Raw genomic sequence first — 72,089 nt, 5'->3', positions numbered from 1 at the left:
TGTCAGATCTGAAATATATCAGTTGCTGTCAGTAAAATATCAGTTGCTGTCAGTTATAGCTGAGAGGAAAACTGATGTTCCAGGTAATGTCCATGTTTCCCTATGGCTCAAGTGGGCGATGTTACAGTTTAACTGTGTGCTGACCAGAAAGCTGTTATGGGGTAATGCCCATTTTCAAAATGGAGGACGGAAAATTCCCTTGATCACAGTGAACAAACAGGACGCGGGAGAGGAGAAAGACACTGAGGAGTAGACTACATGGAAGGTAAGTATGACTTGTGTATGCTTATTTTGACTTTTAATTTTCAGTTCGGGTTTTCTTTAACAACTGCAACCATCGCCTGCCTCACTGTCCATCAACTGCAGCAGTCACCTGTCTCCTATAGACTGCCCCTCCCCCTAACAACTACCCCATTTCTTATCAACTACCTCAGTCACCTGTCTGTGCCCTATCAACTGTCCTTATTACTGCCTCTTCCCCCACTACCTGCCCGATCACTGCCTCTTACCGCATTACTGTCCCCCTTCATTGCCTTTTACCCCATGACCTGCCTTGTCACTGCCTCTTACTCCATTACTTGCCCTGGCACTGCCTCTTTTCCTCCACCCCCTCCTCCTAGAACTATGGTAGGGATTAGACTGTGAGCTCCTGTGCTGTACAAATACATAATAATAATAATAATTAATATGTTAGGACATTAGACTATAATTATGGCAGGATTAGATTGTGAGCTTCTTTTAAGGACAGTCAGTGACATGACAAGTATACTCTGTAAAGTGCTGCAAGAGATGTCAGTGCTGTATAAATACATAATAATAATAATATGGTCAGACATTAGACTATGACTATGATAGGATTAGTTTGGTAGGATTAGATTGTGAGGACAGTCAGTGACATAACTGTGTATTCTGTAAACTGTTCTACACTCTGCAGGTAGAACTGGGTGAGTATTGCAGCTATTTATGTGATATGCTACCTGTTTTATTTTTTTTATTTTTTTTGTATGGGGGATGGGCATTATGCTATGTTTTTAAAGGAGAGGGGTCTTCATACAACATTTTGGTTGGCATGCGCAGAGTTACTCTGTGTCCCCAGGCGCCGAAAACCCTAGATAGCTAGGTAGTCCGGTAGCACACAGCTCAGCTTGTGCTATTGCAGAAGAACCTGACGCATCAAGGAGGCAACACAGCAATATGAATACGTCCATTGTAAGAACATTGCAGCGATATAACTTACATTATAACAAACTGCAATGCACATAGTATGGTGGATAATATCATATAGTTGTTTAATTTTTAGGTTCAGGCTAATTACTTTCAAAAATCAAGAAACATATTTTTCTAGTCTTTTTTTCTGTAACAGGCATTCATTTCATATTCTGAAATAAAATTAACTACTATGTATTGATTTTATGATGACAACTGAAAATGATACGAATAAAAGTGATCTGTTTAACCAACATTCACAAAAGACAGGAGGTTGCATATTACAAATAATGTGGCACATTTTTCAGTTATGCTTCACGGAATGGAGTAAAACTGTTTAACAGTCTTTATGTGATCTGCTAGAAGCTTGCAGAAGGGGTCATGTGATACATGTCATCTGCCATTTTCAACTAGCTTTTGTTTAATAACATAGTGCAGCACAATGGAGGATGATTATGGGCAGTAAGCCACAGCATCAGTCAGCACCAGTCAAGGAATGTGAGATGCATAAGCAGGAGTTGATTTATCTAGACAGATACAGAAGATACTGGAGCAAAAATAGAGCAGCTGCCCAGAACAACCAGTCAAAATGACTGTTTAATTCACAACTGAAGCAGTTGCTCAGGACAACTGCGTCATTTCTAGTCCAGTTTCCTTTGCACCTGTGTTAATAACATCTCAGTATGTGAATACTTTGTACATTAGAATGTTGCCATGCCAATTAAAAACAACTATAAAGTGAAAAAATGTGTGTATTGTTGGTATTCAAATCTGATGCTAAATAAATACAGTAGCTACTATTCTGTGCTTTTAAAGGGGCGCTACAGTGAAAAATTGTAAAATTTAAAATATGTGCAAACATAAACAAATAAGAAGTACATTTCTTCCAGAGTAAGATGAGCCATAAATTACTTTTCTCCTATGTTGCTGTCATTTACAGTAGGTAGTGGAAATCTGACAGAAGTGACAGGTTTTGGACTAGTCCATCTCATTATAGGGGATTCTTAGGGATATATTTATTTTCAAAAGCACTTCTTGAATGGCAGTTGCTCTGTCCAACTGCCAAAAAACTGTGTAGCGAGCAGGGAAGCTGTCCAGCATCATTGTTTAAATCCTTTTTAGGGAATATCTTTATAAAGAATAAAAGCCTTGCTGAGAATCCCCTATGAAGAGATGGACAAGTCCAAAACCTGTCACTTCTGTCAGATTTCTACTACCTACTGTAAGTGACAGCAACATAGGAGAAAAGTAATTTATGGCTCATTTTACTCTGGGAAAAAAATATATTTCTTATTTGTTTATGTTTGCACATATTTTAAATTTTAAAATTTTTCGCCATAGTGCCCCTTTAAATATAAAATGTTTTGCACTTGTCAGAATGTAGCTAAAATGACATAGGCCAGTTTTATACCATATCACAGGGTCATACGCATAGCCCCGCACGCCCCTCACATGCCCTCGTCCTTTGCCTTTTGTTGATCGTCACCACCCCTCGCCTAGTGATATTCTTCCTGCTGGCCACTGGGATTCCCGGCTTCCATGTTGTATGTGCATCGTTCCACGCATGCGCGCCGCGCTGCCACCGGCAACATACTTAAAGTTTCTGCATCACAATTGACATGGATTCGGTCACTGTAGAAATCCAATGGTAAAATGCTGTTGACTTTGCAACGGGTTTTCGGTGGATCAGAAGCTTCCAGCACAACACAATGCAGTAGGTGTACTAGGCCCCATACACTTTCTTTGCTGTTGCGTTACCCTGCGTGCAGAAAGGGTAATTATGCAACTCAAAAAAGTTTCTAAGCGTAAAATGGGCCAAAATGTTCCTCAGATATTTAGTGATTTTAAACTCATAATTCCTTAAAGTGAACCCGAGGTGAAATTAAACTGATGAGATAAACAGTTATATTTATCCTCCTACTCCTAACTACGACTTTTTTAAAGAGAGACTGAAGCGAGAATAAATCTCGCTTCAGACCTCAGAGTTAGCAGGGGCATGTGTGCCCCTGCTAAAACGCCGCTATAGCGCGGCTTAACGGGGGTCCCTTCACCCCCAAATCCCCCTCCGTAATGCGGGGGAGCGCTTCCTGGTTGGGGCAGGGCTAACCGCCACAGCCCTGCCCCACGCGCGTCTGTCAGCGCGTATCTCCGCCTCTCCCCCGCCCCTCTCAGTCTTCCTTCACTGAGAGGGGCGGGGGAGAGGCGGCGATGCGCTGCTGACAGACGCGACTGGAGGCAGGGCTGCAGCCGTTAGCCCTGCCTCCAGGAGCGACCAAATGCACGACCAAGTCGTGCTGGGGTGGGTTTGGGGGTGAAGGGACCACACGTGCCCCTGCTAACTTTGAGCTCTGAAGCGAGATTTATTCTCGCTTCAGAGTCTCTTTAAGGAAACCTGAACTGACTTTTAAAAACCTCGTACTGCACCTGCGCAGGACACTTTCTGTGACGAGAGTGTGAACAAGGACAAGGCAGCGGACCGGATAATCGTTCCATGACGGTGTGGGCACAGGGCTGCTGCACGGGCTGGCAGAAGTCCCAAGTAAGTGAAACTCTTTTTTGTAAAGTCAGTTCAGGTTTCCTTCAAGTAACCCATGGGTTTCTTTTATACTGTCTTTCCCCGAAAATAAGACACTGTCTTATATTAATTTTTGCACCAAAAGATGTGCTAGGGCTTATTTTCAGGGGATGTCTTATATTTCTATGAACACTCAAGTCCCTGTGCTGTGTCCTCATGACTTCCCCACTGTGACACCTTTTACTCTGCTGGATCCACCTTGTGTGCCTCTTTTCCCCCATTGTACCTTTTAGTGTCCCTTGGAGTCGACTATCCCCTGACCTTCTGTGTCTCGTGTCTGCTTGCCTGCAAGACCATTGACTCCAGAAGTAACACAAGTTGCCATATTTTCCCTCTTACTGCCTCTAGGGCTTACTTTCAGGGTAGGGCTTATATTTCCAGCATGCTCAAAATTCCTAGGGCTTACTTTCAGGAGATGTCTTAATTTCGGGGAAAGAGAGTATTTATACATTTATATTTTTATTTTATATATTCATATTTTTTTTATGTTTTACTGTTGCTAATTAGTGGCAGCCTATTAAGTGTCCCAGACTTAAAATACATTAACTATTGATCTCCCCTGAGCTCAGAAATTGTATTCTGCTAGGAAAACTTTTATGGCAGTAATATGCTTATCAGTGATGTTTACTATATTCCCGACAAATAAAAGCTGTCACTTCCATGCCTAGAAATTAACTCTTTCAGGCAGCAAAAAAAAATAAGCAAAACAGCCTGGTTATCAATATGTTTTGTAATGTACATACATATGTTTATCTCATCATGTCACATGTCGCCTCGGGTACACTTTAATAGAAATATCAAAACTCAAAATGTACAAACTATGCTCTGTACCAGTTTCACTTTTTTCACAATCACACTTTCTTTCTTACTATTACGCAGTCGCAAACGTGGATTATTGCAAATGCGGACCTATAAGCTAACCTCTATACTCTTGGTTCTCAACGTGCGGGACCCATACGTCAGGGGGTACGTTTGGTGGGTCCAGGGTGTACTTGGGCTTGACATAGTTGATTAAGCAGAATAAATTTAGAGTTTTAGAAAATTATAAATCTTACATAAACAACAACACCAAACAAGTATTTTAGAGAATTGAATGAAAGTGTAAACCCATGAAAATTGTCTAGAAATAATAACTACGTACTAATATTAAATATACAGATTTCAAGGGGTACTTTGCATGTCAACAGAAATCATTGCTTGCCTGAAGGCTATAGTAGCGACATGTTTGTACAGCATCAGTCCCCAAGTTGTTACCCAAAGGATCGTTTTCCGATCCCAGGAGTGCGCCAATTCATGGAAATGTGTACATAGCTTACGACTGGGTCCTGGAAAAGATCTAATAACATTAAGGAAAAAATAAAATATTATAAACCTTGTGATATATTCAGAGCCAGTTCTCTCATGAAGCAAGGTAAAACCTTTGCTTCAGGCGCAGAGATTACAGGGGCAGCATGTTTGTACTGTGTTTACACTTACAGCATACAGACAGAGTAGGAGAAGAAGCGAGAGGGGAGCGAGCAAGGTGAAGAGGCCATCATTTGGGAAAAGCAGCTTGTTGTGCTTTGTGAAGAGTCTGACAGTGAAGGAGGAGGGGGGAAGGAGAGCAGCAGTGTTTCATTTGACTGGCACAGCAGAAGGGAGGAGGTGGCACTGCTGTCCTCACTGAGGAGGAATGTAGGATGGTGACTGGCTGAGAGTGAGCAGTTTGTTTGTCACAGACTCGCAGCCAGCCAGCTAGTTTGTTATTGTGTTGAACAGCATGTCATGTCTCAAGTTGCTGCATATGCTCCCTTGCTGAATGAAAACATTAGATAAAGCAGAGTAAATTGTTGGGTGTTGTGGTCTAATGAGTGGTCTAATGAAAGACCTCTATATACTGTATATTAGCCAGAGCAGGGGGGCAATCTGATTGCTCCATCATTGGGGCCGACTGGATTGTACAATAAACCCTTGCCCCTTCATTACCCCAGGATCAGGAGGTATTTGAAAAGCTCCTATACCCAGCAGTAGGAGACATGGGCCTTTATTCAATTACATTTTTCTCCTTTCTCCTAAGTTTTCCCTCAGGTGATATTTTCCCCTTATCAATAAAATGACTTTTAAGCCACCAGCAAGCAAGAAAAAACTCAAAATAATTTTGACAGTACTTTATTACCTACATTTTGGTAATTTTTCAATTGCAAAGTGCTGAAACGTTATTTTAAAGAGAAGAAGAAGAAAGTAAATTAAATGAGGGTCACAGTGATTTGTGAGTTGTTGAGGGATTGAAACCCATCCTGCAAGGCACTTCCCACTACTGACAGGCATAGGGAGCTATTAACTAAAGGTGGGGGAGCCCTCCAAACTAAAGGTGGGGGGGGGCACTGTCTGCAGGATTTCTCTCTTTTCAAATTACCAGCCACTGCAGCTGGGGAATGGGGATCTTCATCAAATATGAACTTGTTCAGCTCCTTGGAACATTTGTGTTCTGCAGCAGCTGAGCCAGAAGACTCAGGTGGCTGCAATAGATAATAAGCTGTTCTGACTCTATTTCACATGTCAGATTCATCTCATGTTATGAAGATTGATAATAATTACTGAACTTTTGTGCAATAACCCCAAGATCACTGTCCATGGCTTCTTCACTTGTTTTAAATGACATTTCAGTATCCTTTTTTCATAATTCTTAACATTGCTGACCTACTGGTCAAACCTACATTTAAAAAACAATGGGCAGAGACTCAGAGGGCTCGTAAAGATTCAAAAACCCCTCACAGCTGTATTCTGTCTAGGCATGCAACAGACACCTGGGAATATTTGCTGCCATGATTATTTATTTGGAAGCACTGACTTAAACATGCATGCAGATGGATGTACTAAACTTATTTATTTATTTATTGTATTTATAAAGCGCCAACATATTATGCAGCGCTGGTCATTAATTTAGGCTACAGACAATATTTAATGGTGACAAACAGCAATATGACAATACAGGAATACAAGAAAACCAGATCACACAGCACAGTAGGAGTACAAGGTAATGCTTAGTCAGTCACTGGAGGGGAGCACGGAGATTAGGCAAGTTAGGTTCACTCAAATGCATAGCATGGGTGCACAGTAATGGAGGTGCATGATCAGGTAGGACACAAAAGGAGGAGGACCCTCCCCAAAGGCTTACAATCTAGAGGGAGAGGTAGGGACATGAGAGGTAGGGGACCAGAGTTCAGCTGTGGGTTTAGAGCAATTGTGAGGGGTGGTAGGCCAGAGTGAAAAGGTGAGTTTTGTGGGCCTTCTTGAAGGTGTTGAAGGAGGGGGCTGCCCTAATGGGTGGAGGTAGGGAGTTCCATAGTGTTGGAGCGGCTCTTGAGAAGTCTTGGAGGCTTGCATGGGACTGGGTGATGCGGGGGACGGTCATCAAAATCATAAAACAAAAGTAGACCACACAAGGTGCTGTGCATAATAATCCATAACACCAGAGCCACAGCATTTAATTCACGCTGGCTCGCACCCCCACCCACTCGTACAGAAGCAATGTTATTTTGTGCAAGGGAGCGGTGCAACACTCTGGAAACTGGCGCACATGGACACAGAGAGACCCGGTTGTAACTAACGCTTTATTCAAATGAACAGAATGTAAATCACAACTGCTGTACAGTCCCAAGTACAGCGCTGGCAAATGCTTACAAATCATGCCACAAAATGCAGCCAAAAATAATGCACAAAGTGCTGGCACTACAGCAAGCGCTCCTCCCAGTGGGTCCCCGTCCTAATGCTGGGAATACACGATGCGTTTTTGTGGTCGATTTGCCGTTCGATCGTGTTTCTCGATTCTCTTATTTTTTCTTAACAATTTCCATTCACTTCTATCAGAAATCGAGTGGCAAAACGATCGAAAGTGAGATCGGACACGTTGAAAATTATCTATCAAGCCATCTATCTACCTTAAAAACGCATTGGAGTATTTCCAGCATTAGTCAAGAAGGTAATTCGGCTTAAAGGGACTCCGAGCAGTGCAGAAACTATGGAAAGATGCATATCATTTTAAAGCTCTCTTTCTCCTCTTTTCAATGATATATAAACCGCCGCCCTACGCCTTTTAGTTTTCGCTATTTTCACGATTGAAGGTGCCGCGGCCGCGATTTCAATCGCGAAAATAGAGAAAACTAAAAGGCGTAGGGCGACGATTTGAATGGTACTAACTGCTAAGAAAACTAAAAGGCGTAGGGCGACGATTTGGATGGTACTAACTGCTAAGAAAACTAAAAGGCGTAGGGCGACGATTTGGACGGTACTAACTGCTAAGCTTTTTCTGCTAAACTTTAAAGGGACTCCGAGCATTGCAGAAACTATGGAAAGATTCATATCATTTTAAAGCTCTCTTTCTCCTCTTTCCAATGATATATAAACCGCCGCCCTAAGCCTTTTAGTTTTCGCTATTTTCGCGATTGAAATTGCCGCGGCCGCGATTTCAATTACGATCTAGGTGTCGTAAGAAAGAGGAGAAAGAGAGCTTTAAAATGATATCCATCTTTCCATAGTTACATTGTATTACACAGGGCAACTTTTTCAGCAGCTCTATTCTGCTGAATGGAGCTGCTGACACTGGGGAAAGTGTCGTCCTGTGTAATACAAGTAACTATGGAAAGATGGATATCATTTTAAAGCTCTCTTTCTCCCCTTTCTGACGACACCTAGATCGTAATTGAAATCGCGGCCGCGGCAATTTCAATTGCGAAAATAGCGAAAACTAAAAGGCTTAGGGCGGCGGTTTATATATCATTGGAAAGAGGAGAAAGCGAGCTTTAAAATGATATGCATCTTTCCATAGTTTCTGCACTGCTCGGAGTCCCTTTAAAGTTTAGCAGAAAAAGCTTAGCAGTTAGTACCGGATAAAAGATAAGGTAGTAGAGGAAGCAATGATCCCAGCTTAATTTGTTTATAACACAGCTAGTCTAAACAGTGACTATGCTACTGAAAAATGGCAACTAAAACCGCAAACACCGGTGTTGCTCTTAAGGTGATATGAACCTGGAATTTAAATTCTGGTCTAAAACATTAAACACAGCATAAAACTATAGTAGATAAAGACTAAAGGTGACTGGCACTCGAAAGGGCTGGAATAGGCAGTCGGAATTAAATACCAAGCAGACTGTGCTCTTTACCTGGTGAAGAGTTCACAATGTATTTGCTGAGAAGAAAAGCAGGTCCAGCACCAGTCTCAATGCTTCAGTGAAATTTTTAATCCAACAGGTACAGTGATTACAAGCACATGGAGGTACAAAAGGACGGCCTGACAGCCGTTTCGCAGGTCCCCCTGCTTCGTCAGAGGCCACTTTTGGCCTCTGACGAAGCAGGGGGACCTGCGAAACGGCTGTCAGGCCGTCCTTTTGTACCTCCATGTGCTTGTAATCACTGTACCTGTTGGATTAAAAATTTCACTGAAGCATTGAGACTGGTGCTGGACCTGCTTTTCTTCTCAGCAAATACAGCATAAAACTAATAGGAACTAATAGGAAAAAATGTATGGTTCATTGATAAGATTGCCAATGCCCTGGACAAAATGATCAGATTGTTTTAAACTATATTTGCAGTATAAACAATGCCAAAAAGCTTTGCCTGTATCCAGGGGGAGGTAGAGAATTTGCTCTGCTTTGTTTGCACAGCAATTACTTAATTACTAGACAACCTGATAATTTGTCCTGCAATGTTATTCATTAGTTTCAGTGAAGTGGACCTCTGCCTTCCAGTGATTTTATACCAGTCTTTCTTTATTTCCTGTTAGTTATATTCTTTGTTTAATGTTTTACAGCACAGATACAATGTTGAGTTTTATCCCACTGGTTGGTGTTTTGTTGTTGGGGCATCACAGCAGTGCATGAGCGCTGCACAGACACACTTCCAAGCTACAACCATTAAGTGTTTACTGTTCAATGGAGTGGGGAGGAGGAATGTCACGGTGGTACACAAGTAATCAGCTTCTGGCAGGTGGGGTAGGAAAAACACAATTTGCTTGTTTGTCACTCTTTAACATACCCATACACTACGTCAATTTCCCGTCGATATAGAGCAGATTCGATCACTGGTATCGAATCTGCTGTGAAGTCGGTAACCCAAATGTTGACCGATCGACTGATTTCCATTCGAAATCGATCGATTCAGTCGATCTGTCCAGGTGTAAGATTTTGCTCGATTGCCAGTTGGGTCGGAAGCTCCACCACGGCGGCTCCCCTCCGTGAATCCCTCCACTGGCTTCCTATCCAGTCCAGAATCAGATTCAAGATACTGTGTCTGACCTACAAATCTGTCCACAAAACCTATCCAACCTACATTTCCGATCTTACTCAGAGCTACACACCTAGCCGCTCACTCCGCTTCTCCAATGAACTTCACCTGACCGCCCCCCGCATCACCCAGTCCTATGCACGCCTCCAGGACTTCTCAAGATCTGCTCCAACACAATGGCACTCCCTACCTCCACCCATTAGGGCAGCCCCCTCCTTCAACATCTTCAAGAAGGCCCTCAAAACTCACCTTTTCACTCTGGCCTACCACCCCTCACAAGTGCCCTAAACCCGCAGTTGAACTCTGGTCCCCTACCTTTTGTGTCCCTACCTCTCCCTCTAGATTGTAAGCCTTCGGGCACGGTCCTCCTCCTTTTGTGTCCTACCTGATCATGCACCTCCATTACTGTGCACCCATGCTATGCATTTGAGTGAACCTAACTTGGGTAATCTCCATGTGACTGACTAAGCATTACCTTGTACTCATACTGTGCTGCGTGATCTGTTTTTTCTTGTATTCCTGTATTGTCATATTGCTGTATGTCACCCCTAAATATTATATGTAACCTAAACTAATGTCCATCGCTGTGTAATATGTTGGCGCTTTATAAATACAACAACCAAATAAATAAAATAAATATAGCTGCATTCGATCCGGCAACGACAGACGCAGCAATAATCTCACCTGTTCCGCTGGCGCAAGTCCATGGGTCCGTTCTGTCCCTTTCTCCGGGAGGCCTTCTTCTCCATCTCCACTTCCTGTCCCATTCTGTGAGAAGGCGAAGTTCAAACAGTAGAGCGCCCTCTACTGCTTGAACTTTCTCTTGTCCCAGGATGGGACAGGAAGTGAACAGGAGATGGAGAAAGGGACAGCATGGACCCAGGGACTCGCGCCGGTGGACAGGTAATATAATTGCTGCTGGCCGGGGGGCCCAAATGGGGGAGGCGAGGCAGTGAGAGGCAGCGGCAGCTCCACAGGTTGGGAATTGATTTTATGCTGAAATCGATTCAAAATCTGTGTGTAGTCTACAGTGGGATGCAAAAGTTTGGGCAATGTTGTTAATCGTCATGATTTTCCTGTATAGATCGTTGATTGTAACGATAAAAAATGTCAGTTAAATATATCATATAGGAGAAACACACAGTGATATTTGAGAAGTGAAATTAAGTTTATTGGATTTGCAGAAAGTGCGTAATAATTGTTTAAACAAAATTAGGCAGGTGCATAAATTTGGGCACCACAAAAAAGAAATGAAATCAATACTTAGTTGATTCTCCTTTTGCAGAAATTACAGCCTCTGAACACTCCCTGTAGGTTCCAATGAGGTCTGGATTCTGGTTGAAGGTATTTTGGACCATTCCTCTTTACAAAACATCTCTAGTTCATTCAGGTTTGATGGCTTCCGAGCATTAACTCACACCACAGATTTTCAATTATATTCAGGTCTGAGGACTGAGATGGCCATTCCAGAACATTGTACTTGTTCCTCTGCATGAATGCCTTAGTGGATTTTGAGCAGTGTTTAGGGTCGTTGTCTTGTTGACAGATCCAGCCCTGGTGCAGCTTCAGCTTTGTCACCGATTCCTGGACATTGGTCTCCAGAATCTGCTGATACTGAGTGGAATCCATGCGTCCCTCAACTTTATTTTTTTTTTAAAGTTTCTTTTTATTGTGTTTTTTAAGAAACAAACATTACATACAATCTTCCCCCAAACAGAAGGGGATAACAACATAATAAACTTTTAGAAGAAGCTTACACTAGAAAAGTTTTGAGTACAAATCTATATACATTGAAAGTATAAGATATGAAGCAGTGTATATAACAGGGTTTCATTAAAACAGGTACAAAAGCAAATAATTCCTTGTATCCATTAATTACACCAAAAAATTAACAAGACTGTACCCTTTAAAACTTATTCCCTCCATCCCCCACCCACATGTAACATATATATTATATTCAAAGTAATTCACCAGGAGCCTCAATGGAAGCAAGTTAGGTTATATGTATAGTTGGGTATTTCTGAGACATACTTGAAAAGAAAGATCCCAATCCCACTTATCATACTACAAATTTTGTTTAGACTGAAGAAAGAGTATCTCGATTCTTTGTCTATAAGCCCCAAACCTTTTGGAATTTGTTAGCGCAGCCTCTAGCAATGTATGCAGTTTTGTATAGATGCAGAGACGAGTTAATAAGGTTTTTCCAGTACTGAATTGTTGGGGGATCCTGCTGATTCCAATGTAGTAATATGGATTTTTTTCTGTAATAAAACAGGAGGAGACCCAGTAAAGCTCTTTGGGCTCGTGTTGGAGCTAGTGATGTTACTTCCCCAAGAAGACAATGAAGTGGAGCAGGGGAAACCTTTAATTTAGTTAAATGTGAAATGAAGTTGCATATTTCTGCCCACCTTGAGGCTATGGCAGGGCAAAGCCAGAAAATATGGTCAAAATCTGCTGCTTCAATTCCACATCTCCAGCAACTGGAGCCCCCCGAGGAACTAAATTTACCCAATCTATAGGATGTAATATAGGCTCTATGAATTATTTTAAATTGGATTCATCTATCCTTTGAGGCTATTAAATATTCAAATGGTTTTATGAGAACATTTTCCCAGTCCTCATCTGCGTCCCTCAACTTTGACAGGATTTACCGACCTTGCACTTGCCACACAGCCCCACAGCATGATGGAACCAACACCATATTTTACTGTAGGTAGCAAGTGTTTTTCTTGAAATGCTGTGTTGTTTTTCCTCCATGCATAACGCCTCTTGTTATGCCCAAATAACTCAATTTTAGTTTCAGCAGTCCACAGCACCTTATTTCAAAATGAAGCTGGCTTGTCCAAATGTGCTTTAGCATAACTCAAGCAGCTCTGTTTGTGCTGTGGGCGGAGAAAGGGCTTTCTCTGCATACAGCATCTCCTTGTGTAAAGTGCACCGAATGGTTGAACGATGAACAGTGGCGCCCAGGCCCGGCCCTAGACTTTTTGCCGCCTGAGGCAATTTTCAAAGAGATCGCCGACGCCCCCCCCCCCAGGCCGTTGTTGTGGGGGGCCGCGCGAGCTGGAGGGGATAGCGGGCAGGAAGGGGGTATTGGGCCTAGCGGCGGGGAGGGGGGTCGGACCCCCCCCTCCCTCGCCTGGGTTCCCCGTCCTCCGCTCCCCTCCAGCTTTAAAAAGGTCCGTGCTGTGGCTGCAGCTATTCGTAAGAGGCAACGGGCGGGGATTACTCACCTCTTCCTCGTTCCAGGCCAGCGTGCGCTCCACTGACGTCACTTCCTGCGGCGTAGCAGGAAGTGACGTCAGTGGAGCGCACGCTGGCCTGGAACGAGGAAGAGGTGAGTAATCCCCGCCCGTTGCCTCTTACGAATAGCTGCAGCCACAGCACGGACCTTTTTAAAGCTGGAGGGGAGCGGAGGACGGGGGACCCAGGCGAGGGAGGGGGGGGTCCGACCCCCCTCCCCGCCGCTAGGCCCAATACCCCTTTCCTGCCCGCTATCCCCTCCAGCTTGGGCGGCCCACCACACACATGGACGGGCGGGTGCCGCCCCCCCAGAAGTGCCGCCTGAGGCAAAAGTTTCACCCCGCCTCATGGGCGGGCCGGCCCTGGTGGCTCCATCTGCGGCAAGATGATGTTGTAGGTCTTTGGTGCTGGTCTGTGAGTTGACTCTGACTGTTCTCACCATTCCTCTCTTCTGTTTATCCGAGATTTTTCTTGGTCTGACACTTTGAGCCTTAACTTGAACTGAGCCTGTGGTCTTCCATTTCCTCAGTATGTTCCTAACTGTGGAAACAGACAGCTGAAATCTCTGAGACAGCTTTCTGTAGCCTACCCCTAAACCATGATGGTGAAAAATCTTTGTCTTCAGCTCATTTGAGAGTTGTTTTGAGACCCTCATGTTGCTACTCTTCAGAGAAATTTAAAAGAGGAGGGAAACTTACAATTGACCCCCTTAAATACTCTTTCTTATAATAGAATTCGCCTGTGTATGTAGGTCAGGGGTCACTGAGCTTACCAAGCCAATTTGAGTTCCAATAATTAGTTCTAAGGGTTTTGGAATCAACAACAACAGTGCCCAAATTTATGTACCTGCCTAATTTTATTTAAACAATTAGTGCACACTTTCTGTAAATGCAATAAACTTCATTTCACTTCTTAAATATCACTGTGTGTGTCTCCTATATCATATATTTAACTGACATTTTTTATCGTAACAATCAACAATTTATGCAGGAAAATCATGACGATTAACAACGTTGCCCAAACTTTCGCATCCCATTGTATGGGCAGCAATTAGATCCCTCTCTGATCAGATTCGATCAGAGAGGGATCTATCTGTTGGTCGATCTGGGGCAATCAACAAGTGTATGGCAGTCTTTAGTCAGTGACGTCTAGTGATCTGGCATCAGGGAGCAACTGTATATATGTTTAAATTCTCAGCCAAATAACAGTCTAAGTGGAAGATTATGTAGTGTCTATATGAGGCTTTAATCACTAAAGTGGAAGATAAACAGCATACAAAGTTCATTGGTTTGCAAACAAAGCTATCTGTATAACAATTACTCTGAGCTGCACCTAGTTACATATATCCATATCATCATGTGCCAATAATCAGTCCAGTGATGTTCATAAATAAACTTGCACACCCTCCATATTGTGCACAGTCGCATGCTGTGTTGACTGCAAAATAGAAGATGACAAAAGTAAAGGCAGCCCATACATTGGGTGATTTCTGCCATCGATATATGGCCGATTAAACTGCTCAGATCGAATCGGCTAGAAATCGATGCAGCAGGAAGCATGGTCGATCGACTGATCAATCGATTGATTTCTGACCAATTTTGATCAGTTTAGTCTATTGGTCCGGACGGAAAATCTGGGTCGATCAGCTGCTGGCAGCCGACCGATGGCCCATAGCGTTGCACTGGATGGAATAGTGCAACACTGCATTTTGATCGATTTTCAATAGATTTCATTCTGAAATCTACTGGAAATCTGTTCCTAGTGCATTGCACACATCAGTTAGATTCCTGTCAGATTTGACCTGATAGACATCTGACAGAAATCTATCTGATGACCGAATCTGCTGCAAATCTATAAGCATAGGAGTACCTTAAGTTTATGCAATGGGCTTTGGGTACTGAGTGAATATCTGCAGCTCTGTATTATATGTTTCATTAAAAAAGCTGTCCGCTACCTCAGGAAGCATGGCTATAACTACCACATTAGTCATCAAATCTATCCACATGACAGTACATGCATGCACAAAAGGGCCTAATGATCTGGCCCCTCCACTGCCCCAAAACACTGCTAAACTGCAGCATATTTGCACTCCACAACAAATAATACAAATAACTTCCACAAAATATAGCATAAGAAACTGTCAGGGCCATGTTGATCTTAGCACCGGTGGTTGGTGTGGGCACTTCAAGGGCATGGGGTCTAAGTGACCGGGAATCTTCACCAGAGCGACCTGCAAGGGATGATGATCCATCATGCCTAACAGGTGATAGGCTACTTTGGTCCCTAGTGGCTACCAGGTCATAATCCAAGGGACCACCCCATTGGTGACAGGAAGAACAGGGGGATGAACTTTGCAATGAGGGCAGGAGAGAAGGGGAGAGAAGGGGAAGTAAAGGAAATGACTGACAGGTGGACTAGAGGATTGGAGTGACAAGACCAACTGGAGGGTAAGACTGATGGACAGGACTGGAGAACAGGACAGACTGACAGGACAGGTTGACAGGGCAGTACACACAGGACAGGACTGGCTGGACAGGACAGACTGGGCAGGACATACTGGACAGGACTAGCTGGACAGGACAGACTAGAAAGGACAGACTGGAGAGGACTGACTGGACGGACTGGACAGAACTGACTGGACAGAAATGATTGGACAGGACAGACTGGTCAGGACTGACTGGACACTGACAAGGCTTATTGGCAACTAACAGGACTGACTGTGACTGACTGGAAACTGACAGGACTGACTTTGACTGACTGGTGACATACTGGACAGGACTGACTGGACAGGGCAGACTAGACAGGACTAGCTGGACAGGACAGACTAGAAAGGACAGACTGGACAGGACTGACTGGACGGACTGGACAGGACTGACTGGACAGGGCAGACTAGACAGGACTAGCTGGACAGGACAGACTAGAAAGGACAGACTGGAGAGGACTGACTGGACGGACTGGACAGAACTGACTGGACAGAAATGATTGGACAGGACAGACTGGTCAGGACTGACTGCACACTGACAAGGCTTATTGGCAACTGACAGGACTGACTGTGACTGACTGGAAACTGACAGGACTGACTTTGACTGACTGATGACATACTGGACGGACTGACTGGACAGGGCAGACTAGACAGGACTAGCTGGACAGGACAGACTAGAAAGGACAGACTGGACAGGACTGACTGGACGGACTGGACAGGACTGACTGGATAGGGCAGACTAGACAGGACTAGCTGGACAGGACAGACTAGAAAGGACAGACTGGAGAGGACTGACTGGACGGACTGGACAGAACTGACTGGACAGAAATGATTGAACAGGAAAGACTGGTCAGGACTGACTGCACACTGACAAGGCTTATTGGCAACTAACAGGACTGACTGTGACTGACTGGAAACTGACAGGACTGACTTTGACTGACTGGTGACATACTGGACAGGACTGACTGGACAGGGCGGACTAGACAGGACTAGCTGGACAGGACAGACTAGAAAGGACAGACTGGAGAGGACTGACTGGATGGACTGGACAGAACTGACTGGACAGAAATGATTGGACAGGACAGACTGGTCAGGACTGACTGGACACTGACAAGGCTGATTGGCAACTGACAGGACTGATTGTGACTGACTGGAAACTGACAGGACTAACTTTGACTGACTGGTGACTTACAGGAATTACTGTGACTAAAGACACACATGGCTTGACAACATGTTGCAGCTGTCACACATGGCAAAACAGCACTGGACGCTATTTGCCCAAGTTTAAAATAGCCCTAGCCTTCATGCCAAAGCTGAAGCTCTGCTCCATACCGTGCAAACAAAGGAGCGCAGGAGGCGCGAGCATTCCCCAGTAGTGTGCATTATGGGGAAGAAGGCCTCCGGGAGCAGCTTTGCTAGAGTCAGAGATGGGTGAATGTGACAGAGATATTACCACCTTATAAAAACATCAAAAGAACAACATTGATATAAACCATAAATTAATGCCATGTTCCAAATCAAATTACCACTACCTAGGCCACTTAGTATACTGCACAGAAGGAATAAGCTTTATTAATTTGAATCTTATGCTGAGCATCTATGAGATATTTTAATGTATATTAGACATACTCATAAGGCAACAATGTTTCATGCTTGAAATGTTTGTTGAGAGTGGCCAAGGAAGACATTACTATGCAATATGAATGCCCAACAGTATTCTCTCTGAAGTACAGTAATATCCAGGTTTCCTCTTCAATGCACTGTACCTATTACCACAAACGGAATACCATCTGCTTGGCTGCTATTTTCCAGATTTAAATGTATGGATACTATTGACCTGTTACAGCATCTTGTATCTAAAAAGTGTTTCTCATTCCCCACTTTTAATTAACATTTGGCCTTCCCCAACATTTATAAAATGCCGGAATTTAAACCATTTTCGAGCAGGAACCTACCAGGGCTGCTGCTAAGATTTCTGTGGCCCCAAGCAGCACATACAGTAATTTGTGCCCCCCACACCCAGTCAGAGGGCTCTCCTACCATAATAATAGGTAGCCAAAGTGCCCCCCCGCCACACACACACAAAATAAGTAGCTCTCTAGTATAGGTAGGCAGCTAAAGGAGCACCCGCCTGTATAGGTAGCCACCACCAGCAAAGGTAGCCAAGGTGACCTGCAGACCAGTGGCAACTCAAAGAGAGGAGAACAGTAACTGTGCGGCACACTTCAAATGCAGGAAATGAGCAAGTACCTCACTTTCACATTTGAAATGTACTCCGTGTTCAATGCACCACTCTCCCCTCTGTTCACGCTGATGCTGATCTGAGGTCTGTGTGTGAGTGACGGGGAGGCAGCGGGGGCCACACAAGTCACAGACAGGGCGGCTCTGGGAGCATGGGAGGAGCCTGCATGGATGAGGTCCCAAGCAGCTACTTGGTCTGTCTGGGACAAGCAGCACCCCTGGAACCTGCAATATGGTCAATCTCCCAAGTGGTAACCTCCTCTCATTAGACAATGTAAGTGTCAAACTTTGCATCTGAAAAGGCTATTAGTAAGCAAATCTTCCAATGTCTTTGTCTGATGAAAAATTAACTATGGTGCTAAAACAAAAAGGAGAACCAAAGATTAGTCACCATGAAGTGCTTATCTTTCTTTTCCCAAGATCAGGCTGGGTTGGGCAGGCTCACATCCCAACAGTGTAATGAAAGCCTTACAAAAATTCTTATTTACTAAGAAGTGCGTCTTCTTCAAAGTTGAATCGGCTTAGTCTGTAGCTCCCTTTGAACTCAAAAGGTGCGTACACACCACACGCCGGATTTTTTCAAACTACGGGTCATCAGACCTGCTTGCAGGGCGGTCGTTCTGACGACAGTTCCACGTGAGTACAGGCTGTCATCAGACTGATAAGACTGATTTTGACTGATCCGCCGAGCGTTTGTTGATTATATCTGAATCTGATTGGACTGTGACTACAATTTGAATGGTGACATCTAACTGAACTGAACTCTCTCTTTGAGCGCAGTGATTTTCTATGTGGACTTTGTGTTATACTTACAGTATTATATTTCATTGCGCACCACGTTTTTTAGTGATATTTTGTCTATGAGCGCAGATCATTTTTGTATTTGTTTATATGCAGTGAGTTGTTGTGAACTGCAATGTGCATGCACAGGATCAATGAACATGTGCAAACACACGAGAACAGCCCACGCACACCATGATGGTAACCTGGCCTGTTTAAGGCCCAGCCTTACTACAGAATAGGGATGATCGGAACAGGCGATTTCCGATATCGCGGTAATTCCACATTCCGTGGTAACGAAATTCCGTCACCGTTACATTCCGGCGGATCCCCGCGATATGCCGCGGAATTCCGCATTCCGGCAGAACCATTACCACAATATTAAAGGGAACGTAATGGATTTTTCCTTTTAAACAAATACCAGTTCCGTGGCAGTCCTGCTGATAACTTTGTCTTTAGTGGTGGCTGAATCACAATCCTGATTACAATTTTTTTTTTGGGAGCAGCAGGAGTTGTTGTAGGCCATGGGACCTAGAGGTGGTTTCACGGCGGTCATCACAATTTTTTTTTTTGAGCAGCAGGAGTTGTTGTAGGCCATGGGACCTAGAGGTGGTTTCACGGCGGTCATCACAATTTTTTTTTGGAGCAGCAGGAGTTGTCGTAGGCCATGGGACCTAGAGGTGGTTTCACGGCGGTCATCACAATTTTTTTTTGGAGCAGCAGGAGTTGTCGTAGGCCATGGGACCTAGAGGTGGTTCCACGGCAGTCATTACAATTTTAGTTTGGAGCAGCAGGAGTTGTCATAGGCCATGGGACCTAGAGGTGGTTCCACGGCAGTCATTACAATTTTTGTTTGGAGCAGCAGGAGTTGTCGTAGGCCATGGGACCTAGAGGTGGTTTCACGGCGGTCATCACAATATTTTTTTTTTGGAGCAGCAGGAGTTGTCATAGGCCATGGGACCTAGAGGTGGTTTCACAGCAGTCATTATAATTTTTTTGGGGGAGCAGCAGGAGTTGTCATAGGCCATGGGACCTAGAGGTGGTTCCACGGCAGTCATACAGCAAAATTTTAATTTAGTCTGTCCAATCTTCATCATGAATCAGTGAGAGGGGCCTTGTAATTATCACTGATCCATGACTTGTTCATTTTTATGAACGTTAGTATGTCCACATTGTCTGTGGACAGAGAGGTCCGTTGGTCGGTGACCACCCCACCTGCCAGCACTCAGAAAGAGCACTGGCGGCGGGGCATGCAAGAATCTCCAGTGCATACTGAGCGAGTTCAGGCCAGGTATCCAGTTGTTTTGTCCAATACTCCATGGGGTCATCATTACTCTCCATATTGTCTGGAGCACTGGCCAACCCCAAGTAATCATTCACCATACGGGCCAGCCGCTGGCGGTGACTACTTTGCCCGCTGGTGGTGCTGCTGCTACGAGGAGTATCTGGCATTGGCTGATAAAATTCCTTCAACATACTCAGCAGGTTCACAGATTGGCTATTGGTGCTGCTGCCAGGAGTGGGACCACCAGACCTTTGCTGAGTATGATGAGGCTTGGTAGCTTGGGCCCGGGATACAGGTTCAGGAAACGCATCTTCTACCCAACGAAGAAGGGCATCCCGGATGTGGCTCATCCTGGCGTCTGCTTGGGAGGAGGTATGAACTGCTGCAATTTCCCCTTGCACCGGGGATCTAAGATGGTGGCCACCTACATGTCGAGCCTTGATTTTAAAGTTTTAATCCGGGGGTCCTTACGGAGGCACTGGAGCATATGCACAGCCATAGGGAAGAGATGTCTGCCATTAATCACCTCTTCCTGGCTGTCAGAACTGTCGTAACGCTCCAGCTCCACATCAAAATCTTCTTCCCACCCCTGGACAATGGCTCTTCCGCTTCCAAAAGCTCTGCCTCCTCATCCAGGGTTAGAGCATGCTCACTCACTCCCCCACTTGACTGACCACTGTTCAGTAGGGCTTCCTCCCCCTGTCCGAACACTTTGTCAAGAGCCTTGTCCAGCATGAAGACAATAGGGAGCACTTCTGATATGCTGCAGTGCTCCTCACTGACCAATTTTGTTGCCTGCTCAAACGGCTCCAAGACTTTGCAGACCTGTCCAATTAGCTGCCACTGGTCCTCAGTAATGTAGTCCAGTGGCCCTGTTCTGGAGGAAGATGTCTGAGACAGGTATAGCCTGACCGCCATTCGCTGCTCCCACAACCTCTCCAGCATGTTGAGGATGGAGTTCCACGTCGGACAATCAGAAATAAGCCTGTGCTGCGGAAGGCTATGGCGGCGCTGCAGCAGTTTCAAGGCCGCGGTGGTGGTTGCGGAGCAACAGATGTGGGCTGACACTTTTCGTGCTGAGGCCACAGCGTCCTTCAACCCATCAAAAGTTCGTAGAAATTTCTGGACTACAGGGTTAAAGATGTGGGCCAAGCAAGGTAAGTGAGTGTAGCCACCTTCCGAAATGGTGGCCAGCATGTTGGCACCATTATCAGACACCACTACACCTGTCTCCAGTTTTCAGGGGAAAAGCCACTGCCGAATATGATCCTGTAAGGCTGCAAGGATTACAGATCCGGCTTGCCTGTTCTCGTCCATGGATTCGAGTTTCAGCACTGCTTGGCATCAATGGTGCTGCAGACCAGTGTAGGAGCGGGACCACTTGCTGGGAGGCTCAGCAACGGCGGACTGGCCTTGGACAGAATAGGTAGCAGAGGGAAGTAGAACAGGCCTCCCCTTCACCACCAGCTGAGATGCCCCAGATCTTGCACCCTCCTCAGCAGCACCGTGGAGGGTGACCTAATGGGTGGTAAAAGTTAGATACTTTCCCTGTCCATGCCTGCTGCTCCAGCCATCCATGGTGAAGTGCACATTACCACCGACAGCGTGATCCATACACCGGCCGACACACTCCACAATGTGCTGGTGAAGGGCAGGAATAGCATTCCTGGCAAAATAATGGCGGCTGGGGATCCGCCATTGTGGAGCAACACTGTTCATCAGTCTGTGGAAGGGGGCACAGTCCACAAACTGGTAGGGCAGCAGCTGTTGCCCCAACAGCCTTGCCAGGAGAGCATTATTTTTCACAACAAAAGAATCACTTGCAGGGAGCATCCGCTTCCTCTGCAACATTTCTGGCACAGAGGCCTGACGCTGGAACACTGGTGATTCAGAGGAAACCAACAAGGGTGATGATGAGGTGCTTGCCGAGGTTTGGAGTCCTCTTCCAGCCTGGCATGCAGAGGTATTTGAACTAGAATGGGACTGAGCAAGTTGGATGGGACAGAATGAGTAGAAAAAGAAGAGGAGGGGCCTGTTGCTGCTGCTTTTCCTCCACCCATCTTATTGTAATTCTTTACATATTCAAACTCCCGTCTGTGGTAGTTGTGCAGATGGCTTATCAGCCCTGAAGTGCCGAACCCGCTACCCGATTTGCCTCTGCTCACCGATTTACGGCACACAGAACAGATTGCCCTGGATTCATCCTCTTCCAGAAAAGTAAAATAATTCCATGCAGGGGACATGCGTGTACGTGGAGCAGTGGTGCGAGTGGTGCGACCTGTTCTAGCACGTCGATGCTCAGCATTGGACTGGTGGGTACTGACAGACGGGAAAGCACTTGCAGACTGCTGGCCAACTGTCTGCTCTGTTTCTCCATGCCGTTCACGCCTGCTAGTGCCTAACCCACCAGATGGCAACCCTGGTGGATCAGCCGCCTCATCATCCAAAACATCATCCAGTTCAACCAAAGCACTGGAACCCATAAGTGACTCTGGACCCTCGCCATGGCCACGAAACACCTCTGTAGTTGACTGGTGGTGATGTAGATTGGTGGTGACACAAGCTCCCAGTTGTGATGGATTACTGGATGAAGAAGAAAACACAGGGGCCATTTCAGTCACCACAGAACCCACCACTTCTTGGGACCTTGGTCCCATGGTCTCCTCCAGTGCCTCATCCCAATCCTTCTGCACATCTCTCTCATCGACATAGGTGTGCTTTAGTTCTGGAGGAGAGTACTGGGAGGAAGCAACCTCGTCAAGAGAAGCAGCTGCGGTCGGGTTCTGGTCATGAAGAACCTGGCCACTACTGGTGCTGCTGCCACTAGCTTCAAGTTCCTCACACTGGGTAGAGGGTTCCTGATCAAAATAATCAACTACCCTGTTCGCCTGCTGCTTTGTCAAAATGTTCCTGCGTGCGAACACAAGGAAGACATCTCTGATCGGGGGGAACGCTTCCTGCTGCTGCTGCCACCCTCAACCTGATCACGTACTTGACGTGATCCACCAACACCACCATCACTCCATTTTCTTTTAGGAGTGGCAGGAAATTGCTGCTGCTCTCGCTCCATTCTTTTGGGGCCAAAAACTTTATTGGGGAAGGGGTATGAGCGACAGAACCAAAGTAAAATAAATCCAACTAACTTGAAATAAAAAAAAACAGATAAGAAAATAAGGGGGTGAAATAAAGAAAATAAATCAAAAACAAAATAAAGAAAACGAAAAACAAAAAAACAACAAAAAATGAACTTCGAAAACAAACAAAAAAAAAAACTTGCATTACACTCAACTAATCAATCACCTCTCTCACTCTGTCAAACACTAAGCCTGTGGCCTGGCTGCCTCTGTCTAACCCTCCCCACACAGCAACTACTAGTACACTACACTACAATCCATCACTCAAAATAACTGTCACTCTCTCACAAATAAACAATATACACATTTATTGAAAATACCCCAAAGATGCAACGCGTTTCGCGGGCACAGCCCACTTCTTCAGGCAATAAGCAGGGGATAAACAACAGCAATTCAGTTATAGCAAGCAGAGCACCTCTGCGAAATGCGTTGCACCTTTGGGGTATTTTCAATAAATGTGTATATCTATATATTTACAGTCCTTGGTGTCTGCTTTAACGGAGGCGAGTCCACCACTTCCTCCCAGCAATTTTTTAATTTTTTAAAAATTTTATGTACTTTTATCCTTCTGGCGCCTCTGTTCACCTACCAATATATTTGAGTCCACCCCAGGTGGAGGGGTGATCTACCCCCTTTCTTCCTATCTACAGAGAGCGACTTCTTAATCCTGAGTGAGGACAGGTCTAATCTCCTCACCTGCCTAATAATAATAATAATAATAATCCGAACATTTGTATAGCACTTTTCTCCTGTCGGACTCAAAGCGCTCAAGAGCTGCAGCCACTGGGACGCGCTCAAGAGATTACCCTGCAGTGTTAGGGAGTCTTGCCTTGAACTCCTTACTGAATAGGTACTTGACCTAATGAGTGGTTACCAAGGTAGTAACCCATGTTTGTGAGTATTACCATCTCACTTTTTCATTTATCCAATCAATTTTGACATACTACACCATATTGGGCTTTCGATTTCTCTTCAACTTTATGACTATGAACAATGTTGCCCAAACTTTCGCATCCCACTGTATAGGAAGATGTTAATTGCATATTTAGCATGCTCTTAAGTATTTTTTATTTTATTTTATTTTATTTTAGCTGTTGTGTACACAAATGTTTATTTTTATATTTGGACAGAGATACACCAACACTTTGAATGGATCTTAGACACAATACTTGTGTTTTGAATGAGATCTTACGGAGCAGTGTTAAAAATGCATTCAGAACTGAGTTTGGCTTGCTTGGTATTTTTTCCAAACGCAGCCTGTTCAATTCTCCTAGATTTAATTCCTGACTGCTTTGAACCCAGTGTGTGACTGCTTGGCTGAGACCAAATACAATTTAAACTCATCCAAATCAACATTTTTCTCAGTTTCTGTGTTTAAAACACTTTTAATTAACTACCTTTCGCCAACAATCCTTTACACTAAGTTTATGGTCGTTGGAGAGAGAACAACACATACTCTTACATTGAGAGTTTTGCATGGTTTACATATGTGTAGTCTATTTATTATTACATTTCAGGGCATTCACAATGAGGACAGTCATCATGTTGGGAAATGTATGTAGTACTGATGTACTGGGGCTTTCTTCATAATACGAAAGGACAGCAGAACATTTCCAGTACAGCATCACACTTCAGAGACCAATACAGCTCTTTTGCTTGCTCTGAAATGTAACAGCTATACTTCATTACCATCTATACACACACAAAAACTATGCCAGGTTTTTACTGCTGTCTGTATTCTGGATGAGAAGAAGGAGGGACAAGTGTTTCCAACTGGGATACCAACAGACAGAAAAACACTTTTTTAATAATGTGGAAGCATTTCAAACGTTTATGAGGTGTTTATTCAATTCAATGTTGTAACTTCCTCATAGGGCACAACAAATTAGGAACAGGTTGTGAAGGGGCATCTAGTCAGTAGGGACCAAAAGGGCAATCACAACATGGCAGATTTCCATTCCTTTCTGACAAGCTCCAAAATTTTTTGAAAAGCTTTACTTGAAGTTACACATTCTGTGTCATCACTATGGCAATCAAACAGTGCAAGAAAGCAACAAAGAAGCTTGGAATGCATTCACCTTTCAGTTGCTTTTAATAGATGTGCGCTGCCCTTGCAGCCACAGTACATGCAGCTATACCTTCATACAGTATATTATTTTCTGATCTACAGTATATAATAATGACGTACACAAAAATCTATTGTATTATGAACTTGGGCTATTAAAACCAGCGGCAATTCATGAACTATCCGGTTCGTTCAGCATAACAACTTCAAGGTTAACAGATGGCTCTTCAAAGAAGAGGTTGAATGATGTATGTAATGCTCTTTTTATTTGCACTAAGAGTATTTTTTATTTATTGTGGAGGTTTAGTATTCAGGATTAATTCCATTCATCTTTTATCATAACACTCAGTCTATGTTGTTTGTATGTATGTCTCTATGTTATAAAATATCCAAAGTGCACACTGCTAACATAGTGTAAACATGTACATAGAGAAAGACTAGCAAGTGTCCATGTTCCATAGGGGTGTATGCACTAAACTGCGTTAAGCAGAATTATATATGTTAAGTCTTACACGATGAATACAGCGTAATGTGTTGCATGTAATGTATTGCATTCTGCTGCATTCTGCTCTACACATCCATCCATCAAGTTCAACCACAAAATATGGAACAGCACCATCCTGCACCCTCACGTATCCCAGCTGATGCAGAGGAAATAAAAAAATCACATCTGTAGAAACCACAACACCATATATATATATATTATTATTATTATTATTATTATTTAGTATTTATATAGCGCCGACATATTACGCAGCGCTGTACAGTGTATATATATATATATATCTTGTCACTAACTGTCCCTCAAAGGAGCTCACAATCTAATCCCTACCATTGCTGTATGTCTATATTATGTAGTGTAAGTACTGTAGTCTAGGGCCAATTTTTTAGAGGGAGCCAATTAACTTATCTGTATGTTTTTGGAATGTGGGAGGAAACCGGAGTGCCCGGAGGAAACCCACGCAGACACGGAGAGAACATACAAACTCTTTGCAGATAGTGCCCTGGCTGGGATTCGAACCAGGGACCCAGCGCTGCAAGGCGAGAGAGCTAACCACTACGCCACCGTGCGTACACAGGATCTTCTAAAAAAATTAGCATATTGTGATAAAGTTCATTATTTTCTGTACTGTACTGATAAACATTAGACTTTCATATATTTTAGATTCAAATACACACAACTGAAGTAGTTCAAGCCTTTTATTGTTTTAATATTGATGATTTTGGCATACAGCTCATGAAAACCCAAAATTCCTATCTCAAAAAATTAGCATATTTCATCCGACCAATAAAAGAAAGTGTTTTTAAAACAAAAAAAGTCAACCTTCAAATAATTATGTTCAGTTATGCACTCAATACTTGGTCGGGAATCCTTTTGCAGAAATGACTGCTTCAATGCGGCGTGGCATGGAGGCAATCAGCCTGTGGCACTGCTCAGGTGTTATGGAGGCCCAGGATGCTTCGATAGCGGCCTTAAGCTCATCCAGAGTATTGGGTCTTGCGTCTCTCGACTTTCTCTTCACAATATCCCACATATTCTCTATGGGGTTCAGGTCAGGAGAGTTGGCAGGCCAATTGAGCACAGTAATACCATGGTCAGTAAACCATTTACCAGTGGTTTTGGCACTGTGAGCAGGTGCCAGGTCATGCTGAAAAATGAAATCTTCATCTCCATAAAGCTTTTCAGCAGATGGAAGCATGAAGTGCTCCAAAATCTCCTGACAGCTAGCTGCATTGACCCTGCCCTTGATAAAACACAGTGGACCAACACCAGCAGCTGACATGGCACCCCAGACCATCACTGACTGTGGGTACTTGACACTGGACTTCAGGCATTTTGGCATTTCCCTCTCCCCAGTCTTCCTCCAGACTCTGGCACCTTGATTTCCGAATGACATGTAAAAGTTGCTTTCATCCGAAAAAAGTACTTTGGACCACTGAGCAACAGTCCAGTGCTGTTTCTCTGTAGCCCAGGTCAGGCGCTTCTGCCGCTGTTTCTGGTTCAAAAGTGGATTCATGCTTCCATCTGCTGAAAAGCTTTATGGAGATGAAGATTTCATTTTTCAGCACGACCTGGCACCTGCTCACAGTGCCAAAACCACTGGTAAATGGTTTACTGACCATGGTATTACTGTGCTCAATTGGCCTGCCAACTCTCCTGACCTGAACCCCATAGAGAATCTGTGGGATATTGTGAAGAGAAAGTTAAGAGATGCAAGACCCAACACTCTGGATGAGCTTAAGGCCGCTATCGAAGCATCCTGGGCCTCCATAACACCTGAGCAGTGCCACAGGCTGATTGCCTCCATGCCATGCTGCATTGAAGCAGTCATTTCTGCAAAAGGATTCCCGACCAAGTATTGAGTGCATAACTGAACATAATTATTTGAAGGTTGACTTTTTTTTTTGTTTTAAAAACACTTTTCTTTTATTGGTCAGATGAAATATGCTAATTTTTTTTTTTTATATCAATAGTTTTTATTGCATTTTTCAACAATAAACTTACAGCAGTTTGTATACGTTGCTTGAAATGTACATGCATGTGTCTTTCCTTTAGATACAGTTACATAACATAAAGAAGACAAAGAATGTTAGTCAAGTCTTATAACTCTCCATAGACTATTATACATAATTACACACATGCAAAGATAAAATAAAATTCAACATTGCTAAGACGTATGGGCAACAACCCAATTCTTGCTTTCAATTAGCTATTTGGGGCTTGGGAACTCTTTAGTACTACCCTAAGGTGGTAGATTTCCGCTCATCATATAGTAAACTAAACTTATAGCTCCTTATTTTTGTACGCCTATCTAGCTTCTAACTACCTAGGTTCTTTCCGGAAGTGATGCTGTAACGCCCAGACTCTCCCAATATTGGTAGCTGGGGGTTATAGAGCAGAGGGGGGGCCCTTCACTCAGAGGAGAGGGTGGGGGGGGAGGGGGGGATCCATGTCTAACATAATTTTTGTATTACTAAACCTAATATACTCTTTTATCCCCTTATTGTAGGTATCAGATCGGAAATTATCTACAATTTTTATAGGGTCGGCCTCATCCAATCAAAGGACCATTGATCTAGATGTATATTTTGATTATTACGAAGTTTAAATAGTTTCTCCATTTGGAGGTTGAATTGAAGTGTGTTTTTTAAGTGGTCAATATTGGGTTTGTCGACTTGTTTCCAGTTGGACACTATTAGTTGACGGGCAATGCATAAAATATGGGTTGTGACCAGCCTCAAGTGTCTAGGAATTTTATCTACAGTATATCTATAGTAAATAAGGCCATTTTAGGGGATAGTTTAAAGTTGGCGTCCAAAATTTTTGATAGTATAACTTCTATTTCCTCTCAAAAGGGGCGTATTGTAGGGCATTCCCAAATAATATGTATTAGGGTCCCTGGATGGGAGCATTGCCTCCAGCATAATGGGGAATTGCTTGTAGAGAATTTGGAAAGCTTGACCGGGGTGTAATACCACTTGGTTAGTATTTTCTGAGTAGTTTCTATGTGGGACGCACATTTTGAGTACTTCCTGATGTTAATAATGGCTCTATTTATTTCTGATAAGTTTATTGGGGTCTGAAGGTCATATTCCCAAATGCTTATATATTTGCTTAAAGAGTAGAGACTATTCTTGGAGATCCAAGTATGCCATAAGGTTATCCCTCCTTTTTGGTGTATAGGACTAGTTATGTAGGCCCGAATGTCCGAAGGAATTTCAGGCAAGATTAGAGGGTATTTCTTGTGAAGGTGAGCTATCTGGATATAGCTGTATTGTTCCGAGTCAGGAAGCTTATACTTCCACTTGAGGAAGGAGAAAGACTGAAGTTGTTTATTAACTATGATATCATTCAGGTGAGTTATCCCAGACGCTGTCCATCTGGTAATGTTCAGATTGGGGATTATAGATTTAAGGGTTTGGATGGGTATATTGAGTGTGGTAATTTTTTCAGAAGACAGATTTAAGTTGTTGACGTGTTTCCATGCCAAGGCCGTAGTTATTATAAAAGGATGCGATTGAGTTTTGAGAGACCAACCCATTAGTGTTAGAAATATAATATCCTGTAACGGAATGTTTGATAGATTTCTCTCTATGAGGGCCCAAGTTTTAGTTGGGGTTCCCTCCCACCAAAAATGTGCCATATCTAGTAGAGATGCGTATTGATACTTTTGTGGGTTGGGTAGGCCAAAACCTCCTGCTTTGCTTGGGGTAGATAGCGTTTGAATGGAGAGTCTGTGTTTCTTGGCTCTCCAAATATACTGGGATACTATTGAGTTTAGGGTATTGAAAAATTTGGGTGGTAACGTTATTGGTATAGTTCAAAAATAGTACAGGATCTTAGGAAATATAAACATTTTATATGCTGCTATTCTGCTAGTCAGAGAAATTTCCTGTGGGAGCAGGTTCGATAAGTCTTCCTTTATTGTTTGTAGTAAAGGAGGGAAATTGGCAGAGTAAATCTTTTTCATCGAAGAGGGTATAGTAATACCTAAATATCTGGTACCTGCTTTAGCCCATGTGAAGGGATATTCTCTAGAAATTTTGCTTTTAAGTGAGTGTGACAAATTTATTCCCATTAGGGTGGATTTATGGTCGTTCACTTTATATAATGAGACTTTAGAGAAATCTGCTAAAGCTTCGCATATTGCTGGTAGAGAATCAGAAGGGTTTTCCATTGTAATTAGTACGTCATCTGCAAACAGGTTGATTTTTGCTTCTAGCTTACCACAGGTAATGCCAGTTATAAGAGGGTTCATATGGATATACTCTTCCAATGTCTCCATTATTAATACAAATATTAAAGGTGACAGGGGTCACCCCTGTCGGGTTCCGTTAGAGATAAGGAAGGTCTTGGATATCTGCTACATTGACACATGCTATAGGAGTCTTATATAAGGCTAATATAGCTTGTTGGAAACTTCCACCTATCCCAAATTTGCTCAAAACAGCTTCCAAGAATCCCCAGTGGACCCTATCGAAGGCCTTCTCTGCATCCAAAGCTAGGAACAGAGAAGGCCTTCAAGAGGACTCCACTTTGTACAATAAATTCAATACTCGTCTTGTCCCATCTGCTGCCTGCCTGCCCTTTGTGAAGCCCACCTGGTCCAGCGCCACCACTTCAGGCAGTAAATCAAATATTCTATTTGCCAAAATCTTTGCGTAGAATTTTAAATCGCTATTCAGTAGCAAAATTGGTCGGTAATTGGAAGTACATGTAGGATCTTTACTACCTTTGGGAAGTACTGTTATAATTGCTTTAGTATATTCTGGAGGTATATTGCCTGATGTTATGAATTGGTTAAAAACTTTTGTAAGAGCTGGAGCTAACAGGGTGTCAAAGGTTTTGAAATATTCATTGCTGAAGCTGTCCGGGCCAGGGGCTTTGTTGTTTTTGGAGTTTTTTTTATCGTTTTGAGTACTTCTGAGACTGAGATTGGGATATTTAGGAGATCAGCCTGCGCTCTTGAAATTTGGGGGAGATTTAGTTTAGCTAAAAAATCAGTGATCAAAGTTAGATTTGGTTGAAAGGTGTAAGGATCATCTTTCAGATTATAGAGTTTCCCATAATAATCACTAAATGCGTCAGCTATTTGTTGGGGGTTTGTTAATAATTGATTTGTAAAAGGATGGGACAATTTTACGATTTTAGTTCTGGCCTGTTTGTTTTTTATCAATTTTGCTAATAGTGGGCTTGCTTTATTGTCTTGAAGGTAGTGTGCAAATTTTAATTTTGAAATCCTGAAATCATATTCAGATACTAGTGCCATTCTAAGCTCTTGTCTAAGATCAAAGAGTGCTCTCTGGTTTGTTTTTGGAGAGCTTTTTTGGGAGGCTTCAGCAATTTTAATTTTTGCGAGGATTAGGTCTATTTCCTTGGACTTCGCCTTTTTTTTACGGGCCCCTAGTTTAATCAGCTCCCCCCTCAAGACACCTTTATGAGCTGACCAGATCACTACATCTCCGACCTCTTCAGATGAATTTAATTCAAAATACTCCACTATTTTTCTTGCAATCAATTTTTGATTTATGTCTGATAAGAGTATGGAACTATTCAACCTCCAGGGTTGTCTGCTAGTCCCAGGTGAGCCCCCCAGTTGCAAGCTGATTGGTGCGTGGTCTGACCAGGTAATGGTGTGGATTTTAGCCTTTTGTGTTTTTTGTAGTGTATACCTATCCACCAAAAAGAAGTCTATCCTAGTATACGTGCAATGTACTGGAGAGAAGAAGGTGAAATCTTTTTATGCCCCATGAGTGGCCCTCCATGGATCATATAAGTCCAACTTAGCAAGCAATTTTGGAAGTTGTTGAGAGGACTTTAACTGGGGATTTGTTGAATCTAATTTTCTGTCGTATATAGAATTAAAGTCCCCTCCTATTATCAAGCACGAGGACGAGGATCTTTTCAGCTTGGAAAGTAGCTTCCGGAGGAATTTAATTTGGCCATTGTTCGGAGCATAGAGGTTTAGGAGGGTGTAGTTAGTATTGTCCACAGAGCATTCAATCAGGATGAATCTGCCTTGCGAGTCCTTTTCTATTTCTTTGATGTCTACTTTCAGATCCCTATGAAAGGCGACAAAAACCCCTCTCTTCTTTTTTTAAAAATTGTTGAAATATATTTGTAGGTAGCTTGGATGTGAGCATTTAGGAGCTTTACCTTCTTGGAGGTGAGTCTCTTGTGTAAATAGAATGTCAGTATGTAGGTTTAAAGCTTCCTTCCATAAGGCGTGTCTTTTAACTGGGTGATTGAGACCCTTGACATTGATTGATGTAAAGTTAAGCATTATAATGCAAGATAAAGGGCTTTGGGTAGTAGCTGAAGGGTTTTATGACAAGGTGGATATACTGGATCCTATGGTGGGGGAGGGGGGAAGGGGAGACAAGGTGCCCGGGGTTTGTTGACAGGTAGATAGTAGCTCTCCGTGTGTATGTGTTATGGCGTAACAAAAGTCCAGGAGCTGATAAGGACAACAGGGAGACAAATAGTCTCCAAAACAACCACATAACAGTCTTGCTCATACCATCTCTAAGTGGGGGGAGGAGGTGAATCAATCTCTCCATCCTCGACGGATCCATCTTCTAGAGAGCTAGATGCCACTTGGGACGGGCCTCCTATATTCAGGTAGATAGCTGGGTGCCAGTCTGGTTATATCTTGGAGGAGCGTTGCTGGCGCTGGTCTTTGGGAGAGCTGTGAGTGATGTGGATTCCCCCATGTATTCAGAAGTTTTGCCCCTTCCTCCGGGGTGGAAGCAACCAAAACTTTCCCTTCCTTATTAATTAAGAGTTTGGTGGGGAATCCCCATTTATATGGGATATTCTTGTCCCGGAGTGCCTTTGTTATGGGCCACAATGCTCTTCTCTTAGCTAATGTAGCTTGTGAGAGGTCTGCAAACAGCGTGATGTCCTTGTAAGGATCTGGCAGGGAGCCATGTTGCCTTATGTAGTGCATCAACTCTTCTTTGGCATGATAAAATTGAAAATTGCAAATAACATCTCGTGGTGTGGAGTCAGGCAGGTGATTTGGCCTAGGTAGTCTGTGGGCTCTTTCGATACATAGCTCGATGTCAGACAGGTGTGGCAGAGCGGCGTGCACGATTTTCTTTATAAGGTCTTTCAATTGAGAAGTGGGTACCGCTTCTGCTATCCCCCTAAGCTTCAAATTGGATCTCCTATTCCGATCCTCTAAGTCGGCTGCTTTGGATTTTAACCATGCAATATCAGTTTGGTTCTCGTCTATGCAGTCCACCGCTTTATTAAATTCTGAGGTGAGGGATGACACACTTGTTTCTACTTCTGCAACCCTGTCCCCTAGAAGATCAACAGATCGCTGTAGCTTGTTTGAGATCTGCAAGATGTCAGCTGTCACAGAGGACTTGAGGGACATTATTAGGTCCTTCATGTAGCTTTGGGTCACCGCTTGCTCTGAAGCTGGGAATACCTCAAGCACTGTGTGCGTAGTGAGAACAGCAGGCTCCAAGATGGCAGCTGGGCTTACCTGTTCTTCCAGCTCTGTCAGCCTTTGCCTCGATTTCGCCGGGCTTCTGACCGCGGGTGAGCCGCCGTCTGAGGAGTCCCCTTCCTGGGGGAGGTCTGTGCTCTCCGTGCGCTGTGTCTCAGCCGCAGAGGAGTCGTCTAGCTTCTTCCTCGAGTCGGCGCCATCTTTACCCCTGTTGCGCGCATGGATGCCTGCAAACAGCTCCGGTAGTTTTTGCAGCTGCCGTTTGGTGCCCTTTTTCGCCGCGGCTACCTCCATCGCCTCTTCCAACATGCGTATGGTCCAGCACAATGCCCAGAACTGCTTTGTGGTCGCTTTCTTTCGGAGGTTCGTCCCGGAGCTCTCCCCTTACACGTCCAGCGTGCTCGCGCGACGGACACGCCCCCATATGCTAATTTTTTGAGATAGGAATTTTGGGTTTTCATAAGCTGTATGCCAAAATCATCAATATTAAAACAATAAAAGGCTTAAACTACTTTAGTTGTGTGTATTTGAATCTAAAATATATGAAAGTCTAATGTTTATCAGTACATTACAGAAAATAATGAACTTTATCACAATATGCAAATTTTTTTGAAGATCCTGTATGTATATATATATATATATATATATATATATATATATATATATATATATATACACATACACATATATATACAGTGCTGCCCACAATTATTCATACCCTTGACTTAAAGGAATACTTAAGTCAGCTAAAAAAAATGACTTTTACTCACCCGGGGCTCTCCTCAGCCCCCTGCAGCTGAACGGTGCCCTCACCGTGTCCCTCCGATGCGCCTGGACTCGCCGGCGGCCACTTCCGGATTGGCCGTCACCGGCCGACAGGCTGGGAACGCGGCTGATTAGCCGCGCTCCCGGCCACAATAGTGCCCTCTGTAATGCTATTGCGGCCGGGAACGCGGCTAATAAGCCGCGTTCCCAGCCTGTCGGCCGGTGACGGCCAGACCGGATCCAGGCGCATCGGAGGGACACGGCGAGGGCACCCTTCATCTGCAGGGGGCTGAGGAGAGCCCCGGTGAGTAAAAGTCATTTTTTTAGCTGACTTAAGTATTCCTTTAACTTTGACTTCAAGTTACTTTTATTCAACCATTAAGTAATTTTTTGACGGGAAATGACATAGGTGTCTCCCAAAAGATAATAAGATGATGGAGGCATTATTGTGAAAAAAAAAAAATTCTCAGCTTTTACATTTGAGCAAAAAGTGTTCAGTCCAAAATGATTCATACCCTTCACAAACTACCACAGTCTGTGGGCCTTTACAAACTGTCACAGTCTGTGGGAAAATCCAAAATTCTATACCATTCCAATTAGTCCAAGTTGTTCTTAAGCATCTTAATTACACTGATTAATTGGGAACAGCCGTTTTAATCAACTCAACAGGTGAAACATAGCAGCTCTCTGCAGTTGGTTTGTGGACAGTCATGGCTAAGACAAAGAAGCTCAGTGAAGAACTGCGGCTGCACAGTGTGGCTGCTCACAAGTCACGAAAGGGCTACATGGCTATTTCTAAATGTTTTCAAGTTCCAGTGGCTACAGTGCAAATAATTATTAAAAAATACAAGATATTCCTAATACGTAAGTAATATATATATATATATCTATATATATATATATATATATATATATATATATATATATATATATATATATATATATATATTTATATATAATTCCATGCACTGATGCCCAACGTTTACTTTACATTGAGGAGGAGAAGGTTCAGTCGGTTGTAAAACTATTGTCATCTGCAGCTTCTATGTTCAGCAGCACTTCAAGCAAGGTAACATGATTTACAACCAGGGCAGCAGGTTCGTGAGTCATCATTAGAGATGGCCCGAACCTCCGATTTTCGGTTCTCGAACTTCCGCCAAAGGTTCGGTTCGCGCAATCTTTCGCGAACCGCAACAGACTTCAATCAGGAGGCGAGCTTTGAAAACTAGAAAAAATTATGCTGGCCACAAAAGTGATGGAAAAGATGTTTCAAGGGGTCTAACATCTGAGTTTTTGCATGGCGGAGTGGGATAGATGCCAAAAGTCCCGGAGGAAAAATCTGGATTTGAGCAAAACTGCGTTTTAAGGGCAGAAATCACATTGGATGCTAAATTGCAGGCCTAAAGTGCTTTAAAACATCTTGCATGGGTATACATCAATCAGGGAGTGTAATTAGAGTACTGCTTCACACTGACACACCAAACTCACTGTGTAACGCACCGCAAACAGCTGTTTGCTTAGTGATGGCCATGCTGGACTGGTGCGCAGCATGGCGAGAGTGCAGGCCGTGGCGGTCTTCAAGCCCATATGGTCGCCGGGCTGAGGTAGCTCAATGATAGACTGTCCAGCTGATCAAATTTGGTCTGTCCACAATGAAGCAACGACCTTATTATCTTGGGTGTTCCCAACGTGTGTCCTGGAGAGAGTGGACAGCGAAAGAGAGAGAGAAACAGCAGGAATAGCTAAGAGACTTAGGAAGGAAAGAGAAAAGAGAAAGAACCAGGGCAAGAGGAGAGAGACAGAGGCAGAGTCCCCCCCAGGGCTGCAGGATAAAAAAAAGCACCCCAGGGTCCGACAGAACAGTCCAACAAAGTCTATCCCAGTGGAGAAGCTGCCAGGTGTAGTCCGCTAGCCCTCCAGGCTGAGTGGTGGGTGGTGGAACAGGCTGACCGCTGGACCTCACGGCTGAGTGGTGGGTGATGGAGCAGGCTGACCGCTGGTACTCCTGGCTGAGTGGTGGACGACACGAGCCTCGGCAGTGGCAGATGACCCTGGTAAGGCTGGGGGCCGCGGCTGGTAAAGACCCACTACCACGTGGGAGGCCCCGACAGGAAGCGGCGGTGGTCAGGCCTCCTGCCGGCATGGAGTGGCGGTGGCTGAGGGGCTGGCTCGGGGCAGCAGCCGGGCAGCACCGAAAGTGCCTGTGCCCGAGAAGAGAAAAAGCCCGAACAGCTGATCAGCTGTCGGCCCGCAGGCGGTTTGTGCAGCCGGGCGCACCGACCCGCTGGAGGCCTGCATGGCCTCGTCCTCCGTGGCTGGAGTGTGCCGAGGATGGTGGCCTCACCCCTAGTCATCCTGTCATCGGGCCTCAATCCTGCGTGGGGTCGGCGCGAAAAGTGTCCCTGATGGTCCGGGGAGACAGATCAGCGGAGCGGCGGCAGATCAGCAGAGCTCTGTGCTTGCTAGACTCCATGCTGCACGTGAGCTCCCGAACAGCTGATCCTCTCGCCTGCCTTCCCACCAGGGCCAGACTGACTCCGCCGATGTCCTCCGCCTCTTACCCCGCACAGAGATATGAAGCCAGAGGTGAGTGGAGGGAGAGACCTCCTTAAAAAAGAGAAAAAGGCCGGAGCCCTGTGGCCGTGGCGTCCAAGTCCGGCGCCATCTTGGATACAGCCGCAAGGTAATGATCACGAAGGGGAATGGGCACATGTACATGCCTTTTGTTTTGTTGTTGCAGCTGCAGCCAGAAAAATTAGGCAGGCATGTACACGCACCAGAAAAATTAGTATAGCGGCTTTAAAAATTCAGGAATCCGCCTCGAGTCCTGGACCCTGTTGGTGGTGGCGGAGAAGGCAAGCGGCCTGCAGGCAGAGATGCTGTGTGTGGGGACTAACTTAGTCTTCGGGCGGGCAGTAGCCCTCCGGGATCCATGCCTCATTCATTTTGATAAAGGTCAGGTACTGAACACTTTGTGACTTAGGCGACCTCTCTTCTCAGTGACAATGCCTCCAGCTGCGCTGAAGGTCGTTTCTGACAGGACGCTTGAGGCAGGGCAAGACAGAAGTTGGATGGCAAATTGGGACAGCTCTGGCCACAGGTCAAGCCTGCGCACCCAGTAGTCCAAGGGTTCATCGCTGCTCACAGTGTCTACATCTACACTTAAGGCCAGGTAGTCGGCTATCTGCCGGTGCAGGCGTTGGTGGAGGGTGGATGTCCGACATCACCATGAGATCGCTGGAGCGTCCTGTCCTTGCCTGCGTGGACATGGGAGGAGGATTACTGGCAGTGGTACCTTTATTGCATTGTGCTGTGACATTACCCTTGTACGCATTGTAAAGCATACTTGCCAGCTTGTTCTGCATGTGCTGCATCCTTTCTGCCTTCTGGTGAGTTGGTAACATGTCCGCCACTTTGTGCCTATACCGAGGGTCTAGTAGCATGGCCACCCAGTACAGCTCATTTCCCTTGAGTTTTTTTTATACGGGGGTCCCTCAACAGGCTGGACAGCATGAAAGACGCCATATGCACAACGTTGGATCCAGACGTACTCTCCATCTCCTCTTGCTCCTCCTCACTGACATCAGGTAAGTCCTCCTCCTTCCCCCAGCCACGAACAATACCACGGGAATGTTGAGCAGCACAAGCCCCCTGCGATGCCTGCTGCGGTTGTTCTTCTGCCGCTGCCTCTTTCTCCTCTTCCAAAGAAACACCTTCCTCATCATCCAAGTCTGACTCCTCTACCCCACACGACTCTTCCTCCTCCTCCCCCCCTGTGCTGCCGCAGGTGTTGAGGAAACATCTGTTTCTGATGTAAATTGCTCCCAAAACTGTTCCTGACGTAACGGTTCCTCTTCACGCTCCTCCACAGCTTGATCCACCACTCTACGCACGGCACGCTTCAGGAAGTACCGTATTTTTCGGACTATAAGACACACTTTTTCATCTCCAAAAGTGTGTGTGTGTGTGTGGGGGGGGGGGGGGGTCAGTGCGTCTTATAGTCCGAATGCTACAAATTTGGACCTGCGCCTGTGTTCTCTATCCCAGTGTTTACTATGTATGCATGCCGCCCCCCCTGTCAGCATTTCCTCTGTTGCGGCGTCTGCCTGCACTCTGTGTCCCCGTGTCTGCATTTCCCCGGTGTTAATGTGTGCCCGGTATTTGCGTGTCCCATGTCTTTAACACATAAAAGTAGCTGCCACATAGTCATCAGTCATCAGGCGGTCCCCTGTTATCCAAATACGTACCGCTCTTGCAGCTTTTATTATCGCGCTGTCTGCTGGTACCGTTATAGCTTGTATCAATCAGAAAGTCCTGGCCGACTTTGCAGGGAAATGCACCAATCAGGCGGGGGCGCTAGCCTCAACTGCCAATCACGCTGCGCAATGCTCATCCGATAATGTTGAGGGCGGGACCACCTCTCCGTCATTGGGGCCAATCACGGCGCCCGCCGCCTGATTGGTGCATTTGCCTGCAAAGACGTCCGGGACTTCCTGATTGATACAAGCTACGGCGGTACCGGGGAAACAGCGCGATAATGAAAGATGCAAGAGCGGTACGTATTTGGATAACAGGAGACAGCCTGATGACTGATGACTATGTGGCAGCTACTTATATATGTTAAAGACACAGGACACATGAAGCAAATACCGGGCACACATTAACACCGGGGAGTGCAGGCAGACACGGGGAAAATGCAGACACATGTAAATGCAGACACATGTAAATGCAGACATGGGGACACAGAGTGCAGGCAGACGCTGCAACAGGGGAAATGCTGACACGGGGGGCATACATACATAGATGATCAAGCTGAAAGAGAGGCATGTAGTTGAGACACTGCGGGGGGGGGGGGGGGGGGGCAGCCTGATGATGAAGTGTATGTTTTTAAAGACACCAGACATGCAGACCAGGACAGGACATGCAGACAGACACCAGGAACATAGAGTACATGCAGATACAGGGACATGCAGACACTGGGGCCCAGGGAAGCATGCAGACACTGGGGACACAGGGATAGCAAACCTTAGGACAATGGGGATAGAAAATACTGGACATGGAGGAAACAGTGGACAAGGGGACAGAGCACAAGGCATCGGACACCAGGACAGAGGACACAGGTGGACAGAGGACACAGGTGGACAGAGGACATTGAGACATTGGTGGACAGTGGACACAGAGGGACATAGGTGAACACAGGGGGCACAAGTAAAAGAAGGACATAAATGAAGGCATAATAATTAGACAAAAAGGTCCATAACATGCCCCTGTACCATGGACGCACCAGGTTTAGTATTTTTTTTTCTCTTGATTTTTGTCCTCTAAACCAAGGTGCGTCTTATAGTCTAGCAGGGGCAAATCCAGGATTTCCAAGGGGGGGTTTCCTGAAAGCGGTGTGTGGGCGTGGCCAAAACATGGTGTGGGTGGAGCCAAATACTAGCAGTTTCTAGGCTAAATTGCACCCAGGGTGAGGGCGTAAAATGCGCCCCCAACGTTTAGACAGGTATAGGTGCCCGCAGTATAGGTAGCCAGCTATAGGTCCCCCCCCAGTATAGGTAGCCCATATAGTTGCCCCCAGTATAGGTTAGATAGGTATATGCCCCCAGTATAGGTTAGATAGGTATATGCCCCCCAGTATAGGTTAGATAGGTATATGCCCCCCAGTATAGGTTAGATAGGTATATGCCCCCCAGTATAGGTTAGATAGGTATATGCCCCCCAGTATAGGTTAGATAGGTATATGCCCCCCAGTATAGATTAGACAGGTAAATGCCCCCCAGTATAGATTAGATAGGTATATGCCCCCCAGTATAGGTTAGATAGGTATATGCCCCCCAGTATAGGTTAGATAGGTATATGCCCCCCAGTATTGATTAGACAGTTATATGCCCCCCAGTATAGGTTAGATAGGTATATGCCCCCAGTATAGGTTAGATAGGTATATGCCCCCCAGTATAGGTTAGATAGGTATATGCCCCCCAGTATAGGTTAGACAGGTATATGCCCCCCAGTATAGATTAGACAGATATATGCCCCCCAGTATAGATTAGACAGGTATATGCCCCCCAGTATAGATTAGATAGGTAAATGCCCCCCAGTATAGATTAGATAGGTATATGCCCCCCAGTATAGATTAGATAGGTATATGCCCCCCAGTATAGGTTAGATAGGTATATGCCCCCCAGTATAGGTTAGATAGGTATATGCCCCCCAGTATAGATTAGACAGGTAAATGCCCCCAGTATAGATTAGATAGGTATATGCCCCCCAGTATAGGTTAGACAGGTATATACCCCCCAGTATAGATTAGATAGGTAAATGCCCCCCAGTATAGATTAGATAGGTATATGCCCCCCAGTATAGATTAGATAGGTATATGCCCCCCAGTATAGGTTAGATAGGTATATGCCCCCCAGTATAGGTTAGATAGGTATATGCCCCCCAGTATTGATTAGACAGGTATATGCCCCCCAGTATAGGTTAGATAGGTATATGCCCCCAGTATAGGTTAGATTGGTATATGCCCCCCAGTATAGGTTAGATAGGTATATGCCCCCCAGTATAGGTTAGACAGGTATATGCCCCCCAGTATAGATTAGACAGATATATGCCCCCCAGTATAGATTAGACAGGTATATGCCCCCCAGTATAGATTAGATAGGTAAATGCCCCCCAGTATAGATTAGATAGGTATATGCCCCCCAGTATAGATTAGATAGGTATATGCCCCCCAGTATAGGTTAGATAGGTATATGCCCCCAGTATAGACTAGATAGGTGGAGGAAGGTGCCCCTGTGTGGGGAGAAGATTGCCCTGGGAAGAGAAGAGAGAAAAAAATTGTGGCGGCGCCAATAAGGGATGCGGGAGCCGGCTTTATTCCTCGCTCCCTCCCTCTGAATTCCCCTCACCTGCGGTGATTGTGTGCCCGGCTCCCCCATGAGTGTGTGCGCAGCGGAGCGGTAGGTCCTCTTACCGCAGATCAGGCGCATCGGCAACTGGAGTCTCCTGCTTCCTGTTTACCATGACGTCACAGGAAGCATAGAGACTAGTTGCCGGTGCACCTGATCTGCGGTAAGAGGACCTACCGCTCCGCTGCGCACACACTCATGGGGGAGCCGGGCACACAATCACCGCAGGTGAGGGGAATTCAGAGGGAGGGAGGGAGCGAGGAATAAAGCCGGCTCCCGCATCCCTGGGCCCCTCGCTCTAGTCAGAGTCCTTCTCGCCGCACACAGATATGAGCAGGCGGCAGCTGTGCATCTGTGGCTGCCGCTGCTCAGATTTAGAGGGAGACTTCCGGTCTTGGTGCAGGGGGGTGTTCTGTACACCCGGAACAACCCCTTCCGTGCGCTTCTGTCTAGAGCGTCTTATAGTCCGAAAAATACGGTAAGCGTAGGGGATGAAGTCGTTGATAGTGCCTTCACTGTGACTCACCAGGTTGGTCACCTCCTCAAATGGCCGCATGAGCCTGCATGCATTTCGCCTCAGTGTCCAGTTGTTGGGCCACAAGCGCAACTAGAGAAGGTAAGACACTTGATCACTGTTACACTACGACTAAGGACTCGTATCACTCTGTCAGCAGGGCAGCTTTGGGGAACTCAGATCATGCTGTTACACAGCTTATCCCAACATACATCCAAAGACTAAAAACTGCCAAACCTGTAGTGACAACAGTTAAGAAATGGACTAGTGAAGCTGTAGAAAAACTGCAGAGCTGCTTTGATGTAACTGACTGGAATTTATTTAAAGAATCTTCCAGTGACCTAAATGAATACACTGACGCTGTGACATCATATATTACCTTCTGCGAAGAGTCCTGTATCCCCACAAAAAAGTGCACCAGGTACAATAACAATAAACCCTGGTTTACATCACACCTTAGGAAGCTGCGCCTCGATAAAGAAAAGGCATATCGTACAGGCGATAAAGTCCTCTACAAAACTGCGAAATACAAACTGCAGAGAGCCATTACCGATGCAAAAAAAGATTATTCTCAAAAACTTGAGGAAAAATGTTCTAACGTCGACTTGTCCACAATATGGAAATCTCTACATGAAATTGCAAACTACAGGAAGAATAAATCTCCCCCCTCACTACATAACCTGCAGCTTGCAAATGAACTGAATAAATTGTATTGCAGGTTTGACACTACCAACAAAAGCCAAACACAACAAGTCAATTTGCATCTCTGCAACAGGCAAACTGAGCACTCCTCCAACCAGCCATCGTCTCCACCCCCTGCAGTGCCTCAGTATGTACACAACACAGCAGATCAGACACAATCTGCTAACCTGTCCCGTGATGTACATGCTCTAACAATATGCCAATCAGATGTAAATAGACTCTTTAAAAGACAAAACACCAGGAAAGCAATGGGGCCAGACACTGTCTCTGCAAAATGCTTGAATCTCTGTGCCGGCCAATTAGCGCCTGTATTCACAGACATATTCAAAGCATCTCTAGAACTCTCAATTGTTCCTGCCTGTTTTAAAAGCTCAACTATTGTACCAATTCCAAAAAAAAACAAAAAACCTACATGCTTAAATGATTACAGGCCTGTTGCCCTGACATCACTGGTCATGAAAGAATTTGAAAAACTGATAATTACTTATCTGAAATCCATCACAGATCCCCTGCTGGACTCTTTGCAATTTGCCTACAGGCCTAATAGATCCGCAGACGATGCCGTGAACATGTGTATGCATTATGTACTACAGCATTTAGACACCCCAGGAACCTACACCAGGATTTTATTTATAGATTTCAGCTCTGCAATTAATACCATATTTCCATCACTGCTGCACAGCAAGCTCTCCCAGCTACACATACCTGAATCCATCTGCAAATGGATAACCGACTTCTTAACCGACAGAAGACAGCGTGTTAGACTTGGTAAACTCACATCAAGCTCTCTGACAGTCAGTACTGGTGCACCCCAGGGCTGTGTGCTTTCCCCACTGCTGTACTCACTTTACACCAATGACTGCATCTCCACAGATCCATCTGTTAAGGTTCTGAAGTATGCAGCAGACGACACAACAGTTGTTGGTCTCATACAGAACGGGGATGAGTCTGCATACAGGCATGTGGTGGGACAGCTTTCCTCCTGGTGCAGCAGCAACAACTTGGAACTAAATGATCTCAAAACCAGTGGCGTACCTAGGGCATTTGACACCCGGTGCTGGGTATTATAAGACACCCCCCCCCCCCCCCAAAAAAAGTAAAGGGGCAAAAAATGGGTGGCGTTATAACATGCGGTGCGCGAAGCTAACTGTAATTTGACGTGAACCCGGGTGAGAGTGATATGGAGGCTGCCATATTTATTTCCTTTTAAACAATACTAGTTGCCCTGCTGAACTATTTGGCTGCAGTAGTGAACTGAATCACACCAGAAACAAGCATGCTTGTTCAGGGTCTGTGGTTGAAAGAATTAGAGGCAGAGGACCAGCACGGCAGCCAGGCAACTGGTATTGCTTAAAAGGAGATAAATATGGCAACCTCAATATTATTCTCACCTCGGGTTCCCTTTAAAAGTGCAACGCAAAGACAGTGGACCCAAGTTTTGGTGACCCTTTCCCCAGAACATTCACATAATTGTGCAGGTTTTCTCAAGAAAATACACGTAATGTGTGCAGATTTGCCCAGAGAATACGTTCAATCATGTCGGCAGATTTGCCCAGAGAATACGTTCAATCATGTCTGCAGATTTGCCCAGAGAATAAGTTCAATCATGTCGGCAGATTTGCCCAGAAAATACATGCAATCATGTCGGCAGATTTGCCCAGAAAATACATGCAATCATGTCTGCAGATTTGCCCAGAGAATACGTTCAATCATGTCGGCAGATTTGCCCAGAAAATACATGCAATCATGTCGGCAGATTTGCCCAGAAAATACATGCAATCATGTCAGCAGATTTGCCCAGAAAATACATGCAATCATGTCGTCAGATTTGCCCAGAAAATACATGCAATCATGTCGGTAGATTTGCCCAGAAAATACATGCAATCATGTAGCAGATTTGACCAGAAAATACATGCAATCGTGTGGCAGACCTGTCCAGAAAACACTTCAATCGTGTAGCAGACCTGGCCAGAACATAAACGCTACCCCTGGCTGCTAATATAAATAAAAATTTACTCATCTGCAGCAGAGCTCCTGTTCCGGCCTCCGTCCAGTGCGCAGCTCCCACGATCCTCTGCAGCCAGCAACTCCCAAAGTCTCCAGAGCAGGGCTTCGGACATTTTACTATAGCCCTGCTCTGCCGCTGCGGTGAACTGATACGGCATCTATTAGATGCTGAAAGTCAGTTCACGCTGGGGGGTGCTTGGAGAATTTTAAGGGGTGCTTCAGCACCCAAAGCACCCCCCCGGTGCCGCCACTGCCCCCAGTATAGGTAGCTAGCAGTTGCCCCCAGTATAGGTAGCTAGTTGCCCCCAGTGAAGGTAGTATAGTTGCCCCAATATAGCTAGTATAGTTGCCCCCAGGATAGGCAGCATAGCTGCTGCCCCCAATGTAGGTAGTGTTGCTGCCCCCAGTGTAGCTAGTATAGTGGCCCCCGTGCAGCTGCCCTCCAGTGTAGCTAGTATAGTGGCCCCCATAGTTGCCCCAGTATAGCTAGTATAGTGGCCCACAGTTTAGATAGTATAGTTGCCTCCATTGTAGCTGGTATGGTGCCCCCCCCAGTATAGGTAATATAGTGGCCCCCATAAATGCCCCCAGTGTAGCTAGTATAGTGGCCCCCCGTTTAGCTGCCCCCAGTATAGTGGCCCCCAGTATAGCTAGTATAGTGGCCCCCAGGTTAGGTAGAATAGTGGCCCCCAGTTTAGGTAGTATAGTGGCCCCCAGTTTAGGTAGTATAGTGCTCCCCCCCCCCCGTGTAGCTAGAAGGAGGGGTGACAGCAGGGATAGCGGCGGGGAGGGGGGAAATATCCCCCCCTCCCTCACCTGGGTCCCCTCCTTCTGCCTCTCTTCTCCCCCCAAAAATGCGGGCAGCGGGCCGGGGGCAGTGGGCAGCGAGCAGGCTGGCGCGGAGAATACTCACGTTACTTCCGCGTATCAGCCTGGAACGCTGCGTCGTCGTCACGTGCCTCTACTGCGCCTCCAATGCTGCCCACTGCCCCCGGCCCGCTGCCCGCATTTTTGGGGGGAGAAGAGAGGCAGAAGGAGGGGGACCCAGGTGAGGGAGGGGGGGGGATATTTCCCCCCTCCCCGCCGCTATCCCTGCTGTCACCCCTCCTCCTAGCGCTGCTCTTCCCCTCCTTAGTCAGGTGTAGGGGGGTCGTGGCGACACCCCCCTGGCTGTCTGGCACCCGGTGCACCACGCCCCCCTGCGCCCTTAGGTAGGAACGCTACTGATTTCCCCCCTCCCTGCCGCTATCCCTGCTGTCACCCTCCTCCTAGCGCTGCTCTTCCCCTCCTTAGTCAGGTGTAGGGGGGTCGTGGCGACACCCCCCTGGCTGTCTGGCACCCGGTGCGTCACACCCCCCTGCGCCCTTAGGTAGGAACGCTACTGCTCAAAACTATGGAGATGATAATAGACTTTAGGAGATCTCCCCCCCAGCACCTCCCCTTAACCATAAATGGATCCACAATAACCCAAGTAGAGTCATTCAAGTTTCTTGGGTCCATGATCTCAAACGACCCAATGGGACAACAACACTGCCACTATTGTCAAGAAAGCACAACAGAGAATGTACCATCGACGGCAGCTGAAAAAGTTTGGCCTACCTCAAAATCTAAAAGTGCAGTTCTACACTGCAATCATCGAATCCACCATAACATCATCTATGACTGTACGGTTCGCACCTGCTCAGCATTAGAAAAGGGGAGACTGCAGCGCATTATCCAATCAGTGGAAAGGATAATTGGCTGTAGCTTACCTTCCCTGCAGGATCATTACGCTAGCAGGTGCAGAAAGAGAGCAACCAAAATTTCCTCTGACCCCTCTCACCCAGCTCACTCCATCTTCCAGCGCATGCCTTCAGGAGTAAGATTCCGGTCAATCGCTACCAAAACCTCTAGACACAGGAACAGCTTTTTTTCTCAAGCGGTAGCCATACTTAATGCTGAACCACGTTAGAGCTGCTAGGACTGAAAGCAATCAGCACAGAGCTAAACATGAACAATTCTCACATTGCTTACTGCCACTATACTTATAATGTCCTTAACTTGTAATATTCACACTGTTTGTTCTTGTATTGTTTTTGTTTGTGTTTGTTAAGCAACTGCCAAGACAAATTCCTTGTAGGTGCAAACTTACTTGGCGAAAATAAATTGATTCTGATTCTGATCCCCATCTCCCCAGATTGTGTCCTTATACTGTAATTGAACAGGTACTGGGTGACGGCTTTTTCCTGTTCTAGCAGGCGAGAGAACATGACCAAGGCTGAACTCCAGCGAGTCGGGCAATCACATGTCAAGCGTCTCACCGGCAAGTTGTTTCTCCGCTGAATGTCCGCAAAGCGTGCCATGGCCGTGTAAGACCGCCTGAAATGCCCACACAACTTCCTGGCCTGCTTCAGGATGTCCTCTAAGCCAGGGTACTTTGACACAAATCTTTGAATGACTAGATTCAGCACATGTGCCATGCAGGGTACATGTGTCAGCTTTCCCAAATTCAAAGCGGAAAGGAGATTGCTGCCATTGTCACACACCACGTTGCTGATCTCCAGCTGGTGCGGGGTCAGCCACTGATCCACCTGTTTGTTAAGAGCAGCCAGGAGAGCTGGTCCAGTGTGACTCTCCACTTTGAGGCAAGACATGTCTAAGATGGCGTGACACCGTTGTACCTGGCATGCAGCATAGGCCCTGGGGAGATGGGGCTGTGTAGCTGGAGAGGAGATCGCGGCAACAGCCAAGGAGGAGGAGGATGACAACAGCGAAGAGGATGTAGCAGGCAGAGAGGAGGTGGCAGGAGGCCTCCCGGCAAGCCATGGGGGTGTCACAAGTTGGTCAGCTGCACAGCCTTGTAATCCCTGCTTGCCATCGGTCACCAGGTTGACCCAATGGGCTGTGTAAGTAATGTAGCGGCCCTGACCGTGCTTGGCAGACCAGGCATCCGTGTTCAGGTGGACCCTTGACCCAACGCTGTGTGCCAGAGATGACACAACTTGCCTCTTCACTTCACGGTGTAGTTTGGGTATCGCCTTTTTAGAGAAATAATTGCGGCCTGGCATCTTCCACTGCGGTGTCCCAATGGCCACAAATTTACAGAAGGCCTCAGAGTCCACCATCTTGTATGGTAACAGCTGGTAAGCTAACAGTTCCGCCACGCCAGCTGTCAGATGCCGGGCAAGGGGGTGACTGGCAGAAATTACAATACAATACAATAACATTTCTATAGCGCTTTTCTCCCATAGGACTAAAAGCGCTTAGGCTCTCTCAGATTCAGTCATTGGTAGTAGGATGAAGTATTCACACAACAAAAGTTATACTTCTGAAAATGCCAAACTGAACAGGTGGGTTTTCAGTCTGGATTTAAACACGTCCAGTGATGGAGTTGTCCTGATCTGTTAAAGTAAGGAGCTCCAAAATGTAGGGGGAGCATGACAGAAGGCTCTGGGACCAAAAGTTTCCAAGTGGACTCTGGGTATGACTAGATTATTAGAACCTGTGGATCTGAGAATGCGGGGATTGCTACGCAGCTGCAACATATTTTTCATGTATCCAGGGCCTAGATTATTCAGGGATTTAAATGTCAGTAGGCCGATCTTGAATAGGACCCTCCATTCTAGAGGTAGCCAGTGAAGGGAGTGCAGGACTGGCGTTATGTGGCAGTGACGGGGTTGGTTGGTTAGCAGTCTGGCAGCAGTATTCTGTATCAGCTGTAGGCAGTACAAGACCTTTTTTGGAAGGCCAGTGTAGAGAGCATTACAGTAGTCCAGTCGGGATGTGATGAAGGCATGGACTAAGGTTGGCAGATCTTCTGGGGGGATGAGGTGCTTGATTTTTGCAATGTTCTTCAGGTGAAAATAGGATGATTTCACCACAGTAGAGATTTGAGTTCTGAAGTTTAAGGCCCCATCAATTAGAACTCCCATGCTACGCACATGATCAGAGCTGCGTAGATCCGTGCCTCCTATTCCCAGTGGTGAAGACTGCAAGTTAAGTTGTTTTGTTGTCATGCCCTCCGATCAGAAGGACTTCAGTTTTGTCTGCATTCAGTTTCAGCCAGTTGTCATTCATCCATTGCTGTAGTTCATGTAAGCAGGCGTTTATAGTTAGAGTTGGGTCTGTCACACCAGGCTTAAAGGAAAGATATAGTTGGGTGTCGTCCGCATAGCAGTGGTATGTCAGGCCATGTTTTTGGATTAGTACATAGGAAGGAAATGAACAGCGCTACTTAAAGAGAATCTGTATTGTTAAAATCGCACAAAAGTAAACATACCAGTGCGTTAGGGGACATCTCCTATTACCCTCTGTCACAATTTCGCCGCTCCTCGCCGCATTAAAAGTGGTTAAAAACAGTTTAAAAAAGTTTGTTTATAAACAAACAAAATGGCCACCAAAACAGGAAGTAGGTTGATGTACAGCATGTCCACACATAGAAAATACATCCATACACAAGCAGGCTGTATACACCCTTCCTTTTGAATCTCAAGAGATCATTTGCGTGTTTCTTTCCCCCTGCAGCTATCTTCCACTGAAGTGTCAGACTGTTTCTTCCTGCAGAGTGCAGACAGCTCTGCCTGTATGTAATTCCTCAGTATGTGAAAGCCCAGCCAGCTCAGAGGAGGATTTATCCAGCTTGTAAAAGATAAGAGAGAAGAGAGAAGCTGCTCTAATCTAAATAATACACAGGCAGTGTGCAGAGAGGGGCCTGGAGGGGGAGATGCATCACAGAACCACAACACTGAAGAACTTGGCAGCCTTCCAGACACAGGCTGACAAGTCTGACAAGAGAGAGATAAGTTGATTTATTACAGAGATGGTGATAGTAGAACGTGCTGCAGTAAGCCAGAACACCTTAGAATAGCTTTTGGAACTTGTAGGATGATAAAAAACAGGATGCAATTTTTGTTACGGAGTCTCTTTAAAAACAGGCAAGTGCCTACCTGCAAAAGAGTGCAAGCCCCACTTGTGGGATATAATACACACCGAGCATACACATGATCTGTCTACCACTGGAGGATGTTGGTTTCCTGTAACAGCTTGCATGCAACCTATTAAGTACTCGTCCCTCCCACTGCAAAGAAGTCGATCCTCCATGGGAGGGGCCTAACACTAACTAAATCCTAACCTATGTATATGCATAGCCTGGGTGCGGCTAATCAAGTAAAATCGAAAATTGAAAATTGCGCAAAAGGTGGATCAGCGCAACACCAGGCCGCCTCCGAATGGCCTCCATCAGAGATGCGCTGAGCCCCCCCAGGAACTACAAACGCACCTTGTGCCTGTTTTTAAGTAGCGCTGTTCATTTCCTTGCTATGTACTAATTTAATTCGTTTTTGGTCAGCTGCTCCCACTTAACATCCATGCTTTTGGTATATATGCAGAGCTTCTGTTTGGGGTCAAGGTGTGTTTGCAGTTCCTGGGGGGGCTCAGCGCATCTCTGATGGAGGCCATTCGGAGGCGGCCTGGTGTTGCGCTGATCCACCTTTTGCGCATGTTTTTGGATTCGTTTTCCAAGCGGTAACATGTAAATCGTGAAAAGCAGGGGAGGGAGGATTGAGCCCTGGGGCACCCCATACTTAAGTGGTACGGGGTGGACAGGAAGGGCCCCATAGATACTTTGTGGGTTCTGCCACTCAAGAAGGATTGGAACCACTGAAGAACTATGCCATCAATGCCGCAGTATTCCTGTAGCCTGTTTATCAAGATGTCATGGTCAACTGTATCAAAGGCTGCAGAAAGGTCTAGCAGTATGAGGATCGAGCACTCTCCTCTGTCTCTTGCCATGAGCAGGTGGTTGCATATTTGGATGAGGGAAGTTTCAGTGCTGTGGTGTTTCCTGAAGCCAGACTGGAATGGTCATAACTGTTGTTTTGTAGGATTTTGGCTTCTAGCTGGAGGTATACAGCTTTTTCAATTAGCTTACCCAGAAAGGGAAGGTTAGAGACAGGTCTGTAGCTGGTCATTGCATCTGGGTCCAGGGAGACTAAAGTTGAAGAGAAATCGAGAGCCCAATATGGTGTAGTATGTCAAAATTGATTGGATAAATGAAACAGTGAGATGGTAATACTCACAAACACGGGTTACCACCTAGGTAACCACTCATTAGGCAGGTGAGGAGATTAGACCTGTCCTCACTCAGGATTAAGAAGTCGCTCTCTGTAGATAGGAAGAAAGGGGGTAGATCACCCCTCCACCTGGGGTGGACTCAAATATATTGGTAGGTGAACACAGGCGCCAGAAGGATAAAAGTACATAACATTTTTAAATAATTGCTGGGAGGAAGTGGTGGACTCGCCTCCGTTAAAGAGAACCCGAGGTGGCCTTGTATTACGTAAGTGGGGCACAGAGGCTGGTTGGTCACACTAACACCAGCCTCTGTTGCCCCATCGTGTGTCTCAAAGACCCCCCTGCTCGCCGCTATACCCCCGCAGTGCTGGCGACACGCAGCGTGTCGCCAGCACAATGTTTACTCTAGCGCTGTCTGTCAGCGCCGCTCCGCCGCCTCCCCCGCATCGCCGCTACCCGCCCTCGTCCCTTCCCTCCCGCTGATTGGAGGGAAGGGACGAGGGCGGGTAGCGGCGATGCGGAGGAGGCGGCGGAGCGGCGCTGACAGACAGCGCTAGAGTAAGCATTGTGCTGGCGACGCGCTGCGTGTCGCCAGCACTGCGGGGAGTATAGCGGCGAGCAGGGGGGTCTTTGAGACACACGATGGGGCAACAGAGGCTGGTGTTAGTGTGCCCAACCAGCCTCTGTGCCCCACTTACGTAATACAAGGCCACCTCGGGTTCTCTTTAAAGCAGACACCAAGGACTGTAAATGTATAGATATACACATTTATTGAAAATACCCCAAAGATGCAACGCGTTTCGCGGGCACAGCCCACTTCTTCAGGCAATAAGCAGGGGATAAACAACAGCAATTCAGTTATAGAAAGCATGGTGCTCTGCTTGCTATAACTGAATTGCTGTTGTTTATCCCCTGCTTATTGCCTGAAGAAGTGGGCTGTGCCCGCGAAACGCGTTGCATCTTTGGGGTATTTTCAATAAATGTGTATATCTATACATTTACAGTCCTTGGTGTCTGCTTTAACGGAGGCGAGTCCACCACTTCCTCCCAGCAATTATTTAAAAATTTTATGTACTTTTATCCTTCTGGCGCCTCTGTTCACCTACCAATATATCTGGGTCCAGGGAGGGTTTTTTGAGGAGAGGCCTGATGATTGCTTCCTTCAGTAAAGCAGGAAATATCCCTGATTGTAAGGAACAGTTAACAATTTTGAGGAATACCGGTACAAACAGGTCGGGGCAGTTCAACATGAACTGTGTTGGGCTGGGATCCAGGTCACAGGTAGTTAGGCGGAGGTGAAGGAGGATGCTTGATGTGACTTCTTCATCAATTTCTTTGAAGTTTGACCAAGGTGTTACATTGTCTCTGCTAATGGTCTTCGGCGCTATATTAGGCTCAGATGCTGTAAGTTGGATGGCGGACCTTATAGCAGAGACTTTGTCTGTGAAGAAATGGGCAAATTGGTCACAGAGTTCCTTTGAAGACTCGATATTAAGTTTTTGACATGCCGGGTTGCAGAGTTTTTCCACTGTGCGGAACAGTTGGGCTGGTTTGTTAGCTGCATTTGCAATTTCTTGTGATAGAAAGGATGATTATTTTCCCGTGATTACCTTTTGGTAGTTCTTCAAGTGGAGGATTAAGGCATGTTTGTCTTCTGGGGACTGAGATTCAGCTCAAAGATTTCCTTCACGGACACCTGGCTGCTGTGGGCAGAGAAGCAGGAACCGCTCAAGGTCAGAGGCGGAGTGGAGGAGGGTGGCTGTGAAGGTGCAAGGGAAAAGCGGCTGAAGATGCTGCACCTGAAGGAGGAAGAGGAGAAGGAGGGTGGCTTTTCTTTTGCGTGCTGCTTTTGCTCAGTTGCTCTTTCCATTGCAGTTTGTGCCTTTTCTCTATGTGCCTTCATAAGGCACTTGTCCTTACATGAGTGTTGGCCTTTTCACGGCTCAATTTTTGGAGGCAAAGACAACAGATGGCATTGCTCCAACCTGAGGCAGACACATTAAAAAATTTCCAAACCGCTAAGCTCCCCTGGGGTGATGGCACTATGGTGGCATCAGCAGCTAACGTTGAAGGGCATGTTGGCTGGCTGTACATAGGTGGCGATACATGGCGCCGGACACTGTCACCAGCTGTTCTGACAACAAGCTCCCCCTGCTTCTTTCAGGGACTCATCTCCTCCTACTCCTCTCTGACTCCCCCTCTGAACTGTCCCCTTGGTCATTTTTTTACTTTTTTTTTTTTCATCTTGTCTCTTAGGAACCCATGTGGGATACATATCATCATAATCATCATAATCATCCTGCCCATCTTTGCTTGCCTCAGACACCTCCAAAACTGCACCAACAGTAGGTACTTCATCATCCTCCTGGCAGGTAGGTGTAGGTAGGTGTATATCACACTGCGTGCACTCCTGTAGGTAGGTGGGTGCACTGAACACAACAGGTAGGTATATGCAGTGATGAGGTGGGTGCACTGAACACAACAGGTAGGTATATGCAGTGATGAGGTGGGTTCACTGAACACAACAGGTAGGTATATGCAATGATGAGGTGGGTTCACTGAACACAACAGGTAGGTATATGCAGTGATGAGGTGGGTTCACTGAACACAACAGGTAGGTATATGCAGTGATGAGGTGGGTTCACTGAACACAACAGGTAGGTATATGCAATGATGAGGTGGGTTCACTGAACACAACAGGTAGGTATATGCAGTGACGAGGTGGGTTCACTGAACACAACAGGAAGCTATATGCAGTGATGAGGTGGATGCAGTTAACACAACAGGTAGGTATATGCAGTGATGAGGTAGGTGCACTCAACACAACAGGTAGGTATATGCAGTGATGAGATGGGTGCACTCAACACAACAGGTAGGTATATGCAGTGATGAGGTGGGTGCACTCAACACAACAGGTAGGTATATGCAGTGATGAGGTGGGTGCACTGAACACAACAGGTAGGTATATGCAGTGATGAGGTGGATGCACTGAACACAACAAGTAGGTATATGCAGTACAGGGTATTACAATGTGCACCTGTCACACACACAGGTAGTCACTGAATGTGTTGGGCCTGGCTGGCAGTGGCACACACACAGTATGAATTAGCAAGGCTGTCTATGCAACACAAGTGTCAGTGGGACACACAGAAAAAAAAATAGATCACAAGAACAAGATTAGCTTTTAAAAGAGCTGTTGTAGGGTGCTATTTTAGCAATAAGAATCAGCAAGGAGCAAGCTAAGAAGCCTACAACAGCCTAACTAATCTTTCCCTATGAGAGAGTCTGATGCAGCTGTCTCTTCTCTAATTAATGCAGGCACACGAGTGAGTGTAATGGCCGGCGGAGCCTGCCTTTTATAAGGGGGGGAGTGGCTCCACGAGGGAGTGTAGCCTGGTTGGCTAAAATGTGCCCACTGACTGTGATGTAGAGGGTCAAAGTTGACCCTAATGGTGCACTATGGGGATGAACCGAACTTCCAAGAAAGTTCACCTTACATGGAGAATGCGAACCACCGGAATTTCGCCGGGAACCATTCACCGGTGAAACGTTCCGGCCATCTGTAGTCATCATATGAAAATCCGTCACTTAGCTTAGTGATAACCAGTTTAGCCCAGAGGATAGTCCAATGTCTGGAGCTTGCAGAATGTGCAATAAATATGTTTGGAATACAGTTATAATTAAGCACGGCGCTCAACATCCACACTAAATTTATGTACGATTTACTACATCGATGTAGTGTCCATGCAGTATTACGCTATTTTTTGCATATATCTCTCTTTGCATGTATGGAGAAGTGAAGGCATCAGGAGGACATAAACAAGGTCCACATATACTGGCTAGGCCACACATGTGCTATGCTGATCTGAGTTGGTCGGCCACAACTTCTGGTGAGCGTAAATCGTTATTACCATATGTGAAGGAACTGTGAACTTGTTTTAACCCTGAGAATATTGAGACAAAGGCCTCAATTCACTAAACTTATCTCCTGTCTTTAATAACTCTTCTAGAGTTGTTACCATGGTGATAAGGCCTGTAGTATTCAGGAAACATTTTACCTAAGGCAAGCCTAAAGTTAACTCTTCTGTCTTTAAATTAACTCTCCAATCCTTAAAATAACTCCAGAGTTAAAGACAGGCTGTTAATTAGCTGCATGTGAAAATAACTACAGAGGAGGTAAATTAACTACAGAGGAGGTAAATTAACTACAGAGGAGGTAAATTAACTACAGGAGAGGTAACTTAAGGAATGAAGAGGTAAGATAACTCTCTCACGTGTGGAGGTAAGTTTTCTCTTGCCTTATTATCTCTAGCATGATCTTAGTGAATTGAGGCCAAAGACTTTTGGTGTAAAAAGGAGGGGATTAATCGCCCGTTTTTTTGGATAAGGGGCATATTTTGAAGGTTGAAGTGTGAACCAAGCATTTTTTTCCCTTGTATTTAGTGTGAATGTTGAGCGTCGTGCATAATTATAACTCTATTCCATTTGATTTACTGTGAAGCACACACAGGTTATTGTAAATGGCGACCCATTCGGAGAAAAGGAATTTTATACATATTGTAATATCAATTGGGAATTTATATAAAGTGTATACACATTTTTATGTGGTTATGTTTATTAATGACCTAGTAGATGCAGTAGTGAGCAATGTTGCTATTTTTGCAGATGATACAAAATTGTGCAGAATCATCAACTCTCAGGAAGATAGTGTCATATTGCAACAGGATCTGGATAGGATGGCTATATGGGCACATACATGGCAGATGAAATTCAATGTTGACAAATGTAAAGTCATGCATTTTGGTCGTACCAATGGTCTAGCACCATACAAAATAAATGGGATACAGTTGGGAACATCAAACTTGGAGAAGGACTTAGGAGTACTCATCGACAACAAGTTAAATAATCGTACTCAATGCCAAGCCGCTGCAGCTAAAGCGAACAACATTTTGGGATGCATTAAAAGGGAAATAAAAACTCGAGATGCTAGCATAATATTGCCCCTGTTTAACTCTCTAGTAAGGCCACATCTGGAATATGGAATTCAGTTCTGGGCACCACATTACAAAAAAGATATTGCAGTTTTAGAGCAGGTGCAGAGACGAGCTACAAAATTGATACGTGGGATGGAAGGTCTCGCTTACCATGAAAGGTTAGATAAACTGGGTTTATTTAGTCTAGAGAAAAGACGCCTTAGAGGAGATCTAATTAACATGTATAAATACATTAGAGGGCAATATAATAGCTTGGCGGATGAGCTTTTTGTCCCTAGGCCTTCTCAAAGGACTAGAGGACATGAGCTGCGCATGGAGGAAAAACATTTTAGCCATTTATTTAGGAAAGGGTTCTTTACAGTAAGAGTGGTTAAGATGTGGAATGCATTGCCACAGGAAGTCGTTATGGCAAACTCTATACCTGCATTTAAAGGGGGCTTAGATGCTTTCCTTGCGTTGAAAGACATCCATGGCTACAATTACTAGGTTATGCCTAATGATGTTGATCCAGGGACTTTATCTGATTGCCATCTGGAGTCAGGAAGGAATTTTCCCCATTTGGGGCTAATTGGACCATGCCTGGTGGGTTTTTTTTTGCCTTCCTCTGGATCAACAGGGGTATGTGGGGGACGGGCTGGAGTTGTACTTTGTACTGGTTGAACTCGATGGACGTATGTCTTTTTTCAACCTATGTAACTATGTAACTATGTAAAGTGGTACAGTGAGGAGCGCACAACATTATTCTATTTATTCAATAAATATGTTTGCCCTCCACTATATAACAAATTGGGAAGGGTGTTCTGTGCACCACAGTATTAGTGACCTGCAGGCATATCTACCTGTCCATAGTCAATATGAGCCACCTGACAGTCATATATTCCTCAGAATGAACTAGGCTTAAATCTCAGATTATTTTAACACATCCCTGTCAGATTTTAATGTTTGGGTGCAGTAAGCCACCAAGGGCTTGATTCACAAAGCGGTGCTAACCTACTTAGCACGTCTAAAGTCTTTAGACGTGCTAACCAGGGTGCTAAGTAGGTTAGCACCGAATTATCTGATTCAGAAATTCGGTGCTAACCTACTTAACACCCTGGTTAGCACATCTAAAGACTTTAGACGTGCTAAGTAGGTTAGCACCGCTTTGTGAATCAAGCCCTAAGTGTTTTTCTATGAGAGAGAACCTACATATATTTTAAAATTATGAGAACACACTCAAGAGCAAATGAGCATTGGTGTTTTTGTATTAGCATGTTCAGCAAAAGGACCTCCCATATAGCTGTATATGGAAAGATTTTCATCTTTTGCATGTTGCCCCAGAAACAGCATAATGCCTCTTTCACATGGAAGGCTGAAGGTGGTAAATTCACCACCTGTCAGCTACGCTTGGCACAGGTGGTGGAGAGGCACCAAGGAGTAAAATCTGAGAGTGGCACCGGCCAGGTTCACATGCGACATGTTGCTTTTTTGCTGTCAGGTAAAATCACAAGCCTGCCATTCAGCTGCATGAAATCACAGCTAAAAGGCGCCTGTGGCTGGCAGCCAGGGGGCCAAACTGCCCAACAAGTGCGCAGTTCAACCTCCGATGTGTGAGACGCCTAAAATAGCTCCTTCGCACGCTGTACAGAATTTTTCCACTTTTGGTGCTGTTGGCTGTTGCACTTTGCCTTTCAGAGACAAAAGTAAATAGTGGATTTTCGTAATCATGGTTGGAATCAAATCCCGAATTTATAGGCAAATAAAGCAAATCGAGCCAAACTCAAGCAGAGTCTAGCAACACTTCTTGGTCTAAAACTAAATATAAACACTGACATCATACCACACAACCACTGAAAATACTGTAAATAGTTATCTCACACAGACATCATCTGTCCTAGAATTATATCTGGCAATACAGAATATACTTTGCCAAAATGAGACAGAAATATAAGTATCTTAAGAGGTCTGTTTCAGGCCAGTCCAGTACATGTTATTCTGTCATTAAAAACATCACATTAGACGTATAATCCTCTCATTAAGGAAGGAATTAAGTTGTGTGGTGCTTCTAGGGAAATCAATTAAGAATTGATTAATCAATGAAAAAACAGCTGTGCCGTAAAAGAGAAGCAGGCAAGGAGTTCCTTAGGTTTTCAACATAAATTTAACGTTTTACACACACACATGCTAACCTAGAAATAAAAAACGCATATATAAGTAGATAAATACTACTTCTACTTACATAACAGATGTATTGTGCTATCCACGTAATGATTCCTGTTAATTTTATAATGGAAAAGCAGAAAATCCTATTCTAGGCAGAGGCCATCTTGCCAAGCTAATGCTGACATCATATCCTCCCTGATTCTTGTTTTCCCTCCTCCCTTCTTTTGCTCATTGTGTATTCATTAGCTGCCCTCCTCCCAGAGTCTTCAGACACTCCCACTGAGGTGTATACTAACAACTGCACTGTCTTTTTTTATTTACACATCCAATCACTGAGTCACCTCAGCCTCACTTGTAAACACAAGTAATCAGAGGGTGTTTCTGATAAGCAGCTAGGCAGGGAAATAAATGAAAGAGGAGGAATACTGTATATTATATATAAAAAGAACTCCCAGCATTAAACTCTTTGGCACTTGTTGGCACTAGGGCCAGTGCTCCTAAAGTATGTGATAACTACAAACCATAAAAGCAGAAAAAGTTTTGCAAGTTTTGAATACAGGATTAGCATCTGTATCACTTAATACAATCAGACCAGTTGCTGTTGAAATTTGCTTTTTATGGCGACAATACCGCTTTAAAAGAACAGGCACATGTTTGTGACTTCATGAGGGCAGCCATCTTTTTGGTTGAAAGGAGGTGACAGGGAGCATGAGACACAGCTCCAACTGTCCTGTGTCCTGACTCCTGATCACCTCTCCCAGTTGCTTGGCAATGAGAACAACATCAGAAATCACATCATGCTTTGCACAGTATCAGGAGAAAAATGCCCAGGCAGTTTTCTTTGATGGGGAGGAGCTTAGCTTCTAAGCAGCTAAAAATTAGGCTTGGATAAGAAAAACAAAGTTCTGATGCTGTGAAACTGTTAAAGAAACACCAAGCACCTTCAGTGCTGCTGAGTAGATTTTTAGTCTGGAGGTTCACTTTAACATACAGTGCTTTCAAATGAGCTCATCTGCCATCTCTGCCATTGGCAGTCATGAGACACAGGGAGAGATCAAATTACTACCTGTGATTAGACACAAATGAGGGGGAATTAAACAGGCTAAACTCTCTAAATACATACAGGGTGCATTTCTCTATGTTTTCCTTCTGTTTTGTGCAAGAGTTCAGGTCCACTTCAAGTCACAAAATGATCCATTGAATCTAGTGAAATTTTGCACCTGACTGGCAATTTACAGCAATTTCAGAGGATATTTGAATAGACAGAAGTGGGACATGATAACCAACTGTCATTGGATTAATGAAGAAGCAATAAAGAAAAATCAAAGTCGGGGTAAACTGTAATGAAAAAAGGAAGTGCTTTCTTTTGCTTTAGTTGCAGATTACTTTTGGATGGGCAGGTGCTACATTCTCAGTCCGTAAATGGAAGAAGGTCAATGTCGCAGCTACGCATGCATGCTCAGAGGGAGGCAAGGCATGTATTACTTTGTAAATAGCATAGTAAATGGAGTATTGCAGGCCATATCAAAGGAGTCTATTTGTTCTGTGACAGACCTTCAGATTAGATGTCTGATGCTGAAAACCCATTAACTAGAAACAATGTCAGAGAAAAAGAATTCTATATTACCAAGTGTTTATATGCCAATTATAAACATTCATTCACTTGCCATGGTTGTTATCAAGAAACTAATAACAGCTCACCACTTTCCTACAGTACAGAGAAGGGAAATGCTCTAAATGTCAAGGCAAGTGTGACGATGCAAACTTTAGTTCCTTTGTCTCTCTATCCTATGAAAAATTCAGTGGGGTTAAGTGTAAAAGGAATATTTCAAAATGATCTTTTACAATCAGTTGTTTAAACCGCACCTGGGCCCATATGCCATTCACTTTTTCTCCTGAGTTTTCACTGATATGATATTTTCACAACTTGTTAATAAAATGCCTTTTAAGCCACCAGCAAGCAAGAAAATACTACAAATAATTTTGATAGTTCTTTTTCACCTACATTTTGGTACTTTTTCAATTGCAAAATGCTGAAACGTTATTTTGAAGAGAAGATGAAACATGATCTCTTAAGGTAGCCATTAATCTACCAATTCTGATTCAATCGACAAAGTGATCGACTTTATTAAGGAATCGACTTCAGTATGGTTGATCGAAAGTCGATCAACTAGTAACCCACACACTACAAACGATATTCTATGCAATTCACCTTCACATTCGGTCTGACCGATGTTGTGTCTCCATGCTTTGAATCCTAAAATCAATTCAGAGTCGATCGAATGACATGTCTTGCATCCTGCTCAATTGACTAAGTTGTTCGATTCAACATGAAATCCGCCACTTTTCATCAATTGGGAAGTCTGGAAATCACTCGATTCTGTCTCGATTCTATAAAATGATCTAATCAAATAGTCGATCGTACAGCTAAATCGCTAGATGTATGGCTACCTTTAGGAGATAACTTAGGTGAAAAAGTGAATTGCATATGGGCCATGTTGTCTCATATTCTTATTCTCACTTTCAGGAGCTAAAATATCTTTGAAAATTGCACAACCATGTCAGTGTCTGTTTCAGTCAGCTGCGAAATAACAGAAATAATTAGCTTAAAGTTTTTAGCAGCACTCTCACCTTATTGTGATTGTGTGATCATCCAGATAAAATAGTGTGATTCTATTTACTTTTCAGGAGAGCTTTGGCTCCATCTGACTACAGTGTAACTGTGGGACCACAAAAGTCTGGGCTTATACTTAAGTCACCAATTAACACGGAGCAGTGCTGAGCAGTGATGGCTAAGAGTCCCTCCCCCATACCACATATGCACTGCAGAGTCCACCCGGCATACACAGGTGCTGTGTGCCCTTCACTAGAGCAGTTTGCGTAGATGACAGGGGCCGCTCCTGACATTGTCCCCCCCAGGCATAGGCAGGTACTGTGTGCCTCCTGCCGGAGCTGTATGCGTAGCTGACAGGGGCCGCTCCTGAGAGTCTCCCCCCAAGCATAGGCTGGTACTGTGTGCCTCCTGCCGGAGCGGTATATGTAGATGACAGGGACCGCTCCTGAGAGTGTCGTCCCCCCCCCCCCCTCTGGCATAAGAAGGTACTGTGTGCCTCCTGCCTGAGCTGTAAGCGTAGGTGACAGGGGCCTCTCCTGAGAGTGTCCCCCCAGGCATAAGCAGTTACTGTGTGCCTCCTGCCGGAACTGTATGCGTAGATGACAGGGGCCGCTCCTGAGAGTGTCCCCCTCCAGGCATAGGCAGGTACTGTGTGCCTCCTGCCAGAGCTGTATGCATAGATGACAGGGGCTGCTCCTGAGAGTGTCCCCCCTCCAGGCATAGGCAGATACTGTGTGCCTCCCGCCGCAGCTGTATGCGTAGATGACAGGGGCTGCTCCTGAGAGTGTCCCCCCCCCCCGGCATAGGCAGGTACTGTGTGCCTCCTGCCTGAGTGGTATGCGTAGATAACAGGGGCCGCTCCTGAGTCCTGACAGTGTCCCCCAGGCATAGACAGGTACTGTGTGCCTTCCGCCGGAGCAGTATGTGTAGATGACAGGGGCTGCTCCTGACAGTGTCCCCCAGGCATAGGCAGGTACTGTTTGCCTCCTGCCAGAGTGGTATGTGTAGATGACAGGGGCCGCTCCTGACAGTGTTCCCCATTCCCCAGGCATAGGCAGGTACTGTGTGCATCCCGCCAAAGCGGTATGCATAGATGACAAGGGCCGCACCTGACAGTGTCCCCCCCAGGCATAAGCAGGTACTGTGTGCCTCCCGCCAGAGCGGTATGCATAGATGACAGGGGCCGCACCTGACAGTGTTCCCTATTCCCCAGGCATAAGCAGGTACTGTGTGCCTCCTGCCAGAGCGGTATGCATAGATGACAGGGGCCGCACCTGACAGTGTCCCCCCCAGGCATAGGCAGGTACTGTGTGCCTCCCGCTGGAGCTGTATGTGTAGATGACAGGGGCCACTCCTGATGGTGTCCCCCAGGCATAAGCAGGTACTGTGTGCCTCCCACTGAAGTGTATGCGTAGATGACAGGGGCTGCTCCTGACAGAGTCCCCCCAGGCATAAGCAGGTACTGTGTGCCTTCCGCCAGAGTGGTATGTGTAGATGACAGGGGCCGCTTCTGAGAGTGTCCCCCCAGGCGTAGGCAGGTACTGTGTGCCTCCCGTCAGAGCTGTATGTGTAGATGAGTAGATGACAGGGGCCGCTCCTGACAGTGTCCCCCCAGGCACAGGCAGGTACTGTGTCCCTCCCGCCAGAGCGGTATGTATAGATGACAGGGGCCGCTCCTGACAGTGTCCCCCCCAGGCATGGGCAGGTACTGTGTGCCTCCCGCCAGAGCTGTATGTGTAGATGAGTAGATGACAGGGGCCGCTCCTGACAGTGCCCCCCCCCCCCCCAGGCATAGGCAGGTACTGTGTGCCTCCCGCCAGAGCTGTATGTTTAGATGACAGGGGCCGCTTCTGAGAGTGTCCCCCCAGGCATAGGCAGGTACTGTGTGCCTCCCGTCAGAGTGGTATGTGTAGATGACAGGGGCCGCTTCTGAGAATGTCCCCCCAGGCATGTGCAGGTACTGTGTGCCTCCTGCCGGAGCTGTATGTGTAGATGACAGGGGCCGCTCCTGATAGTGCCTCTCCCCCCAGGCATAAGCAGGTACTGTGTGCCTCCCGCCAGAGCGGTATGCATAGATGACAGGGGCCGCACCTGACAGTGTTCCCTATTCCCCAGGCATAAGCAGGTACTGTGTGCCTCCCGCCAGAGCTGTATGTGTAGATGACAGGGGCCGCTCCTGAGAGTGTCCCCCCCAGGCATAGGCAGGTACTGTGTGCCTCCCGTCAGAGCTGTATGTGTAGATGACAGGGGCCGCTCCTGAGAGTGTCCCCCCAGGCATGTGCAGGTACTGTGTGCCTCTCGTCAGAGTGGTATGTGTAGATGACAGGGGCCGCTTCTGAGAGTGTCCCCCCAGGCATGTGCAGGTACTGTGTGCCTCCCGCCAGAGCTGTATGTGTAGATGACAGGGGCCGCGCCTGACAGTGCCCCTCCCCCCAGGCATAGGCAGGTACTGTGTGCCTCCCGCCAGAGCTGTATGTGTAGATGACAGGGGCCGCTCCTGAGAGTGTCCCCCCCAGGCATAGGCAGGTACTGTGTGCCTCCCGTCAGAGCTGTATGTGTAGATGACAGGGGCCGCTCCTGAGAGTGTCCCCCCAGGCATAGGCAGGTACTGTGTTCCTCCCGTCAGAGCTGTATGTGTAGATGACAGGGGCCGCTCCTGAGAGTGTCCCCCCAGGCATAGGCAGGTACTGTGTGCCTCCCGCCAGAGTTGTATGTGTAGATTACAGGGGCAGGTCCTGACAGTGTCCCCCCAGGCTTAAGCAGTACTGTGTGCCTCCCACTAGAGCGGTATGTGTAGATGACAGGGGCCGGTCCTGACAGCGTCCCCCCCAGGCATAGGCAGGTACTGTGTGCCTCCCGCCAGAGCAGTATGTGTAGATGACAGGGGCCGCTCCTGACAGTGTCCCCCCCAGGCATAGGCAGGTACTGTGTGCCTCCCGTTGGAGTGGTATGCGTAGATGACAGGGGCCGCTCCTGAGAGTGTCCCCCCAGGCACAGGCAGGTACTGTGTGCCTCCCTTAAAGGTAAATTGCCATTGACATAGATCAGTGTTGCACAAATATTTTTTATAAAACTATGTAGTTGGCATTATCTTTCCAATTCAAACTGCATAGATTCTCAGGGTTGTCTTTATTTTCAAAAGCATTGGGAGGGAATATATACAGTACGTATATATATATATTTTTTTTTTTAGGGTGTCAGTGTGGTATATGAGAAAAATTAAAGTGAATTATCTTTCATGTCTTGCCTCCTGTTCCATGTAGTAAGTTGTGTTCCCAGGCATAAAGTCATCATGACTTTTCTTGTTAAAAAGGTGGCTCAGTGTCCTTTTTGTTATACTATACACATTACTTCTGAATTTATGTTGATAAGCTTTCTTTTTAATGCTTTTGAGACACATTGGGCTCAATTCTGGTAGCTATGTGAGGTAAATATTTTTTGGTAGGTAAAATACCTCATGAGGTATTTTCCTCTTCTTTTATCAATTCTGAAAGATTTTTCTCCATTTCAGAACATGAGGTAAAACATGTGGTAAAACATGTGGTAAAACATGTGGTAAATGCATAGAGTGAGGTAAAACATGAGGTATTTCAGTGGTAAGCCTGCAGAAAATAAGTAACAGTCGTTAATTGTCTTCCATAAGTTAGGATAGTCTTTGAAAGATGTTTTTTTTTTTTTTTTGAGGAGGGAAGGTGTATTTGGTTATGTAGCAACCTATGAAAAGTAAATTTATAGGCATCCATTACAAAAAAAAATCAAAAAAAAATCCAGCTCATTTACCTTTAGAGGCTGGGGGAAGGGGCGGGGGTGGTAGGAGCACTTTTAGAGGCTGGGGGTCGGAGCACTTTTAGAGGCTGGGGGAGGGGTCAGCACTTTTAGAGACTGGGGGTGTGAGTACTTTTACTTTTAGAGGCTGGGGGTCTGGAGGGGGGGGGGTTACAGCACTTTTACTTTTAGAGGCTGCTGGGGGGGGGGGTCGGAGCACTTTTAACCAGAGGAGGTAGGGGGGGAGAAATCAGTGTTTGCCGCAGTTTTGCTTAATCTTTTTTAAAAAATAGAGGCTACGGGTTGGAGCATTTTTACTTTTTTTTTTCCAACCAGAGGTTGGGGAATGGCAATGTCGGGGGGGGGGGGGGGGGGGCGCAGCAGAAGGATTGTACAGGGTTTGGAGCACTTTTTCTTTTTTAAAACAAAATGGAAGCTGGGGCTGGGGGGGGGGGGGATTCGTTGGTCAGATCACTTTTACTTATTTCAGCAAAATATGGGGGCCCTGAACACAGAACAAGCTGAAAAGGCTCCATGTTATGTGACAGATATCACAATTCTGTCACGGCACTGCATTTATCATGTGGTAGAGGTAGGTCTAGTTATGTGAGGTAAAAGACATGCAAACACGCACCTTATTTAACTTCAGAATTCAAGTGTGAGGTATTTCACTACTAAATACCACACATTTTTAGTAGAAAATTACCGCATGAATTACCTCATGAAATTACATGAGGTATAACTTTACTTAAACTACCAGAATTCAAAAGTTGATTTCCCTCATGAGGTAAACCCAATTCCATGAGGTAATTATTTACTAAACACTACCAGAATTGAGCCCATTGGTGCTTACTTATTTTTCCAAGAATGCTTACGAAATTAATACTTCCAATGAACATTTCTCTTTTCCTTTTAAACCACAAGAAGCATGTTTTTTTGAGGATTTCTAAGAACAACTTTTATGTATCCACACTGACTTCTGAAATTGATTATGATAAATAATGGTACCTATTACACAATATTACTAATACTGTTTTAAATTTATATTACAGTGGCTGTACTTCAGAGGTATAATAAAAGTGAAGTAGACTGAGTAAGACTAGATTGATTTACAAGTCAAGTATATTAAATAAAAATGCACATAAATATGAACCATGTAGCTTTGCTAACAGGCCTTGGCTTTCCATTTTAGATACGCTTGTTCCATTTCAAATGAAAATTGCAAGTGAAGTAGTTTCTTGAAGAATGTGGCTAGTTAAAGTGGACCTGAACTCTTGCACAGGACAGAAGGAAAACATAGAGAAATTCACCCTGTATGTAGTTAGAGAGAGTTTAGCCTGTCTAATTCCCCTCATTTTTGTCTAATCACAAGTTGCAATTTGATCTCTCCCCTGTGTCACCTGACTGCCATGGCAGATAAGGCATATAAGCCCATTTGAAGGCATACGATGTTAACAATATGTCTGCTTCCATGAAAGCAGGAAGGAGGAACAGTGCAGATTCATTTTAGGATTTGCCTCAGCTGTAACAACAAAAAAAGTTTTTTCTTTAAAGGTTATCATGTTGTTGCATATCTTTTAGAGCAGAGAGTAGTTGAGGTCCACTTTAAAGGGACCTAAGTAGCTAAAATGGGCTTGCAAACCCCCCAAAGCCCTGTCGCTGTTATCCCCTTCAGGCATGCCGGTTAGTTGAGACTTCCGGTTGCCTACGTTCCCGATAACGTGGACTTTTCTGTATTTTGAACAGTAGACACCAGATACGTAGACAGTGATACATATTTGTGATAACTGAGGCACTAGTAAAATACATTATTCTGCAATAAAAAATGGTATGTTTTCTATATTTTAGTTTTACATAAATAGGAAAAAGACTAGGGTGTTGAGAGGGTAAAATGGGAGTCAGCAATCCATCAATCACAATCTACCAGTCAATTGCAGCCATGTGACAGGTACATTACCTTGCTTTGTGCACCCTCCATTACATGCTCTACTCCAGCTATAGGCAGAATGACACAGGCAGGGGCAGACTGTTATATTTACATGTATTGTCATGTGATATATCTCTCACAACCAACCAGTTGTGATGTTACATACATTTACCTGGGATGGATGTGACAGGTAAATTAGTAAAAGCTGGGTGTCATAACAGGTAGCTGCACTGTCAAATATATAATATCATGTCTATTAGAGGGGACATGTTAGGACACTGACACAATTACAATGCAAGAAGTGGGACACATTGGGAAACTGTGGGGTAGGGCATGTGGAAACACTAAAGGTGAAGGAAGCCATATTGGTACCATGCAATGATTCAGATCAATTGATATTGCAATAGATTCCCTGCTGGGACCTATTGCAAATGAATGTAATTTGTGTGGTAAGAATCAATTCCTTTCTGAATTTATTTGGATCAAGGAGCAATCAATCATTTTGCCACAGTGGGTGGCAATCTATACAGTAAGTGTGTGGCCAGCTTTATTTTAAAAGTTAGAAAACTAGGTGAAAAGTTCTTATTGTCTAAGGTAAATGATAACAGTGTTATTAATATGTATTACACTCCAAAACAGACACATTTTGAGCTATTAATCTTTTTAACTTTTCCCTGCACTCAGGAGAATTTCTCAGCCACACAGGAGATGTATGACCTCTAATTAGTTAGGAGTGAGGGTTAGGCTGCAGATAAACTGTAACTTAGACCTGGTTTCCTAACCTGCACAGTGAGAAAAATGAACACGGGCAAGTTCTAAGTAAGATTTGGGCTGTACTGTACATAGACATATTTATCTCAACATATCACATCACTTCAGAGTCCTTTTAAGAAGTAGGAAAGAAAGAAAGGCAATAAAAAGAGGTGTACAAATTAAAGGTAGAGAAAAGAGAGTTGCTGACACAACATCCCTAATTGTGAGCAAGCAGCTCTAAGACAAATGCAGGAGAGAAAAGCATGCAGTGGGTCCCACGTGTGACATAAACCTTGCCAAAGTTGGAGAGACAAGAAGAGATTTTACTTAAACATAACATCACATCATCTCCGACCAAGTCTTTAAAAGTTGCTCCTTTCCATTCTGGGTAGAAGGTATGTTTTCTTTGTTCCTGTATAAAGTTCACCTCTTTTAGTTATTCTCCAATCAAGGGATTGGTCAAATTCTTCCAGTGATTGACTTTCAAGCACCTTGCTGTGTTTATCATGTACAGTAGATATAAAAAGTGTACACACTCCTGTTAAAATGTCAGGTTTTACTGATGCCGCTTCAAAACTTTCCCCACCTTTAATGTGAGGTCTGAGCCTAAAAATCATCCAGTTAAAGTTTTTCAAATACCCAGCTTTGTAAATGCTGTAACACTTATGCTTATTTGAACTTGGCTATTCAATCTAAAGAATGACATTGACACAGGTGATTACACAGCATTCCTTAGCTTCTACAAACACAAGCACCTATAAAGTGCTGTTTATAGAGAGCTAGTCTGCCCATCATCCTCTCGCACCCTTTTATTTTAATAGTGGCCAAAGAGGCCTTATAAGACAAAAGAGTCAGATAAGTCCAGCTGATGTCACTATTCCCTTTTTCGTTGTATTTCAGTTAAAATATGTGTATTGTACAACCTTGTGTTGAATTTAATGTCCCCCCAAAAATGTGGTAAGGGGCAACAAAGGACTGGAAATATGATGCTAAAAATGTACCTGTTGTGGGTTTCATGGTGTATAATTCAAAATATTTAAAAGAATCAGAGAATTCTGAGAAATTTCTATATGCAAGGAACAAGGCCAAAAAGTCAATATTGGATAGCCATAAACCTAGCATGGAGCTAGCCGTAGCATGGAGCTAGCTCATCTGACATTTCCTTTAAAAATAGATATGATTCTGAAGAGGAAATTATTGCATAGGCTCCAAACCACTTCTGAAATCCATTGCCTGTGAATACAGTTAATTGCGGCATCCACAAATGCCAGTTAAAACTCTACCATGCAAAAAAGAAATCATATAGAAATATGATACAGAAAGAACACCCTCTGTCTGACCCAAAGCTTATTAAAGATGGCCTAAAGCAAAGTGGAAAATTGTCTTGTGTTGTTATGAACCTCTCTCCTGGCTAAATAAAATAAGGATCATCTGACTTGTTTAAATCCAGCGGTTTTGATAGTATGCATCAGTGATATTGATAGCTTGCACATATGCAAGGCACCATTAAGGCCTCATTAACACTAGGGGCTTGATTCACAAAGCGGTGCTAACCTACTTAGCACGCCTAAAGCAGTTTAGGCGTGATAACCTTTGCACTAGTAGGTTAGCACTGTTTTCAGGTATAAAACGCAAAGTTTTGCGCGCAAAGTTTTACGCGCGCAAAGTCCGGTGCGCGCAGAAAGTTGCATAGGGTTTAATGGGTGCATAAAACTTTACACGCACAAAACTTTATGCGCACTAAACTGCGCGCGCGAATTTAGTGCGAGTTTGTTATCACACCTAAACTGAGTTTAGGTGTGATAAAGGGCTTTTCACCAGCGTGCTAACAGTTTGCACCGCTTTGTGAATCAAACCCTATGGGTATTTTTTGATTTTTCCAGAATGCAAAAACATATTAGAATTGAAAACCAATGTATAGCCATGAGCCTACACACATCTAATATGTTTTTCAATCTGCGGGAAAAAAATTGTAGCTTTTCACTTTCTCACATTTTGGTATTAAAATGCATTACTAGTGGCCATGATCATTATTACCCATATGACTGTTCATTGCAAGCATCCGAAAACACATTTGAAAAACCTAAACAAGGTTTATGATGTGAAAATAGTGTAAAGCTGAATGATATTGTAAAGGTTTTGAAGCTAAGTATGCTGCAATACAAATATTTTTCAGGAAAGGACTTGCTTTTTTCAGCAAAACAGTTCTAAACTATATTCTGCACATAATAAAACAGCACGACTTTGTAGTAAAATATTCTGATTTCTTAAAAGGGGTTGTAACATCCAAGAATAAAAAAATGACTAAAAATAGTTAGTGCCCCAAATATATATGTAAACCCTTTTTTATTCTAAAATAAGTCTCTAAATGTCCCCTAATTTTTATTTTTATTTATACCTGGTCTGTGTGCCTTTGCTAAACTGTGCCAAATTGTGCAGTGCCAACAGGATGGTGGGAAGTCTTTTTTTAGCTACACTAACAAGCTTATCTCAAAATGCAAATAAAACAACTTCCCAATTCAGATAAGATATGGATACTACAGTGGGTTGCAAAAGTATTCGGCCCCCTTGAAATTTTCCACATTTTGTCATGTTACTGCCACAAACATGAATCTATTCTATTGGAATTCCACATGAAAGACCAATACAAAGTGGTGTACACATGAGAAGTGGAACAAAAATCATACATGATTCCAAACATTTTTTACAAATAAATAACTGCAAAGTGGTGTGTGCATAATTATTCGGCCCCCTTTGATCTGAGTGCAGTCAGTTGCCCATAGACACTGCCTGATGAGTGCTAATGACTAAATAGAGTGCACCTGTGTGTAATCTAATGTCAGTACAAATACAGCTGCTCTGTGATGGCCTCAGAGGTTGTCTAAAAGAATATTGGGAGCAACAACACCATAAAGTCCAAAGAACACACAAGACAGGTCAGGGATCAAGTTATTGAGAAATTTAAAACAGGCTTAGGCTACAAAAAGATTTCCAAAGCCTTGAACATCCCACGAAGCACTGTTCAAGCGATCATTCAGAAATGGAAGGAGTATGGCACAACTGTAAACCTACCAAGACAAGCCATGCACCTAAACTCACAGGCCGAACAAGGAGAGCGTTGATCAGAAATGCAGTCAAGAGGCCCATGGTGACTCTGCACGAGCTGCAGAGATCTACAGCTCAGGTGGGAGACCCTGTCTATAGGACAACTATTTGTCATGCACTGCACAAAGTTGGCCTTTATGGAAGAGTGGCAAGAAGAAAGGCATTGTTAACAGAAAGCATAAGAAGTCCTGTTTGCAGTTTGCCACAAGCCATGTGGGGGACACAGCAACCATGTGGAAGAAGGTGCTCTGGTCAGATGAGACCAAAATGGAACATTTTGGCCAAAATGCAAAACGCTATGTGTGGAGGAAAACTAACACTGCACATCACTCTGAACACACCATCCCCACTGTCAAATATGGTGGTGGCAGCATCATGCTCGGGGGGTGCATCTCTTCTGCAGGGACAGGGAAGCTGGTCAGAGTTGATGGGAAGATGGATGGAGCCAAATACAGGGCAAACTTGGAAGAAAACTTCTTGAAGACTGCAAAAGACTTGAGACTGGGGCGGAGGTTCACCTTCCAGCAGGACAATGACCCTAAACATAAAGCCAGGGCAACAATGGAATGGTTTAAAATAGAACATATCTATGTGTTTGAATGGCCCAGTCAAAGTCCAGATCTAAATCCAATCGAGAATCTGTGGCAAGATCTGAAAACTGCTGTTCACAAACGCTATCCATCTAATCTCACTAAGCTGGAGCTGTTTGGCAAAGAAGAATGGGCAAGGATTTCAGGCTCTAGATGTGCAAAGCTGGTAGAGACATACCCTAAAAGACTGGCAGCTGTAATTGCAGCAAAAGGTGGTTCTACAAAGTATTGACTCAGGAGGCTGAATAATTACGCACACCCCACTTTGCAGTTATTTATTTGTAAAAAATGTTTGGAATGATGTATGATTTTCGATCCACTTCTCACATGTACACCACTTTGTATTGGTCTTTTACGTGGAATTCCAATAAAATTGATGCATGTTTGTGGCAGTAATGTGACAAAATGTGGAAAACTTCAAGGGGGCCAAATACTTTTGCAACCCACTTCATAACCAAAAGGTGCGTACACACGCACTACTAAAGAGAACGACGGGTCGATCCCAGTTATTGAATCGCGGCAAAATGCTGCTGGGAACACGTTTTGCAATTGCCTCTAATCGCGAAACACCTCCGATCAGCGGCAATCACGGCATTGAGTTTCCTGCCATAAGGTTATTATTGCACTAGCACTTTAAAAAGCGCTAGCGCTTCACGATTAGCGGGAATCACCTGCTAATCCCTCATGTGAGAATGAGCCCTTACTGCTTTTTTTACAGATTACTGTCCCTCACATGACAAACATCACCTAGATAACAGGATTACAGCACTGTGTAAACTTTTCAAAGGGAGGGGTGATTCTATCACCTTTTAGGTGCGTACACACGCACTACTAAAGAGAACGACGGGTCCGTCAGACCCTCCGCTGGACGGTCGTTCTCCCTGAGTGGATCGTTCAGAAACAGCCTTATCAGTCTGCAGACAGACTGTACACACGCACTACTGTCAGGAGAACGACCGTCCAGCGGGAGGGTCTGACCGACCCGTCGTTCTCTTTAGTAGTGCGTGTGTACGCACCTAAAAGGTGATAGAATCACCCCTCCCTTTGAAAAGTTTACACAGTGCTGTAATCCTGTTATCTAGGTGATGTTTGTCATGTGAGGGACAGTAATCTGTAAAAAAAGCAGTAAGGGCTCATTCTTACATGAGGGATTAGCAGGTGATTCCCGCTAATCGTGAAGCGCTAGCGCTTTTTAAAGTGCCAGTGCAATAATAACCTTATGGCAGGAAACTCAATGCCGTGATTGCCGCTGATCGGAGGTGTTTCGCGATTAGAGGCAATTGCAAAACGTGTTCCCAGCAGCATTTTGCCGTGATTCAATAACTGTGATCGAATCTGCTGTTAAATTGATAACGCAAACGCTGACCGATTGACCGATTTCCATCCAAAATCGATCGATCCTGTCGATCTGTCCCAATGGAAAATTTCTCTCGATCGCCGGCGGGCTGATGACCGACAAAGCAATACATTATTTCTCCGCCGGTGCGAGTTCCTGCTGTCCCTTCTCCGGCTGACCATCTTCTCTTCACTTCCTTTCCCATCCTGTCAGGGGAAGTTCAAACAGTAGAGCACCCTCTACTGTCTGAACTTCTGCTGCTCACAGGACGTGACAGGAAGTAAAGAGAAGATGCCCAGCACAGACATGCACCGGGGGAGAGGTAATATATTGCTGGGAACGGCAGGCAGCGGCAGCTGCACAGATTGTGAATCGTTTTCATGCTGAAATTGATTCAAAATCTGTGTGCAGTGTATGGGCAGCCAATAGATCCCTCTGTGATCATATTAGATCAGAGAGGGATCTATCTGTTGGTCGATCGGTGGCAATCGACCAGTGTATGGCTGCCTTTACTGGAATGATACAATGTGCCTGATACATTACAGTGATAAGCCACAAGCTGGCATTACTGCATGCCTCACAGTACCACGAAACAGAATGACTAGATAGCTAATGGTGACCCAGAACCACTAGGAAAGTATAATGGGCTAAAAGAGACCAAAAAGCCCTCTTACTAAAAGGCA

The sequence above is a fragment of the Hyperolius riggenbachi genome, chromosome 2, assembly GCF_040937935.1.
Source record: "Hyperolius riggenbachi isolate aHypRig1 chromosome 2, aHypRig1.pri, whole genome shotgun sequence".
NCBI lineage: Eukaryota > Metazoa > Chordata > Amphibia > Anura > Hyperoliidae > Hyperolius > Hyperolius riggenbachi.
The sequence above is the reverse complement of the archived record's forward strand: the minus strand, read 5'-3'. Positions refer to the sequence as shown.